This window comes from Pelodiscus sinensis, chromosome 2, assembly GCF_052426305.1.
Source record: "Pelodiscus sinensis isolate ZL-2025 chromosome 2, ASM5242630v1, whole genome shotgun sequence".
NCBI lineage: Eukaryota > Metazoa > Chordata > Testudines > Trionychidae > Pelodiscus > Pelodiscus sinensis.
The window spans coordinates 220,766,843-220,827,790 of record NC_143053.1 but is presented as its reverse complement, the minus strand read 5'-3'; the positions used below and the strand labels follow the sequence as shown (position 1 = coordinate 220,827,790).

Genomic DNA, 60,948 nt, shown 5'->3' with positions numbered 1-60,948 from the left:
TGCTAGGCAATCAGTGTGGAGAAATTATGTATGAGAACCATGTTAAAAATAGTCATGCAGTGCTTTATGAGACACTTTTCATTTATCACTGGCCATATTAAACCCATTTTGAAGATTTGTGATGAATTTCACATAAGGCCTGCATGTCCACATGCCTTTGGCATTTTACAATTATAAAGGCAGCACGAATACGTCTGTAGATTCAAAATAAAATTTCATAAGAGCAGTATTTTTGTTCACACACACAAAAAATCATCCTCTCTTAAAAGAGTCCATATCAAACTGTTATGCATGGTATTATTTTTATTTCTTTGCCTCCTGCTAAACCAGAGTTATATAGCCTTAAAATCATAAAGCTAGTTCATCCAAACCACTGTATAGTAAATAAGTCAAATAAAGTCAGTAGCCTCCACTGTCTATAGATGCAATTCTGTATTTACAATTTAATTGATATCTTTCTGTAATACTCTGTAATACTCTGTGTTCCCTTTCCCTAGTTTGACAATCAGCCTTTTAAAAATATTTGATTAGTTGCCAAATTTTATGCCACTTGAAACCAAATTGCAAAAATTCTGAAGCATCAAAAAATGAAGTATATGATACACGAACAGCCTGAGATAGCAGGCTATCTGAGTTAAAGTTATAACATGCACAAAGGGTTTTGCATTAATGCCCTGTTTAAAAAAAAGAGAGACTTTTTAAAAAAATGTTAGCATTACTTTCAGAAACTGAGCTGAAGAAAATCTGGTATCACTAACATCCTCGAAGTCCTAAATGAGGTTCCCTGCCCCATTTCATATCAATCACCTTTAAAGTCAGTGTGCATGATACAGTCCTTGCATTCAGGGCTTTATTGTACCTGATACATTATATAATAGGATGTGCAAACCAATGATAGCTGAGCGCTTGTAGGAATATTAGGACTCTTAAGATTCACCATGGTTCTACCACACATGGAGGCAGGCCAATAAAATGCAATGCACAGGAACTTCATATTTCTTGCCTACTATATAGCAGAGGGTAATAGTGTGGTGGGGTCATGGCCAGTTGGTCTATAGCTATGCAGATTTTGCACAATGGCTGTGACTGCAACTACAACACACGTAGCTATGGTAACAAGTTAAGTGCCAGTGCTCCAGGCCCTGAGAAGGAGATCCATTCTCTTGTAGCCTATATGAAGGCTTCTGTCTGCGCAATGTTCAATTATCCATCCCAGGCTATTAAAATGGGTGCAAAATTCTCCCCAGATTTTGGTTATTCCAAAAGTGATCACCAAATATAATAGCTTAAATACAATGTTTAACACCCTTTCCTTCCAAAAACTGACACTGTTTAACCTTTCCCCAAAAAACTTTACCCGACCACTTTGCATACAAATGTTGGCTGAGAGTGAAGAGGTGAAGTTTTTAAAGCCTATGTTATTGATTTAACATATTAACGTGCAGCACCATGAAGACTGATTTGGTTTCCTGGACAGCAGTGGTGTTAGCCAATAATTTACAGGATGACTAAAACCTAAAATTCACATGATTAAAGAGATTCATCTATCTAGTCTTTATATATGACCCCATTGGTTTGACAGACACTTGGTTATTGCGGACGTGAAGTCACAGTTGGGAGTTGCAGCTTTTTAAATTATTATAAAGCCAATGCTGGACAAACAGATTTTATGGCACTGAGTGCAACAGAAGTTGGGGTTGGTCCTGCTTTGGGCAGGGGGTTGGACTCAATGACCTCCTGAGGTCTCTTCCAACCCTATGATTTTATGAAAAGACGTTTTCCTGTTATCCATGGCTATCCAGGGAAGATAATGGAGCAAGTAATTAAGGAAATCATTTGTAAACACTTGGAAGGTGGCAAGGTGATAGGGAACAGCCAGCATGGATTTGTAAAGAATAAATCATGTCAAACCAATCTGATAGCTTTCTTTGATAGGATAACGAGTCTTGTGGATAAGGGAGAAGCGGTGGATGTGGTATACCTAAACTTTAGTAAGGCGTTTGATATGGTCTCGCAAGATATTCTTATCAATAAACTAGGCAAATACAATTTAGATGGGGCTACGATAAGGTGAGTGCATACTCAGAGAGTAGTTATTAATGGTTCACAATCCTGCTGGAAAGGTATAACTAGTGGGGTTCCACAGGGGTCTGTTTTGGGACCTGCTCTGTTCAATATCTTCATCAACGATTTAGATATTGGCATAGAAAGTATGCTTATTAAGTTTGCAGATGATACCAAGCTGGGAGGGGTTGCGACTGCTCTGGAGGATAGGGTCATAATTCAAAATGATCTGGACAATTGGAGAAATGGTCTGAGGTAAACAGGATGAAGTTCAATAAAGACAAATGTAAAGTGCTCCACTTAGGAAGAAACAATCAGTTTCACACATACAGAATGGGAAGCGACTGTCTAGGAAGGAGTACGGCAGAAAGGGATCTAGGGGTTATAGTGGACCACAAGATGAATATGAGTTAGCAGTGTGATGCTGTTGCAAAAAAAGCAAACATGATTCTGGGATGCATTAACAGGTGTGTTGGGAGCAAGACACGAGAAGTCATTCTTCCGCTCTACTCTGCGCTGGTTAGGCCTCAATTGGAGTATTGTGTCCAGTTCTGGGCACCGCATTTCAAGAAAGATGAGGAGAAATTGGAGAGGGTCCAGAGAAGAGCAAAAAGAATGATTAAAGGTCTAGAGAACATGACCTACGAAGGAAGGCTAAAAGAATTGGGTTTATTTAGTTTAGAAAAGAGAAGACTGAGGGAGGACATGATGGCCGTTTTCAGGTATCTAAAAGGGTGTCATAAGGAGGAGGGAGAAAACTTGTTCATCTTGGCCTCTGAGGATAGAACAAAAAGCAATGGGCTTAAACTGCAGCAAGGGAGGTTTAGGCTGGAAAAAGTTCCTAACTGTCAGGGTAGTCAAACAGTGGAATAAATTGCCCAGGGAGGTTGTGGAATCCCCATCTCTGGAGATATTTAAGAGTAGGTTTGATAAATGTCTATCAAGGATGGTCTAGACAGTATTTGGTCCTGCCATGGGGGCAGGGGACTGGACTCGATGACCTCACAAGGTCCCTTCCAGTCCTAGTATTCTATGATTCTATGATTCACTCATTTTTTACGCTGTCTTTTTGTTTTGAATGTTCTGGAATGTTTGTCTCCAGACTGGATCACCAATTTGAATGATCTTTTGCTTGGGCTTCCCACTCCCTTTCTACAGGGATTTCCACAATTTCTCTGCATCACCTTCAGCATTTTTAGGTAAGCACTAAGCGATGGATTTGTTAAACTTTGCACACAGTTTAAGATCACATTTTTTCAGAACATTTATTCAAGTACAATCTTCATTCTTAGCAACTTAAGGCGAATTTTCACTCTGCTATTAATCAGTGAGTGGTCTGTATCACCATCTGTGCTATGATATGAACGAGTATTATCAACAAGCTGAAGACTGTGTCTTTGAGTCAGCACCACATCAAGCTGGTGCTAGTGGCCAGATCTGGGATGTTGCCAGGATACTTTATGCTGAGGCTTGCCACAAAAATAGGTACTTGTACCCCAATGTTGATATATAGCACAATATTCTAGAAGCCACTGACTGTTTTCATTCCTTTTTCCTATTCCATAATGCCCTATACAAGAAGGCCAGGCTTCATTGTCTAAATATATCATCCAGTTTCAGTTACTTCAAGGAAATCAGATTTTCATATTAGGATCTCTCTGGCAGTCGGAATTAGTATACTGGCTGACGATTCAAATCTGCAACCACAAGTATTCATCACAATGGAATTATAGATCACTTGGATTTCTGCTGTTAAATTCTTGCTCTTTATCCCTAAGGTGTAGGAACAGTAATAACCAAAAGTCTTAAGTGTAATTATAAATGGTTTGTGTGCAAGAGCAACGGCACACACAAACATTTGCACACAGTTTTGAGCACTATCACCTACACAAAGCTATCCATTAACTGCACAAAAAGCACACAGCTGTTCATTAACTGCACATGTAAACAGATATCTCTGTGAAGAATGCTAAGCTACAATTTTCTGGGTGTAAAAAGCAGAACAATGTGGTCTTCATACCAAAAAATAAGTAAAGAATTACTTGAATTGATAACCTGAATAATTTGTTTATTTTTGAGGTACTGGTGCAGACACAGTAGGAGTGCGTCTATACTGCACCCGGAGCTCGAAATAAGCTATGCAAATTGAGTTATACAAATTGTGTAGCTTACTTTCAGTGTATTTCAAAATAGCTTATTTTGAAATTTGTCACCGTCTACACAGTGCCAAATATCAAAATAGAGAGCTATTCCAAAATGTCCCTTAATCTTTGTAGAACGAGGCTTACAGGTATGTCAGAATAGCAAGCCCCTTATTTCAAAAGCTATTTTGAAATAATAGGCGTGTTTAAAAGATGTGGAATAGCTAGTTTGGGATACCGATAGTATCCCGAAAAAGCGCCTCTGTCTAGACACACCCAAAATTTGGATTCTAAGAGGTCCTTTCACTTCTTAGATACTAGCAGCAAATTAACATTAGTGCAAATTCCCTTAGCAGAATTGGGAATTATTTTTTCAAGATGAGGATGTAAATCTGTCCTATCCTGGTGGCAACATGCTACCACAGACTCCCTTTTGACACTGATGAAGTTTCACCTGTGTCATATGATCTTCAGGTGAAAGTGCCTTAGCACTGCCTGTTCATAGTCCTTCTAAAATGAAGGACTGAAACAGAGGCATAAAGAACTTGAGGTAAGACTACAAGTTTTGAAAGTGGGATGACAGTTCAGCTTGTTGCATTTATAATAGGCCTTGACTACAGGACTACGGATTTCTTAAATGAGAAATTCAGTATATTTTCAGTAAATCAAGACACACTATCCTATACAAAACCAATGTATTCACTAAAACATTTATGGTTTCACTTATATTGTCTCTTACATTGTTTTATAGTACTAGGTGGAGGAATTCTGGAAAGTTAACTTTCTTGGGTTTTGTTAATTTCTCAGGCACTGGGGAAGCTTGATTCAATTCCACAAAACTAAAAGTTTATTTCTGTTAGTGACAAGAGAATACACAATGGGAGCAAATGAACAGAAGTCACTTCAGCCTGCTCTTTTGGACCTAATTCTCTAGATATACTCCAAGAACTGCACATATGAATAAATTTGTTACCGTTGTGCTTATAATTAGCAGCAAAGTTACAAGCATCTTAACAGATATTTACATGGATAAACTTAAAACAGTGAATACTCTTGCAGCCCCTTAGAGACTAACAGAAAATGTAGATGGTATCATGACCTTTTGTGGGCACAACCCACTTCTCATCTGAATAAGTGGGTGGTGCCCATGAAAGCTCATGCCATATACATTTTTGTTAGTCTCTAAGGCTACATCTACACTGCAGAGTTATTTTGGGATACCTCAAGTATCCCAAAATCGCTATTCTGCATCTTAAGAGCAAGCCTGTTATATTGAAATATAATGGATGTGCTGTTCCTATGGCCCTGTAAACCTCATTGCACGAGGGTTAAGGGAAGTTTCAGAATAGTGCTTTATTTCAAAATTTGGCACTGTGTAGACAGCACCAAATTTCTAAATAAGCTATTTCAAAATTACCTCTAAATAAGCTATGCAATTGCATAGTTTATTTCAAGGTAAGGGTGCTGTGTAGATGCACCCTAAGGTGCTGAAGAACTATTCATTGTTTTTTAAGTTTTTCAGTTAGAGTTCATCTACATAGCACCTTTACCTCGAAACAAGCTATGCAATTTGCATAGTGCAAATTTGTGTAGTTTATTTTGAAATAATTTCAAAATAAAGCACTATTCCAACAAATCCCTTAACCGTCGTGGAACAAGGGTTACAGGGATGCTGGAATAGCACACCTGTTATTTTGAAATATATTTCGAAATAACAGTTCTGTTTAAAGATGCAGAATTGCTGTTTTGGGATACTTCTGGTATCCTGAAATAGCCCCACTGTCTAGACGTAGCCTCTGAAACTTTGCATGGATGTTACAGGGAGCATCACTTGGACCATTGTGTTTAAATTAACTTTAAAAGGAAATAAATCTTTTACAGTTACTTGCCACCTTTTACACTTTGTATCTTTAATAAGAGAAACTGAGAACAAAAAAGCTCCTTAATGAGAGAAATTGAAATTGAGAAAACTGCCCCAAGAGCAGAACTAAACTATAAAGGGAAGCTAAAGAGGCATTTTGGTGACTAAATCACTGGGCCAAATCATCTCTCCTTTTAAGTCAACTGCAAATCCGCTGCTTCTGTGGAAACAAAGTATGTCCCTTATAGTCTCAAACTACAATCCTTAAAACTTTTGAAGCCCATGAAATTACATAGATTTAATAGAGGACAATATTTGGTTCAATCTATGTTTGTTTGTTTGTTTGCTTTAATTTTAAGCATGTTACATTTAATTTTTTAAAGATGGTGCTTTACTAAATCATAGCACCATGTTAGCCTCGATAAGGTGTTGTTAAGTAATGTACTTGTATATATTTAAAGCAAAAAGTTTCTCAATAACACGGGGCAAAATCTGTCATATGACCAGGAAGCAGCCTTCACTATGTTCAGGACACTGTTGTATCAAACACTATTTAGAAGAACACGCAACCTAACGGCACCTGAATACTGTAGGTATTTTAAAGACATCTTAAGTTAATATTAAACATACACTCTGTTGCCCAAAATGGAACAGATGGTTCTGAAACTGGTTAATGCTAAATCAAGTGAAGCTCAGACTTCAAACAGAAGGCATTTTTACTTACTAAGTGAAACCTAGATTGTATTTTCATTATCAGGCGCATTCATGTAGGTCTTTGCTATATTGCACTTTGTACTAAGGGCTTTCTAAATGGTGAGTTAGTACACGGCGTGACAGAGTTCAGGTTGTGCTCCCTGGTTCCTGCACTTCCTGACAGGTATTTAGTATGCCTCAGAGGCCCACAGGGACCCTACCACTGCCTCTTGTTTCTCTCAGAGGCAAGGGTTCCCTGCTTCATGAGCCATTTTCATCAGAGGCCAGTCACTAGCTTAGAGGGAAAAACCCCTCCACAGTCAAAGGTCCTTTTATCCCCTGTTGGCAGCCAACTCACTTACTCTGGGTTCCAGCCCCGGGACCTATATGGCAGCCACTAGTGGGGCTCTTGCTCTTATCCTCACTGAACAGCAGCCTCTCTGGGCTACTTCCCCAACTGCTCCCACAGTACCTCCTCCCCAATGGTGTAGCAAAGGGAGGGCAGACGTGGGCAGTTGCCCCCGGGCACCATGCTAGAGGGGCACCAATTTAGCAGCGGAGGGAAAAACAGTGCTAGGACCCTGTGGGCACCAGTTGAACAATGGAGAGAAGGATGACGCTAGGACCCCATGGACACCGGCCACTTCTGCGTCTTCTGGAAATCAAAACTGAGCGTGAAGCGCCCGGCGGGGGTGGTGCACAGGGGTTCAGGCTGAGCATGCACAGAATGCAGCTGGTGCACAGGCCACGTCTGCAATTACAACCCCCGCTATCCCCTTCACCACAGCATCTGGGTCCTCACCTGTAGCCCACCCCTCCGAGAAACTGCAGCCACTGATTGGCCAGGGGGCATGTCAGTTTGGCTGGAAACGAAATGGCCCCATGCGCCGGAGGGAGCCCCACATGGCGGCAGGACAGGCAAAGGGGAGCGGTCCGGAGGGGGGTTGAGGAGCACAGATTTTGCCTTTGCCCCCAGGCGCATAATACTCTCACTATGCCACTGTTCCTGGCATCTTGGAGGGAAAACCCCTCCTGTTTTGCAACCTGTAGTTTTTGCCTGCATTCTGCTTCCTCTTCTCCAGTCTGTCCCTCTTCTCCTTCTTCCACCTTGCCTGAGGGGAAGCCTTTTACAGTGGGCCAGCAGGCCTTAACTGGTGGCAGGTGTTCCATTAGGTTTCCATTTTTGTCACTGATGCTTTTTTTCCTCTTCAGCTTCCTGATGTCTCTTACATTCACTTGCTCACTTACCTGTCTTTAAGTAAGAATATATCTTGATCTTTCCATGCTTCAATGTCCAGCTTTTAGGGCCTGCTCCATCTTCTTGGCTGTTTCTGTGTGTCATAGCTCATGAAATACGGGGTTCAAAAACTTTCTTTTAAGGGAATTAGCTTAGGGATCTTACCTTCTCCAGTCTCTCTCCAGCTCTCCATTTAACCTTGATCCTTTTCCTTCCCCTCTCCCATTTTTCTTCTCAGTTAAGAAAACACTGTTATATATCAGGTGGCATAGCAGATAGTCTGAAGTTGTTATTGCTTCCCCTACCCAGGAACTTGTTTTCCCTTCCTCCTTTGCTGAAATAATACATTTGGGCTGCATCTAGACTGGCATGATTTTACGCAAAAGCAAAATCTTGCTGCCTGTCTACACTAGCCTTGAGTATTTGCGCAAGAACACTGACTTTGTAATGTACAAAATCAGTGGTTCTTGCGCAAATACTCTGACGCTCCCGCTCAAGGATAAGCCCTTTTGCGCAAGTATTCTTGCGCAAGAGGGCCAGTGTAGACAGGCAACGTTAATTTCTTGCGCAAGAAAGCCCAATGGCTAAAATGGCCATCGGAGCTTTCTTGCGCAAGAGAGCGTCTACACTGGCACGGATGCTTTTGCGCAAAAGCAAATCTTTTGTGCTAAGGCACATGCCAGTATAGACGCTCTCTTGCGCAAATACTTTTAACAGAAAAACTTTTCCATTAAAAGTATTTGCGCAAAATCATGCCAGTCTAGATGCAGCCTTGGATTATGCTCTTGGTAAACAGATTCTACTTTAGGTTTATGCACAGTGATAGAGTTGTGTTGCGGAAGTTGTACAACCCTTGTCTATATCTGTGAAACAAGATCTTCTCTGAACTGTAACATGTTCAACATGCACCCCCAACATTTAAAAATCTATGTTGAATAGAAAGATTTTATATTTAAAAGTCCACCACTGATTTGAGAAAGCACTGGCAGAAAGTGTAATATGGCACCTACTTTCCTTAATACCCTTCCACCCTAACTCCTGCCTTGATAGCAAAGATTATTTCCAAGGGATCTCTCATCTGACACATTCCCTTTCAGACAGTTTCATAATTCTTTTCTGGGACCTGCTTTCTCCACTCCCTCCAACCTGTCACATTTTTGGTTAGGAAAGATTGCAGGCTGCTGGCTCTATACTTGGAAAGGAATATAATATGGATCCGATTTTTAAGAAATAAGCCCTGCAAATTTGCCCGTGATGTGAGGAACCCGCCTTTATCTATAGTAATTGTTTTTGCTTAGAGATGCCTAGGAAAGAGACTCCTCTCCAAGTTTCCCATGCCTCATCTCTACTTGTGGCAGATTAGTTTTACAGCTGCCCCAACTCATTAAGGAGTCATTTTTCTTCCATCTAGGAGATATAATTCTGCTCTATTCTGCTTGCAATTGACTTTTGCTGCTTCACTTTAGGCATTGTCCATTCAGCACTGCTTAATGATCCTGGTCAACTGCTTTGGCACTGACCATAAGCTGGGTGGAGACGGTGCAGTTTGATATTGATTAATAGAAACAAAAGTGACTGCCCTTTTAAATCAGACTAGACTGAACAATTCTTGCTGGCCTACGCAATCTGGGATGCAGAAGTGTAGTGCACCCCTCTTATAAACAAATGTTTACAAATGCTTATAGGAGAGAGAACCAGTTTTCACAAGCCAAGCAATACGTCTCTTTCTGGCTATAACACATTTTTCTGGCTATTAATCAGCACACCTGCTGCTCAGCAAGGGTTGGAAAGAACTAGTGGGGAGAACAAAGTACCAGCATACATACTGTCGATGTTTATATCAATGCATAGCTGTAGTAGTCATAGGAATCTCCAAAGGGGCTGCTGCAGGAGCTGAAAATTGTGAAATGCAGTGTGCTCTGAACATGTACCTTTCCTGCCACACCAGAGCACAATCCCTAGCTGTAAAGCTTCCTAGGAGGACCAAGAATCTATCCTTGCAACAAAAGAAAAGATGTGCATTTGCTGTACTGGGCCTCTCTTAGGCTATGTCTAAACTGCAGGCTATGTCTAGACTCCAGAGATCTTCTGGAAAAACATAAGAAGATAAGAATGGCCTACTGGGTCAGACCAAAGGTCCATCTAACCCAGTAGCCTGTCTGCCGACAGTGGCCAGCACCAGGTGCCCCAGAGGGGGTGGACCGAAGACAATGATCAAGCGATTTGTCTCCTGCCATCCGAAAGAGATTGTCCATACTGCAAAACTTCTTCCGAAAGAGATTGTCCACGCTGCAAAAGCTCTTCGAAAAAATGATCTACTTTTTTGAAAGAGAGCATCCACACTGAATGGATGCTATCTCGCATTTCAGCTATGATTACTATGGATGGAATGGTCACTAGGGCACCTGTGCTTTTTCTTCTTTCCTCTTCTTTTGAAAGACTCCCTTTTCCCTGTCCACACACACCCTTTTTCTGAAAGAGCTCTTTTGGAAAAGGTTTCTTTCTCATAGAATGAGGATTACCAATGTTGGAAAAATCCCTCCGTTCTTTTGATTTTCTTTTGGAAGAACACAATTGCAGTATGGACGTAATTGAAGTTTTTTCAGAAAAACGGATGTTTTTCCAAAAAAACTCTGTAGTGTAGACATAACCTTAGCTGTGAGAAAAAAGGGCTAACACTGACAGTTCATTAAAATAACCATCTTGAGCCTATGTTAAGAAATACAAATGATTTTCTTCTATGGAAAGTTACATTTAAAAGGGCACTATAAACATAAAGTCTTACCCAAAAACATTGTACCCACTACGGTTACAGCTAACTCCTGAAATTATTATGGAGAAAAAAGTATTTTCCTCTCTTTTCAGTTGACTGTATGCAGTACACAACAGCTCTTTGCATCATTAGTTAACCCCAGATCCTGCCAATATCCCATGTGGGCAACCCCCTGTTTCTTTGCAGAATACCACTGATGCTAATGGGGCTTTGTGGAACAAAGAGGCCTCTCCATCCAGAGTCACTTGCAGTATTAGTGGTGTGAGCCCTAGTTGTGTGTGAGGATCTTTAGCAGCATGGAAATGAAGACCTAAAAATATTGTAAAAGGAGACTGCAAAACCACAGAAAAGACAGGGGTGCTTAGGTTGGAGGTGTAGTAACAAACTATCTTACTGTGCTACACAGTCCTGTTTTTTGTTTCAGCTGCACCAGACTAACCCGGCTACATTTCTACCACTCTCTTAACTATGTTTTTTTAGTTTCAGAGGGGGAGCTGTATTAGTTTAGTTAGTTCCATACCATGGTACTATCTACATTTTTTGTTGGTCTCCAAGGTGCTACAGGACCATTCCTTGTTTTTTATGTTTTTAAGTTACTACATTACAAGGTGAGAAAGACATTCGACCAATGTCCATTGGTGAGTGAGCCAAGCTTTTGAACTGCACAGAGCTCTTCTTCTGATCTGGGAAAGGTGCTTGAGTATCTACAGATAGATGTAAGGTGAAGCAGATTTAGATTGTGATTCTAAGAGTACCTTCCCTCACCCACCTCATCTTTCACAATTGCTTCTGAGTTGTGCATCCAGATGATGGAAGGCCGGGACAGCTTTCTTTTGGAAACAGTCTCTCTTTGAAGATTTGCCTGTTGTGGTATTTTGATTTATTGCCTTTGCTTACCTTGGGCATACCAACTCTGAGGCTGCAATATTCCTGTTACTAACGGGTGCTTTTATCTTATCTCTTGATAATGATAAATGAACTCAGTTGCATTTTAAGAGTTAAAACTGTAATTTGCTGGTCTACCTATTTAATAAACTACTTCAGTCATTGTTAATGGAAGATAAGTATTCAATTGCCCAGGCAATGTGAAGAAATTCTGGATCCGATTCTCCACTGCCATGTGTAGTCAATTATCTATGGGCAAATAGGTATTAAAAGTCTGTCCAATGAGAATTCTCCATTCATTCTCACCAGTAGTGATAAAAGAACTGAAGAATCCAGCCCCATATCTGTGATACTTTTCTGACCAAGGCATGCTGGGGTTTCAGATAAAATATACAGATTTGTAATGTTTGCCTTTATTTACATTAAACATAAAGCTTTATATATAGCAATATGAACATAAATATTTTTTTTAAATTGCAGCAATTTTGCAGGCAATTTTGAAAGCAGATATGTAGTAGTACTTCACTTAGGCAAGAGGACTGTATGGAGGCTGCCTTTCTGTGACCAATATTAACTTAGATGTAATAAGCATAACAAAGATAACATAACATGACACCTACAAACAGATGTGAACACTAAGGGAATATGCAAATGTTAAGGAGCAAGAAGCCAGAACAGAACTTGAGAAACCCCATAATAAACTGGATCATAATCAGAATAACATTTTAAAAAAGAAAATCTTCCAGCATATAAATAGGATGAGAATCAGGATAACAGAGTACAAGAGAGACTTACCAGATGTTCCAGGCAAGTTAAAAGCCTCTATGATCAATATTATGAAAAGCATCTGAGACATCTAACCAAATGAAGATGTGAAAATATCTGTAGTACTGTTTATACTCCTATCCATTCTCCCACATAGAAAGACCCTATTAAGTCAAGGTAAATTGTACCAAGTGCCTTAAAGTAGTGCCTGTCTGTTCTAATTTTATTGATATAACTAGCTGAGAGTTAGTATAATAGTGATTGTAACACCCTATTAGGATGAAACTGATAGGAAAATGCAATTGTCACACACAACATTATTATTTTGATGCCACAGAAATATTTTTCTTATGCTGTTGTTACTAAAAAGGGAGTCAGTGAGCTACTACCTTTGCTTTCTAAATAGACAACACTTTTGAGCCTTGGCTATAAATGTTGCAGTTTCAGTGGAGTTCCTCTTTAAAATGCATTTGTCTGTCTGCAGACACTACGAGAATAAATTAGTTATGTTTAGTGCAGTGTTCTGACAATACTTCTTCAACAGTTCTGAAAATAGAGCCACTTCCACACTTTTATTAGCGTGTTACAGTTCAGTACAACTTGTCATTTTGCTAAACAAGGTTTCGTAGATTTTTCCGTCATACAATTTTGTGGGAATTTAGTGTTCATGAAAGATGCCAGATTAACAGCCCTAGAGACTTTACTCTATTTATTCACAGAATAGCTATGCTACTAGCAGTGACAGTTCAGTCTCCTGCCCCAGCAAGGAGACATAATGCTGACCTGAAGGGACTATACCCTGGAACATGAAGGTAGTCCAGACTTACTCTCCAGAGGTCCTTTTTAAGAGAGACTGCCAAAAAGATGACAAGTCAGTGCTGGTTGTAGTGATTAGATCTGGGTAAATCTTGGACTCTCCTTCCTGTTGGTTACAGTTTCACTTCATGACCTTGGGCAAGTCACTCAGGGTATGTCTAGACTACATGCCTCTGCCAACAGAGGCATGTAAACTAGGCTACCCGGCATAGTCAAAGAAGCCGGGATTTAAATATCCCCGGCTTCATTAAAATAAACATGGCCACCAGGCTGTGCAGGCTCAGCTGATCGTCGGCACAGCGCGCGAGTCAAGACGCGGATTGGTTGACAGGGGAAAAGCCTTTGTCGACCGCTCCTGTAAACCTCATTTCACGAGGCATAAGGGAGCGGTCGACAAAGGCTTCCCCTGTCAACCAATCTGCATCTTGACTGCCGCGCTGTGCCAACGATCAGCTGAGCTGGCACAGCCTGAGGGCCATGTTTATTTTAATGAAGCCGGGGATATTTAAATCCCGGCTTCTTTTACTATGTCGGATAGTCTAGTTTACATGCCTCTGTCGACAGAGGCATGTAGTCTAGACATACCCTGAGTTTCTGTGCCTCAGTTTCTCCATCTATAAAATAGTGATTTCACCCACCATTGTAAAGTATTCTATAATGCTTGGATGAAATATAATGTTACGCATTATTTTTATATGGTGGGCATTTAGTCAACAATCCAGGAAAGCACAAACAGATGAACTGTCCCACTGAAATCAATGGGCTTCTTATATGTTTACATTTAAACACTCGCTTAAGTGCTCTGCTGAATTGGGCTCTTACCCGGAGATAATTTTTTTTTCATTATTTTACATGGATCACTGAAATCTATCAGATCATAACATCACTTGGTTATACCTGGGTTGGCTATGAATTTAGTAAAAAAAGATATAGTCAAAAAATGTAGGCCTCAGACAGAGCCTTATTTTACAACCGTTTAGGCCAAAAATTGCAAAAATGGGAGCTTACATTTAGGTTTCTGAGGTAGGATTTTCATACATTCCTTGGTGATTTAGGAGCACAAGTCTCACTAATGACAAAATAGTGATAGAAATGTAGCCGTGTTAGTCTGGTGTAGCTGAAACAAAAAACAGGACTATGTAGCACTTTAAAGACTAACAAGATGGTTTATTAGGTGATGAGCTTTCGTGGGCCAGACCCACTTCCTCAGATCAAATAGTAGAAGAAAATTGTCACAACCATATATACCAAAGAATACAATTAAAAAAATGAACACATATGAAAAGGACAAATCAAATTTCAGAACTGAAGGAGGATATAATTGTCAAGAATTGTCTCATGTTTTGAATAAGACTTAGCCCTTGTTGACACTGAAGTCTAGATTCTCTGGTCTGCTAACATGACTCTGCATTGTGTCAGTGGCCCTAAGGAGGCAGACATGGTTAGAGAATTTCCTGCTGCTGTAAGATGGGCCTGGTGGAGATGACTGGGCAGAGCTCAGCCAAGTCTGATATTCTGGTGTTGAAAGAGCGGGTTGACTCTGAATCAGGAGAGTCATCACTATCTGCTTTCAGCCAATATGTTCTGCTACATAAGAGTTGTGTTCAGATGGAGTTGAAGATCAGGGCCTGGGTGTTTAGCTATGAATGAAGTTGCACTTCTGTAAATCCTTAGTGTAGACACAACATACACCAGTGCATTGTGATTTGTCTAGTTTCTACCGGTACAAATTGTATTGCACAAGGAGTTTGCACTGGTTCAGTTCCACTGCTGACTTTCAAACTCATTATAAACCCTGCCATCCTGGTTGCCAGTAAAGATAAAGATCTCAAGAGATCGCAGGGTGTTAAACTTGTCAGCATTCTACCCAAATTATAGTTTATATAGATTCATAGATTCCAAGGCCAGAAAGGACCATTGTGACCATCTAGTCTGATCTCTTGTACAACAGATGCCATAGACCAGTGATGGGCAACCAAGAATAGTGAGTGGGCCATATGAGTGGCCCTCCTTATTCTCAGGGGGCCACATGACCAGGGTTGGGCAACCTGCAGCCCTTGGCCCACTGGGGTTCCACCTGTGGTCCCCTGAACCCTTGTCTGTCTCTTTCCCCCATGTGCCTCTCACACACTAGGGCACTGTAACCCCACACTTTCTATTTGTCACCCTCCTCACTAGTACTTTTGGAGTGCTACGAATCACCTGATTCACACTCTGTCCCCACTCCTTCCCTTCCCCACCCAGAGCATGAACAGCCGTGAACAGCTGATTTGTGGATTTCAAGCTCTGGGAACGCAGGGGAGGAGTGGGGACGGAGTGCGAGTCAGCAGATTCGTGGCATTCTGAAAGTGGTGAAAGGGAGGAGGAGGAGGAGGAGGAAGTGTGGGGCTCCAGTGAACAAGAGGCTTGTGGGGATCCCACAGGCCTCAGGTTGCCCACCACTGCCATAGAACTCCTTCAGAATAATCACTAGAGCAGATCTTTAGGAAAAACATCCCATCTTGGTTTGAAAATGGTCAGTGATGGAGAATCCACCACAATCCCTGTTAAATAGTTTCAGTGATTAATTACTTAGCTGAGAGTAGCTACCTTATGCTTACCTAAAATTCCTCCTTATTTGGATAGGTATTCTTAATTCCCTGCTTAAAAGTATTAGTTAGAACTGCTGTACACTGTTAAACAGCTGCTGGCTTCCAGTCCAGAGGTATCTATATTTCAGTAGTGGCCATATTATGTCATAGTTTTTAAATCAATTTCTGGTATCTTTCTGGATGAAAGAAGCTTCATGAAGGCAAAGCCATTTTTAATATCTTAAAATGAAAAGCTGTTGGGAAAATAAGAATGTTTTCTCTTATACGAAAGAGTGAGCAATTAGATCTTTTTTTTCATGCAGAAATTCTGATGTAATAGACTGTTAGTGTCTTTGATGCTAATTATTATATTTTTTTCTTTCAGATCCACTCTCCTCTATAGAATAAGAGGAGACATTTTTAGTGTTCTCCCTCCAGCTTATACTCACATGCTCTTTAATTTGTGTCAGAGGTTTTTGTTTTTTTCTCACAGTAATCTTTCTCTTCATTCTCTTTTTATAAAAATCTGAATTTCAAAAGTTTGAGCATTGGTAAAAGGTAACTGAGAGGATTTCTTAGCTATATTGCATACAGATCACGGGGTTAGTTTCTGGCCTCATAACAGACTGAACATGAGTAGTGTTTGCCTTTTGTAACTCCTCTGGCCCTGGTATTTTTATCACTTTTTCTTCATATAATCGCTTTCCTCACATGTTCTCAAGCAGAGGAAAAGGAAATAAAATAACTTTCATAGTCTAAGAATGCTTGATGTGGCCCACTGATGTCATCCTCTTTGGGCGTGCACTGTAAGGGTGCATCTACACAGCAAGGCTTAAGTCGAAATAAGCTACGCAAATTGAGCTATGTCTATTGCATAGCTTATTTCAAAACTGGGAGTGTCTACACAGCACTATAGTGATAGAGATGCATTAGTCTGGTCTAGCTGAAACAAAAGACAGAACTATGTAGCACTTTAAAGACTAACAAGATGGTTTATTAGGTGGGTCTGGCCCATGAAAGCTCATCACCTAATAAACCATCTTGTTAGTCTTTGAAGTGCTACATAGTTCTGCCTACACAGTACTGATTTCGAAATAGAGCATGCTTCCTCCAACTTCCCTTACTCCTCATACAATGAGGCTACGTCTAGACGGGCATGATTTTCCAGAAATGCTTTTAATGGAAAAGTTTTCCGTTAAAAGAATTTTTGGAAAAGAGCATCTAGATTGGCACGGACGCTTTTCCGCAAAAGCACTTTTTGCAGAAAAGTGTCCGTGGCCAATCTAGACGCGCTTTTGCACAAAAAAAGCCCTGATCGACATTTTCACGATCGGGGCTTTTTTGCACAAAACAAATCTCAGCTGTCTACACTGGCCCTTTTGCGCAAAAGTTTTGCGCAAAATGGACTTTTGCCTGAACGGGAGCAGCATAGTATTTCCGCAAAAAGCACTGATTTCTTACAGTAGGAAGTCAGTGCTTTTGCGGAAATTCAAGCAGCCAGTGTAGACAGCTGGCAAGTTTTTCCGGAAAAGCGGCTGATTTTCCGGAAAAACTGGCCAGTCTAGACACAGCCTGAGGGTTACAGGAGTCAGAATAAGAAGTCCTCCAGATTGACAGTATTTTGCTATTATTTCAAAATAACTGCTTGCTGTGTAGATGCGGACTAAGTTGTTTCGAAATAACTCTAGTTATTTCAAAATAATGTTGCTGTGCAGATGTACCCTTAGAGATTAATGAATTCTTGGACTTTGCCTCTTATATGGCTAGATTTCCAGCAGCAGTTTGTACTCCACTATATATTTGAGTTTGTGTGTCTGTCTGAGTGTCTATCTGTTCTCCCCCTTCCCTGGCCTGCCCCAGCCCCTTTAGGAAGGGCGGAGAGAGGGGGAGCTGAAGCATCCTTTCCCTGGTTGTGCCTACTGGAACTGCAGCGGCATGGAGAAGCACTATTCACCTGGCCCCAAACTGTTGTGAGAGAGGGCTGGAGTAGTCTTCTCTTTAGCCTGCACACTGAATCCCTCATATCTTGCCCCACCCCAGAGCAATGTTTTAAATGAAGAAAAACAAAAATTAATGGAGCTTTGAAGGATCCAAGCCACACCAGGTGAATCTAGTGAGCACATATTTTATCAATCAGTAGTAGCTGCATATTCAAAAAACATCTCCCATTAATTTATGCTCATACTTTAACATTAATCTGTTTTGACCAGGACCATGTCTTTTGCGCTCACTTTTGGAACTCATGTATATTACTGGATAGTTCTGCTATGAATGTTCCAGGAGCATGATCCTGAGTATCAATAGAAGGTGCTGAAATAAAAGACAGAACTAAGTAGCACTTTAAAGACTAACAAGATGATTTATTAGGTGATGAACTTTCGTGGGCCAGACCCACTTCCTCAGATCAATATGTGGAAGAAAATCAGCACAACCATATATACCAAAGTGATTCAATAAAAAAAAAATGAATGCATGTGAAATTGACAAATCAAATTTTAGAACAGAGTGGGAGTGAGGGGGGAAGGTTAGTGTCTGTGAGGTAATGACATAGGAGTGATAATAGGGGAAGTTTCTGTGCAGTAATGACATTAGGGGTGATAACTGGGGAAGCGTGCTGAATGCCCTCAATTTGCACTGAAAAAATGGAAACTGAAGGTTCTCCACTGGTAGAGGAAAGGATCTGGCCTATTATGTGAATTTCAAAGCTGTGAGTATAAGTGTTAAAACTTTTTCCTTTTGTACTGTACATTCAAAAACTTTTTTTTTTCCTGTGGAAATCAATCAATTTTCATAAGATACATTTGTTTTATTGAAAACCCCATTTTCTATAAACCAATTTTGGTAAAAAATTTTGACTCTCTCTTGTAATGTTTATGGAAACTACATTTAAAACTTGCATATGAAGGGTATTCACAGCAAAAATCAATGTAGCCCATATCAAATGGATTACAAACTGATTAATAGACAGATCTCAACAAATAATCATATATGGGGACTTGTCATCCCCAGCAATTGTTTCTAGTGTGGTTCCACAGTGATCTCATCTTGGCCCAGTGCTATTCAGTATGTTTCTCAATGTTCTGGAAGAAAATATAAAATCATTGCTTGTAAAATTTGAAGGGAGACAATTTGGTGGAGTGGTAAATAATTATGTGGTGGTCTCATTTGAATGTCTTGTCTTTTTAATACAGTCAAAAGGCACGATTATATATATAGAAACAAAGAATGCCAGTTACATTTATAAGATGGGGCCCTGCATCACGGAATGAAGCAGCACTGAAAAGGATATAGGATTAATAGAAAATAGCCACACACACCAAAAACAAAAACAAACAAACAAAACAAAATAAAACTCACCATGATTTCCCAGTGTGATGCTACAGCCAAGAGGACATATAATCATTGGATGCCTAAGTAGGGGAAGTAAGCTAGCGAGGTGGTTTTACCTTTTTATATAAGCTTTAATTACACTTTTAGTGGAATACTGAGTCCAGCTTCAGGGTCAACCCTTCAAAATGGAAGTTGAAATATTAGAAAGGGTTCAGAGAATTGCTACAAAAATGATGCGGGGTTTGGATCTATTTCTAGGTGACATACTGTGTGTGACACTGGGCAAGACACAGTGCTTCTGTGTGTCTGTGTTTCCCCTCCCATTCTATCTGCCTTGTCAATTAGGGTAGTTTTCAAATTAGGGGTCACGACTCAGTTCCGGGTTGCTGAATGTCAGGCATTGGGTATAGTTGCTGCAAGGTGATCAAGTGATCTTTAGGGATGTTAAGGCTGCACTCCAGAAGCAGCCAGAAGCAGGCCTGGCTCCTGGGGTGAGGGCAGAAGAGCACACAGGGCTCCACACACTGCCCCTGCCCCGAGCACTAGCTCTGCACTCCCATTGGCTGGGAACCTGCTGCTGGCTGCTTCTGTGGCACAGCATGGTCTGTGGTGCCAGGACAGGCAGGAAGCCTGCCTTAGCACTCCCACTGCACCACTGACTGGGAGTCACTTGAGGTAAGCCCCTCCTGCCCCGGCCCTGACCCCACTCCCCCACAGCCAGAGCTCCCTCCTACGGCCCAAAGCTCTCAGCCTCAGCCCCACTGCAGCGCCCACACTTTAGTCAAATTATGTTGAGTTACGGGCATCAACAATTTTCTTCAATTGGGTCAGGAGAAAAAAACGTTTGCAAACCACTGAATTAGAGGGTAAACTCCTTTAGGCAAGCACCGTCTCTTAAGGCACTGACTTTTGTTTTTGCCAATGGGTGCTTTTGAAGGGGCATGTGTGTTTGCAAGGAGGGTGCTGTCAGTTTTGGGGGAGGTTATTTTCAGCATATTTATACACTACTTTCACATTTTAGTCATTGAATTACGTGTCTACCATTGGTATCTTAATAATGTAATCAGTGCTAAAATAGTAATGCACTACATAATTACATTATCATGAATTACAGTATATTAAAATCACAAGCTGTCTTCACTAATGTCCCAGTATAAAGACATTACAACTCACTGTTGCTTTCTGGATGAAGCTAACATCAACACTGTGTCTCGTGGCGCAGAGAACTCCCTTTTTTTTCCTGTGGGTGCATGAGCCCTGGAGCACGACAGAGTTGGCACCTATATTCTCATTTGCCTTTTTTTTTTGAGAAATAGAAGGTGACTTTTAAAGAGAGTTTGTTGTAACAGTCCTAAACTTTACCAAGACTAAATCCCACAGCAAGACTCTGCCATCTCTACTATCTATAAATCTGTGGCATCATTTTTCAGTGTCAAGCCATCCTGTGTTTAAAAAACTTCCACAGCTTTGTAAGGTGACCAATACTCTTTTATAATTTCTCCCAGTAATAGTGCTCTTGTTGACCTGGATCTGGTGCAGTCATGTGGCAATTGCATTACCCTTGTGAGATTCTGCTTTTCTAGACTGTTATATTGGAATCGCATGTCTGGCAAGTTCAAATTTTGCAAAATGGATTTCAGTCCCCGTGGTGCATTTTAGTAAATTTAATTTTAAAAACTTATAAGAAAATGAATTTAAATATTGCAGGTCTAGTGTATTAGGAACTCATACTATGTTCCTCTACCCTTAATTTATGTCTAAGGGCACTCTCTTTCACATGTGTTCTGCATTATCATAGCACAAGGTATGCAATTAAGCAAGCTGCTAACTATGAAAGCTGGGTCTATGCCATTTGCAATTTTAACAACATTTGATATAACTGAATTTGACATTTATTTAGGTACACTTCTATTAGTATCTTTAATTAGTAACATCTTTACCATGTGCCTGGACCTTTTTTTACCTAGGAAAGATATAGAGATCTCTAAAAGATATTTTTACATGGCTCCTCTCTGGGGCTTTCTGTTCAAGTATTTCAAAATGCTCTTCCAACATTAGTAATGGTAACACTTCTATGAGGTGGAGGTAGTCCTCCCACTTCACATATCAAGAAACTGAAACAGAGATTATGGCCTACATTTTCAAATGTGGCCTCTAATGTAGAGAAATTACTGCCAGACCAATTCATCTGATGAAGTGGGTTTTACCCATGGAAGCTCATGACCTAATAAATCTGTAACACTAGGTCTACACTAGGGAGTTGTTTCGAGATAACTCCCCTTATTTTGAAATAACAATCAGAAAGTCCACACTACCAAGGCCATTATTTCAAAATAAGAGGCTGCTTATTTTGAAATAATAACTCCTACTTTCCACAAGGAATAATGCTGATTTTGAAATAGTTATTTTGAAATAGCAGTAGTGTGGACGCTCCACTTTGCTATTTTGAAATAACTACTACCCAGAGTCATTCAAAGTAATTATTCCCCAGTGCTTCCTGGGGGCTCTAAGTTGAGGTAACACTCCACATTTAGACTCCGTCCACACAGCAGTGTTATTTTGGGATCCTGGAGGTATCTCGAAATAGCTATCTCACATCTTAACAGCAAGCACATTATTTCAAACTATAACAGGCTCACTACTGCGACGTCCCTAAAAATGTCATTCCATGAGGAGTAAGGGACATTTTGGAATTGTGTGTTATTTTGAATATTTGCTCTGTCTATGAAATAAGCTATTTAGAAATTGACTCAAAATAAGCTATGCAATTTGCATAGCTCAAATAGTGCAGTTTATTTCGAGTTACAGGTGCAGTGTAGACGCACTCTCAGGGACCCTGCCTCAAACTAATTTTGAGGCTTTCCTGTAGTGTAGATACACTATTTCACAATAGTTATTTTGGAAGATGTTATTTTGAAATAAGTTATTTCAAAATAATTTCCTAGTGTAGATGTGTCCTAAAGTGCCACAAGACTCCTCTCTGTTTCCCCAGATCTCTGACATTCTTGGGATATGCTTTTTCAATAGCCCCATGCTTCCTCTTAATCCAGCAACATCTTGCTTGTTCCAGGGAGGAAACTGAACTATAATTGCCAGATCCTCAGCTTGTGTGAATGGGTATAAACTCTGGAACACCCTAAACCCTCACAACAAATTCTTCTGGCTTTTTAAAAAAGAAAATAATCCATATTTTGGATTCCTAAATATTTGTGGCAGTTTTTAAATAACTCTTACATGATGGAAGGTTTTTTTAATTGTTGCAGCAAAATAAATTCTCAGCAATTCTATAAGAATCAAGAAACAAAGCATCCCAGGATCATTTCCACCTAAACTACCAAAGCTGAAAATATTGTGCTGTTTGTTGTTGAATGCACACTTTTTAATCTGACAGAGAAATGCCTTAGAACAGTTTTTCAAACTGTATGTGGAATAGGTGATTAGATGGGTAGCACAAAAGCAGAGAATTATCTGCAGGGCAGGTGTAGTATAGGCATAGACATCCCATATGTTCACTGTTACATGTCTTCAGCTTGGAAGTATATAAACTTACGTTCTGAAATGGGATCGTAAATTGACATACAAATAGCTGTATTATCTCTCAGAAACATTTATTTGTAACTTCCGATTTGTTATGGTTCATTGCTCTAGCATCATGCTACGACTGTAGTAAGGTTTGTAAAACTCATCTCTGCTCAAGAAGCACATCTTTAAAAGAAAATTAATTATCCTTCCCCACCGACAAGATGGGTTTCTTTAGTAAAACAACTATTTTATATCACTTTGCCTAGCGTCTTTTCCTCCTTCTTCTGTGGTGTCTGCTATCAGAGCATCCCACTTGGAGCCTTGAAAGCTGATGAGCAGTTGAACTCCATGGGCTGGCATAGTGTTGCTCAATCGCAGAGCCTCCTGTCTAATATGAAAAGTGAGTCTAGACTAAGGCTATAAAATCCTGGATACAAAGTTCACTGGTTAAACTGTTTATCCAGTCAAAAGTGATCCCACACTGGAGGACTGCTCTAGCGCAGCTGGGCTGGAGTGCCTCCCCCGCCCCCGACCTGTGGCAGGGTGTGCTGTGGTGGGTCCAGTTGGGTTAGCACAGCCCACCTCTGGTTAACCAGTTACCCCAGGAAGCATGACAGTAAGGGATATGTTTCCCAGGTAACCGGTTATCCGTTCAACCCTTTACATCCCTAGTCTAGGCCTCCTTGGATAGCTGTAATATGGAGTCCTATGTGCTGAGTGGATGGAGAGTTGGGGTAATGGGAGAAAAGATTATGTGTGTTGTGGGGGGGGAGCAGAGGAGGTGGGAGAACATCACCAAGGAAATGAAATGATGTGATGCTAAATGTCTCTTCTTCTGAAAACAAGGCATATTACCTGCATGGGGGTATATAAACCTGGTAATATGTTACCTAGTTTCACGCAGCACTTGCCATAGGCTGGGTGGAATTCACTGCTGTTGCAATTTGTGATTATGTCACTGGCTAGCCTGCAACAAAGTTATCGAGCCATCCTATGACTGACAGGCCTGCTAATAGATACTTTTTATTAGTTCAAATAGTAAAGCCCGGTATTCATTCATTGGCATCAAAAGTCCCGGATTCTAAAAATTCATTTAATTCAAAACATGTTTTTTTCAATTTAGCTCAAAACTTTTTATTTTGGTAGAATTTTCTGTTTTTAATTACCCTGATGTTAAACTGGAAAATCTTTAGTAAAAATGATTAGTTTTCACTAACTTTGTTTTGGTTCTTGAAAATCTTTTAAGCTGCAGGGAAAGGTTTTTTTATTTTTAATTTTCCTATAAAAATAGTTGGAATTATTAAATCAACTCTTATGTATGAAGCTAGGGACACATTATTTGTTTGTTCTGCATTTGTACAGTGCCTAGTTGAAAGGAGTCCTGGTCTGTGAGTAGAACTCCTAGATCCTATGGTAATAATAATAATTAATAAATAGTAAACACACTTACGTGTACATGTATTCTTAACTTGGAAACTTCAGTCTGCTTCTTCACCCAAGTCTGCTTATACAGCTATCTGCTGTTAAATTACACTGTACATTCAAATGAATTCATTATGATAATTACCATGAATATCAAAGCAATTAATAATGATTAACCACTTACATTAAATGTCACCCTCTATATCTGAATTACAAAAGGATTTCTGGTGATTGCTTTGCTTGAAGAGAATCACCATGACCACACAAAAATGTCATATGAGCACTCCAAAGTTTAGTAATTAATTAGCATAGGTCAGAAGGCCAGGAACTACGAAGACAGCATTAGCACTTAGACTTTTTCATTTATGGATAGTGCTGGAGGCACGTGCTTCTTCAATCTTCTTTTTTTTTAAAGTTGAGATTAGAAGCAATGTGCTAAAGATCATCCCTACCGCTCAGAATAAGAAAGTAAGGTGGAAAGACATTTTGCCACATTAGGTTGCTCAAAGCTGAAACTAAAGTGAAAATAATTTTGTTTCACTTCTTACTGCTCTTGTTGCAGCCTGGTGGTGTTAAAAGATGCTCTGCTTAGTGTTAACAAACTGGTGTCACACTCCTCCTTTAACCTACACCTATACTTTTTGCAGTTCTCTGCAATGCTGGTAGAGGCTCCAGTTTTGCTGATAGAGGGGGATGTGTGTGTGTGTGTGTGCGTGCGCATGTAACTAGTTATCTACAGACAGACACATAGCAGATACATATATACACTAACAACAGGACAGGAAAACGGAGACAATGAGAGCAGTTTCTTATATCTCCAATAATCTAAAACAGGATAAAACTTTGGTTGTAGGGTCAGAAGGGAGGTGAGTATGTAAACATTCCCCAGTGAGAGAGTGTCTTTGATTTATTGTTGTGTCTCCAAAATCAAATTGGAATGGGTCCCATTTTGCTTTTTTGCAGGCGCTGGCATCACACCAGGTCCATCACCTTTCAAAGGGTTGAAGGAAAAAGAATGGTAAGTTCATTGCTCTGCACAGCAGTTCAATACATCTAACCACAAAATCATTGATATTCTGGTCTCTTTCTCTAGCATGACTGTGGAGTGAAGGAGGGACATGCAATTGCTGAACCTGGAATAAGATTGAGTAGTTCTGATAAATGTAAATTATTTATCACTCATTGTCCGTTATATAGGCTTGATGGTATTTAGAATATTACCGAGCATCATAATGCTGCTTTCACTACACTTGCCAATATAGAATACGACTTGCTGAAGGAAAAAGGAGGGAAATGCAGTTTCTGACTGACAGGGCACTGAATAGATGGACAGATGGACTGACTGCATAATAATTTAATCTTGGTCACTTACTGCATAGTGGCCTTTAGGAAGAAAGAAACACTTTTGTTTTGTTTTTCTCAGGGATGTAAACAAAGTGACATTAATCTGCCATGATTGAGATATCAGTTTGATTAGTTAGCAAGAATGAAGCAACCCTAACCAAAAGGGCAGTTGCAGCTTGAACTCTGTTCATTGTTAGTCTTCAGTAATAACCTGATGTACAAGCCCTGAAGTGGTTGATATTAGAGACGGCCCACTGCATGGTCTTCAGGGAGGCTGATTTGATCTAATCCCACAGAGAGCAATATGCACGAATGCAGGAAGACTGGAGATCAGTATTAGGTGTATTGCTCAGAATATTAATTAACACACCACTTTTGACTTTGGCTGCATGATAACTCTGTCCCCAAATATATGCAGGCTTCTCTTGTGCCCAGTCTTGAAGATATTAAAAAAGTAGGAGAAATGATATTATTTCCTGATTGTCTCAACAACTGTGACATTTCACGTACAGTACAAATGGATGTTCATGTAAAGGTCGTTTATCTGGTTAGAGGTGATAGCCTCTGGAGTGACCTAGCCATGAGAGAGTTCACAGCCCTGCAAGTGATTCTACTATATAAGGCATTTCAAACTACTGCAGACTGTACAGCAGTATCTGGTGTGCCATTAATCACTTCCAAAAGTACTGTTCCTAAGAATCACCCTTTAGTGAAAACTCTTCGGGTATGTCTAGACTGCATCCCTCTGCCGACAGAGGGATGCAGATTAGGCAGGTCGACATTGCAAACAAGGCAGGGATTTAAATATCCCGTGCCTAATTTGCATAAAAATGGCCACCGTGTTTTGCCGACTCAGCATTTTGTCGGCATAAAGCGGCAGTCTAAGGGGGGATCTGTCGAGAAAGGAAGCCTTTTTTGACAGATCCGTTATGCCTCTTGCAAGGAGGTTTACAGGATCTGTCGAAAAAGGCTTTCTTTCTCGACAGATCCCCCTCTAGACTGCTGCTTTTTGCCAACAAAATGCTTAGTCGGCAAAATGCGGCAGCCATTTTTATGCAAATTAGACACGGGATATTTAAATCCCTGCCTCATTTGCAATGTCGACCTGCCTAATCTGCATCCCTCTGCCAACAGAGGGATGCAGTCTAGACATACCCTCAGTCTATGTGGGAATGGAGAGGAATGGCTGGTGAAGTACCCTTCCACCAAATCATTCAGTAATCAAAAAGAGATGGAGGATTTGCTCCCCATTGAAGCTAAAGAGATCTACCCACAGGCTGGGTGGATTTTCAGGGGCTTCTAGTGCAGCATCTAAGGATACATCTAAACTGCACGCTTATTTCAGAATAAGCTATTCCGGATGATATATTCCAAAATAGTTTATTTTGAAATAGTGTGTCCACACTACAGGGAATCCTCAAAATTAGTCTGAGGCAGGCTCCCCTAAAGTGGATGCACTATCTCGGTTTAGAGCACCAGGAAGCACTGGAGAGAAATTACTTACGCTGGCTTTGGTGAGGAGCTATTCAAAATAGCAGCAGCGGAGCACCCACACTGCAGCTATTCCAAAATAGCTATTTCAGAAGAGGCATTATTCCTCATGGAATGAGGTTTACAGAAGTTGAAATAAGCCACCTGTTATTTCGATATTATTTTGAAATAACAGAATTGCTGTGTAGACGCTCGCATTGTTATTTCGGAATAACTCTAGTTATTCCAAAATAACGGTGCAGCGTAGACACACCCTAAGTCTACTGCACTTCCTGGTGATATTGATCCAATAGAGCTACACTGCCAGAGCTTCTTCCTGCTCCTGTCTCTGGCGTTCTCTTCCCCTCCCCCTAAAGGGGCCACAGTGCAGGAGGGCACCACATAAAAGTTAATCCTGACTCTGGATTAACCCTGAAACATGAGAATTTTTAAAAATACATTTGGGGTTATTTTCATTTACCTGTGCATTTCTGAGCTTTCAGGTGCCTTCATATCCTGTCTTCAGGCTTTTCTCATCCATTATGAGGGCTGAAAACTGACTTTGCAGTTTGTTTGTTTATTTATTTAGTAGATGAAAGCTGACACTCTCACAGAATCACCTGACTCCAGGCGTTGAGCCTTTATGAGAAAAGATCAAATATAGCAAGACTCATGATAATTTGGTGGCAGCACTGGGAATGAGGCCTGGAGTTCTAGTTTTAGAGGCTCCTTTATCCTTACCACACACACTTCTGCACCAGCTCAGATCTGCAGGCCCATTCCCTGCAAGGGTTCCCCATACCATACCATGCCACGTCAGCAGCTGTGGTGAGGCCAATGGCACCAGATGCCTACCCTTCTTCTGCTCCCATATACACACAGTTTTTAGGTGGTGGTCTGCCCTTGAAGGGTGGCCCAACAGCAGCAATGGTTGGAAGGTGCTACACCAGTGCAGCCATGGGCTGGATTCCCCTGCCTCCAAAGAACACATACCTGAAGCAATCAAGTATGCAGAATTAATCCTGCCTGTCCATTTTCAGAGGTCCCCATTCCAATAGGGCTGTCTGCAAGGTGGGAGTCATAGTGCCACAGTGGCAGCCATCCCCTTCTTTCCTGTCAGAAAGGGTGAGAGGATGCCTATGTATAGATACAGGCACAAACACCCCTTCCCCTGCACTCCTTTATTTCATATACTTCTCTGCTAAGTGGCTATTAAATGTTCCCAAATCAGAATGTTAGTGCCTTATGCCCACTGTGCACACAGGTATCTAACTGCATAGTGCCAACCAACCTCTATTATACCCACTCCAATGTAAGTGAATTGCGCTTCTAATGGGTTACTGTGTTTGTGGTATATTTCTCCTGGCTGAGCTTGTGTGGCCCTCGCTTATATATCATGCACTTTATTTCATTGCTACTTGTGTCGCACAGCACAAAATGTCACCCGGCATGTGTCTGTCTCTTGTAATGGCCGCATATTTGAAGAACCTCGCTTGTGCTCTCATACAGCTCCTTTCAGGGCTTTGTTTGCCTAACCAAACCCTGCATTTGCACACTGTAGTTAGGTATCTGTGTTCCTGAATTGGGCAGTTAGGTACTTGATTAATGCATGCACACATCTGACATTTTACACAGCAAAAAGCATTGCCATGGAAAATCGCCATTGTGATTTTAGAGGTTGCTTCTCTTAGTATCTGAGAAGTGCTTGCATACTATGCTACAGTGGTGGGTGCTGTGACAAAACCCTAAAATAGAAATTTTAATTCTCCCAGGCTAGTGAACATTATGTGCGTTCTGCAGATGAATAGACAAATTGATCTCCCAAGATGCTTGTCATAAGCACTAAATTAACTTTATCCAAAATAGTTTTGTAAATCATTTGGGCTAATTAATGACATAGCACTACTGCATTATGCTGTAATGTGGGGACCCAAGTTAGGGGAGGCATTTTAGGAACTTCTGCTCTCGTGGCTGCTAGAACTTGGAACTAGAGCTGGCTGTGAATTCAACAAAGCATTTTTTCCATCCAAAAATGCTGATTCGTTAAAACCAAAACTTCTTGTGGAAATGTCTCTGTTTCAATGGTTTCCCACTGCCATGATGGTATTTAGAGAAAGAGACTTTGATTCAGAGCAGGCTGTTGAGTTTAGCTGCTCTCATGGGCCAAATAAGTGCTCTTGTCCCTGGGTTATTGGCAGCTGGGTTTAGCTTTTTTTCACTGACATTTTCAAAAGGCAGTTAGCCAGGGGATAAAATGGTGTTCTTGGCCTCTGTTTGTCAGAGGCTGGAGAGAGACAGCAGGAGACAAATCACTTGATCATTGTCTTTGGTCCACCCTCTCTGGGGCACCTGATGCTGGCCACTGTCGGTAGACAGGATACTGGGTTAGAAGGACCTTTGGTCTGACCCAGCACGGCCGTTCTTATGTTCTTATGTAAAAGGTCTCAGTTTTGTTCCAATGCAGCATGAAACCAAATGTCAAGTCATTAAACTGGTTTCATAACAGATTTCTTGTTTTCTGGACAGGCTTATTGGGACCACATTTCTAAGATAAACTGAGGCTAAGGGAAGGAAGTGCAGTATTCCTGTTCTGTTGTCTTCTGATGGGCCTGGTCTATACTAGGAGATAAGTTCAAATTAAAATACGCAATTTCAGCTAGGTTAATTGTGTAGCTTAAGTCGAAGTATCTTAACTTGAATTTTGGTGCCATCCACACTGAGGGAAGTCCAAGGGGGCACATTCTCCTATCAACCTCCCTTATGCCTCTTAGCATCAGGACTACTGGCATCGACGGGAGCGCCCCACTCCTTTCAAATTAGCATGTCTTCACTAGACCCGCTAATTCAAAACATGGAAGATAGACTGCAGCTGCTTCAAACTTATCTGCAGTGTAGACATGGCCACTGACTGCTTGTAGAATGATTCTCTGGTACTGCTTTTGCAGTCAAAGGTATGCTGATTGTGGTAGGGTAGGATAGAAGTAAATGTAGTTTCATATAATGCCTTCCAGAATAAAGTGATGCAAAATGAAAGCCGTTAATCTGATTTGGGCTTTATTTGGCAGTCAGGCTGATCTCAAAAGTGTCCCTGGTTAGAAATTGGGATTTTATCTACTGTTCTAATAAACAAACACACATTTGTATGTTTGTAGTGTTGTGAAGGACTTGTGGTTGAGTGATAATCTGTTTAAGAGGCTATTTACCAAGACAACTTTGGTAAAACATAACCCAGAAAGCTCTGATTTATCCTATTGATGATAAATCTTGGGGTCATGTCCTTTGAATAGTGAGTGAACAAAAAGTTTTGCATAACTCTTACCTGATCGGATTAGGAAACTGATGGGAATCTAGTTCTCCTCTCTTCAAAGTCAATAGCAAAACTTCCATTGCTTTTTGTGAGAATACAAGTGGACCTTTAAGTTTGCTGAAACTGAAAAAGTATAATATTTTCAGCTTGAGATCTTTTCTTTCTGTTTGGTTTGAGTGGGATTTTTCTGTGGATTTGAATGGAAAGTTTCACCCTAGCTCTTTATTTTGAAAGAAATGCTGTACAGTAAATACAGCAAGAACACTAATTAATGCCAAGATATAGCAGATGGTTGTGGAATTACCAATTAGTTCCATAATTACAGTAAATTAATGTATTATGATTTTATAAGAAATTATGAAATGACAGTATTGCCTGCCAACGAATTATTCCACCTGCTCTGAAATTACTGCAAATACTCTAAAGCAAAACTATTTAAGGAGGATTAGAAGGACCTATTAGAATTCAAAGTAAAAGATGACAAAATATAAGGGAACTGACATTTCCAGCGTCTAATTGTGAAATCGCTCTGTGTTTAGGTTCAGTGAGATTCTTGTTAAGCTCATTAAAGTCCTGTAAGGGACCATCTTTCCATGCACAGCTGATTGCATGAAGTCCCCATGAGATGCAATCTGACTGCTAGCCCACATCTTTACTGTCATGCAGGTCTATCAGTCATCCTCTGGATTTAGAGAGGGGTAGACTTTCAATGAGAATGAAGGAATGATTTCTTTCTCTTGATTGTCTTTAGGGATTTTTGCTAGGCTATCTTTTGTGCTAAAAGAAAGTAATCTCTGTGGATCTTTGGATACTCTGAGGGAATGCCAAGTGAGCAACATGATATGCACCAGGTGCCTACTTTGGAGTGTGTAGCAGTGAAAATAGAATCAGTAAGCCTTTTTGAAGTAGAACATGGCTTCTTCATTAGGAATGCAAAATGCCAAAGATCAGTGCTTTAAGTTATACTCTGTCCACACTGATACATGAAGTACAGAAATAAGGATTTGAATATAGACTTCTACATTTGGATGGGTTTGGCTCTAGGATTCTGTTTCAATCTTCACAGAAGTAGGAGCTAGCCATGAAGTTCAGATGTGGATTTGAACTTCCCCAAATTCTAGTGGGATTCAGATTCAGGATGCAGGCAGCATGTAAATTAGAGCAAAGGTCTTTTCCATGCCTTAATCATCTCTAGCCTTGTCTACTGGATCTCTTCTTCCTGTCCTTTGTAGTGAAATAATTTTCTTTGATCACCAGCTAATGGTTTTGATCTATTACTAGATGGAAATGGTAGAATTGTCAATAATAATGCAGAAAAAGCAGAAATATTCAATTAATATTTTGGTTCTGCTCCTGGGGAAAAAAACAGATGATAAATTTAGTACAGAAACTAAGAACAGTGGATGGGTTTGGGTTGGGTAGTTAGGTAAATCACTGAGGCAACATCTACACTGGTAGCTTCTTATGCAAGGACTCTTTTGTGGAAGATTTCTTGTGCAAAAAATCTTCCGCAAGAGAGTGTCCACACTGCCATATGCTTTTGTGCAAGAGCATCCATGGCAGTGTGGACGCTCTCTTGTGTAAGAAAGCTCTAATAGCCATTTTAACCATAGAGGCTTCTTGCGCAAGAAATTCATGTTGCCTGTCTACACTGCCCTTTTGTGGAAGAGCTCCTTATTCCTCGTGGGGAAAGGAATAACTCTTCTGGAAGAAGTCCTGTTTTACAATTCTATACTGTAAATTTACTTGAGCAAGAACGCTCGTGCAGTGTAGACAGCAGGCAAGTTTTTGCGCAAGAATGACTGTTCTTGCGCAAGAAGCTACCAGTGTAGACATAGCCTGAGGTTGTAACACCTGCAGAGAGCTACCACTACTTGTTTGCATATATTGGTTCAAACTGGATTCTCCAAGGACTAACTAATGAAGGAAGGGTTTATAAATAATTGAGTTAACTGATACTGAGCCTTCTTTCTGAGCCACCAGATGGACAGGATGTTTAGTCCACGGGGGGCTCAATCTTTAGGGAAAGCTTGGAAAGACTGTGACCCAATAAGGTATCATCAGGCCTGAGTTCTGACTCTGGGTGGAAGCTGAAGATACATCAGGCTACGTATTTCCAATACAGATGTACTCACTGACCCCAGCAATTGGCTGCTTTGACCGACATGTGGGACCACAGTGGGCAAGGATCCTGCCCGAGGGTCTCATTGGGCTACAAGACATTGGCAGCCCAGAGGATTGTGGCAAGCTGGATGTGGATGTATCATGAGCTGAATCCAGCCTGTGGGCTGTATTTTGCCTTCCTCTGCTTTAATCTATGATTTGAAGACATCAGTGACAGCCAAAAATTAAAGGCCTATTACAGTAGGTGAGGTTTCGTGGCCTGTAATGTGCAGGAGATCAGACTAGATGATCATGATGATCCTTTCTGACCTTAAAGTCTGCGTTGAACTTGTGATCACAGGAATAAACTCTGTGTGGGGTTTGAAAGGCTGATCCCCAGGCAGAGCCCTTATTGAAATTAGAGGTGATTTCTGGTAATCTGGTAATTTTATGAGCATGCATGTAGGGTCTTTTGTGTAATTTTAAACAGGTTTTCTCTGTAATGTTTTTATCTTAAGAATAAATGTGCTCACTTAGGAAGAGCTGTGCGATAACTTAACTGAGGACTGTTAAGACAGACTGTCTTTACTGTGGATATTGCAGCCTGGAAATACCATGGTCAGGGGAGAAAGACATGTCTAACTTCATTCCAGACAGGTGGTGGCTGAGGAGCTTGGAGCCGAGAATGAGAGTCCTTGCTGGAACTCCGAAGGCCAGTATAGGTGGAGTTGCCCTGAACTGTGACAGGGCTGACCGGGATAGGGGTATCAGCCTGACATTGATCCTGAGCAATGGCTAATATAGAACTTGATTACTAAAGAAATAAAGGAGGATAACAAATAAATGCCAGTCAGCATGGGCTTATGGAAGACAGAGCTTGTCAAACTAACTTGATAGCTTTTTAAAAAAGAGGTAAGTTTGGCTGATGGAGCTGATAACATTTCCTTAGACTTCTAGAAAGTGTTTGACTTTGTACCACATGACATTTTGATTAAGAAACTACAACAATACAAAATCAACATGGCACCGATTAAATGGATTAAAAACCAGCCAAAAGGACTCAAAACATACTTTTAAAATGGGAATCATATTGGTTGGTGTATTTGTAGCAGGGACCTGCAGAGATAGATTCTTGTTCTTAAACCATTTAATGTTTTTATTAGTGATCTGGAAGAAAACATAAATTCATCACTAATAAAGTTTACAGATGACGCACAAACTGGAAGAGTGGTAAATAATGAAACAGGCAAGTCCCTGATTCAGAGTTGTGTGGATCACTTGGTAAGTTGAGGGTAAGCAAACAATATGTGTTTTAATACAGCCACATGTACAGATGTACATCTAGGAACAAAAAATGTAATAGAGAATGCTCTTCATCTTTTTTCAGAGTCATTGATTCCCAGGATAATGAGCTGAACATGAATGCCTAGTATGACACTATTGCCAAAAGAGCAAATGTGATCCTTGGATTTATAAACAGGGGACTGTCAAGTAGCTGTAACTGGTGATAATTCTAGTAGAATATTATGTACAGTTCTGGTATCAACATTTCAAGAAGGATGTGGGTAAATTGCAGAAAGTTCAGAGAAAATATGCGAATGAACGCAGGGTTGGAAAACATGCCTTTAGTGATACACTCCAGGAGCAGATCTGATTAGCTGGCCCAACTACAGAATACAACAGTTTCACTTGAAAAGTGTAGACCTGATTGCAAGTTAAGTTGAATAAGTGGATTTTTATTAAACCCTGTGTGCTGTTCTGACCACGTGATTGAGTATCTTGCAGCTTAATTTCATTCCCCATGCTCCCTATTCTGCAGGTGTCCCCTTCATAGCAATCCTTCCGGGAAATATGAGCATTTTTACTCCACTTCCATTGGTGTTGATAGAGGAATGAAAGTGACCGGGACCTGGAAGCAAGCAGTTTTCTTCTCTGTTTATTAAAAAAAGAATGGTGGGGTAAGTTCTGTTCTTCTCCAACCACACTGTGAGTTGACACTGTTGCTTTGTTTTGGCTATTTGCCACATGCCCGTAAAAAAGGTTTTATATACAATTGGCAGCCTTAGATGCAATGTATTCTGAAATCTCTGAACCAGATTCTCAGTTGATGTTAAGTCAGGTGAACTATGATGATTTATTCCTCTGAGGAGCTATCCTAAATAGAATATTTTGAAACTATGTTACCCAAAGATAGTTACACAGCTTTTCTTATATTAAGTGTCCAAGAATATTTTCAGATATTTCCGTTTTTGGGTTCAAGTATTTTTTTCATGCCATCTTCCCCTTCTTTGTTTCCCCCCTTCTTTTCTAACATCAATGTTTTTCTCCTTTGCTTGTATGTGAGCTGTTTTCTTATGCTTTCTCTTAATTCCATTTTTGACTAATTTCTCTGTACTTCTTGCAAAAAGCTTTTTAAAAAATTATTAGACAACATCTGACCATCTTTTTACACTCCTGGTTACCACAGCATTCCCTGCCAGAGTAGGCACAATAAGCTGCAGAAGAAAAAAAACCCAAATGTCTATCTTGCCAATAAGTCCTCTGAATCTATTCCAACTACACAGACTGCAGGAGTTCATTTTCTTTCTGTTTTCTTTCAGGCAGGTGGCAGGAAATTTCAGATGGGGATTTTCACACCTCACAGGGCCATGTTCCTCTTTAAAAACTCTGAAGCCAAAAGAATATGGAGTGAAGGCCTGATCCTGGTAACTCTTGGCTAAACTAGTAGCCTCACGAACAGATTTATAGGGTCTTGCCACAACTTTCCTTTATCCTGCAAGCATCCTTCTTAATATAGTGGACCAATTTCCTGCTAACCTTGAACAGAGCTAGAACCAATCACAGAAAACAATTAGCTGGTAAGAAGATTGATATTCTGTGGCCTGGCTGCCATTTGACTGCAGGGTGTCTTTGGCGTTTAGCTTCTCTTACATACTTCTCAGGCAAAGCTTCTCATAGTAATTGCCTCATCTATCAATTACAATGGCTGCTGTTTTGTCTCAGGGTGCAATCCTGCAGATACTGTGGTGAGTAGTTGTGCTGATTTCCAGGGCTTGGATTTCTGTTCCAGTCTTTGAAAGGAACAAGGGTGGAATTCTGGTTTCAAATATCTGTACTTAAGGGACCACAGAGTGAAATAATGGGTCCAGGGCGCTTGATAGTCTGGCTCAATTGGTCCAATAAGCAGCAGATGAGAGGTTTTGTTTTCCTGGATGCCTTCTGAGGTTGAATCCAGCAACTCTCCAAACGCTCAGGATCCTTTCAAAGGGAGAGCTATTATCTTACTTTTGAGGGTAAGTGATCCACCTGACAGTGTAAGATGGAAGCTAGATGGGTCTGGTTGAAGCACTTGTGATGTTAACAGATAATTTAAGTAAAACAATCTTTACTTAGGGGGAGGGCTAGCTCAGTAGTTTGGGCATTGGCCTGCTACACCCAGGATTTGTGAGTTCAATCCCTAAGGGGGCCCTTTAGGGATCTGAGGCAAATCTGTCAGGGATGATACTTGGTCCTGCTGCAAAGGCAGGGGACTGGACCCAAGGTCCCTTCCAGTTTTATGAGATGGGTATATCGCTACTTAAAAATGTATAGCAAAGAAGCATTTACTCTTCTTGTGTTTTTATGGAATATGACACATGTGCTACTTCAGTGTCTGTAAACCACTGCTTAGCTGTTCTGGACATGCATGTAGAATAAACACATTACTTGTCAGACCGGCCAGTGAGCTTCACATTGATAAACACCACCTCAGTTTTCCTGGCCTTAGGCGAAATGACAGAATCTAGGGGAAGAGCCAAACTTTCAGCAGATGCAGCCACTGACTAATACTTATTCTGGATTCTGTCATGCACGATTCTTGGCTTTCTGCTAGAAGTAAGTAGTTTGTTTATATGTATATACAGTACATTTCTCACTGAATCTTTGGCATTCAATGACTGACTGTCATGCTCTGAAGGTCTGGCAGGAAAAGGAAGATTTAGCAGGCTTTTTCCTCTCATTTAACAAACGATTCCTGTATCAGTTTATTGTTTTTTTCCCCTCTTGTGAGAGTTTGTGACTTAAGGGCTTTTTAAAATGCAGGAAGCATCAGTCTTCCTGAGAAATCTAGTGGAGAAGAATTCCTAGCTCTTTGGCTCACACACATACTTCTCAGGATTCCATTAGAAGAGCAAGGAGACAAAGGATTTCCTTTTGCAGGGAGGAAGGGGGAACCTTTGCAAATACATCCTTTAAAACTGGGCAAAAGAAGGGTGCTGAGTCAGTGGATGAGAGAGACTCCTTGGCAGGAACACAGTTGCTTTGTGGGTGGGGAACAGACTGAATGAAGGCCTGGTTGAATGTGGGCTCCGTCAGCAGCCCCACTAGGCAAACAGGTGATCAAAAGCCATCTGACAAGGAGCCAGATTCACCTCTATGGATGCTTAGATCCACTTTGATCTCTGTATTTGGCTGTTTGTTGGGAATATCCAGCTCACACAGCAAACCCTCTTCTCTACTAGAGAGAGGGCAACATACACATGAGAACAGAGCAACTCTATTGTGCCAGTGCTTGTGGAACTCTTTGTCCCTCTTTGACTTCAGTGTCTGGTGCCATCGGATCTTCTTACCCCCCGGGGAAAGTTCTGGTTGGTTTGTGTCCTGAGACCAGGCAGAAGGAACAGCCAGAAAGCCTGCAGAAAAATGTAAATGAGAGGGAAGGGTTATGAAGGCCATGAAAAAGCTGTTCTATGAGGAGTATCACCCATCAACAAGAATTGGGCAAAAGGTTTCATCCTTACAGTTGGCACTGGTGGCAACAGTCCCAGAAGAATAGTAGGCCTGGAAGTGGGATGGTCTGAACAAACCTAATATTCCTTTGTTTCAAACTGAGCACCTCTCCTTTGATATGAGATACTTCTACATCTCCATGACAACTTTGGTGAATTAATTTTAAACCATGTTAGAAACTGGAGAGACAACTCACCATGTGGCAACTAAAGCTCCCCAAAGCTACAGCATTTCAATCCCTTTATGCAGAGTGGGTGTTTTTCTCAAAGGCAAAGCAGCACAACACAGTCAAACAGATAAATTGGGTTCCATGGCCTGGGCCCTTCCCAGGTCCTTTCCTTAGTCCAGGGTCTCCTACAGTTCTCTCTCCAAACTGAGCTGCTTGTGTTAATCTTTGGTCTAAGGTTCAGCTGACCTGAAGGCTATTGCCTGATCCCTGTACTTAGAGCCTTCACCCTGAAGAAATCAATCACAAGATTCAACTAAGTCTGCATCTGTTGGAATGCTACTTTATCCTGGGGCCTGGATATAGTGGGGACCTATTCAACAAATCAAAATCAGTGAACTGATGGGTAAAGGCAGAGTCAAAACTTCTTCTCAAAGAGATACAAATATACAGGCATTTGGAGCCACCGAGCATTGCACTCCAGGGGCAACTGGAATTTTGCAACTGACTCTAAAGGGAACAAGTTCATAACTTAGATTTGAATCTTGATGGGAGGAAGAAAAGGGAAAATATTTGTAAAGGAATGTGTTGGTTTACTTTAGCATTGAGAGAAAACAGAAGATACATTATCACTTGTCTCATTAGACAGTGCTCAGGGAAATAACAATTCATTACTTCTTTCTTATACACATTAATTGCACATTTTTTACATTAATTTATTATTAGGATGTGTAATCCCTTTATTCAGTTTAATCTAAGATTTTGCCCAAATAAAAAAGGAAAGCTTGTAACTAAGGGAAGGGTGAAATTTACTATGTGTGATGACTCCAGTATGTCAGCTTTGGCAGTTTTTTCTTCTGAGCCTGATGTGCCAACACCTGCAACCGTATTTAAATAATTAAATGCTGGCATCTGAGATACAGTAGCAGGAAATGGCATTACTGCTCACTGCCCATCTATGAATGCGGAGGGGACAACACATGCAAAAATATGATCTCCAAAATTGTGTGTGCACCAATTTGCCCTGTAAATCAAGTAATTGTACACTTCACTATCTCTTATGCGTGCAGTTACCCAATTTCTGAGGCCAAGTCTACACAAAAAGGGAACACTGAATCAAGATATGCAATTCCAGCTCTTAATTTCGTAGCTGGAGTCCATGTACCTTGTTTCGAGTTTCCACACCATCTCCACAGCAGGAGGCCGAGAGGAGCAAATGCTCCCATCAGCTTCCCTTACTCCTCACAGAAGCAGGAGTACCAGTTGCCAACAGGGGTACCCTCTGAGTTTGATTTAGCGAGTTTTAACTAGACTCACTAAATCAAACTCCGGAAGATTGAATTCGGCAGTCTAATTGTGACATGGCCTGTGTGTGAAAATTCTCAGGAGAGATTCAAATGCCACCCAGATGTGTAGCAGATTGCCCACCTCTAGGTTTTTTGTATCTATTGGTGGTGCACTTGCCTCGGTGCACATAAAAATGTATTCCACATATAGATGGACAAGATTAGAAGAAATATTGGAGGCCACCTCTGAAAAACTGGCCCTTACTAATACACATTCAGATTTAAAATACAGCATAGCCGATGTGTAATCTCAGAATTTGGCAAAGAAGCGAGGAGGCTTTACTCCTGTTGAGCTCCTGACTCATTGTGTGATCCAAGACTAGTCATTTGAAGGTGTTTTGCTCCTCAGCTAATGCAGCAAAAAGCAAGATGTAATGGAAACGCAGATGCTGCACAGAGATAAGACTTGCTGAGTAAATATAGTTCTTTCAAGTGGACAACAGTTTCCTTGTTGAACATATGCACAGACACCATCATTTTAGTATGGAAGTGTCAAATCAGTTAAGAATCTTTGAGGGACAGGATTCAATTCATGACCAGGGTTTTAAACAAGTTCCTGAAAAATGGGAGGAAAATATCCGCTATAAGACTTTGTCAAGCTATAAAGTTTCATTTTCCAGGACTTGTAACTCTGATTGGGTATGTCTACACTACCCCGCTAGTTCGAACTAGCGGGGTAATGTATGCATACCGCACTTGCTAATGAAGCCCGGGATTTGAATTTCCCGGGCTTCATTAGCATAAGCGCGGAGCCGCCATTTTTAAATCCCCGCTGCTTCGAACCCTGTGCAGCGCGGCTACACGGGGCTCGAACTAGGTAGTTCGGACTAGGGTGCCTATTCCGAACTACCGGTACACCTCATTTCACGAGGAGTAACGGTAGTTCGGAATAGGAACCTAGTCCGAACTACCTAGTTCGAGCCCCGTGTAGCCGCGCTGCACGGGGTTCGAAGCAGCGGGGATTTAAAAATGGCGGCTCCCCGCTTATGCTAATGAAGCCCGGGAAATTCAAATCCCGGGCTTCATTAGCAAGTGCGGTATGCATACATTACCCCGCTAGTTCGAACTAGCGGGGTAGTGTAGACATACCCATTCAGAGCAAAACTGAGCTATTTTTGTAAACAAGCACAACTTGTAATAAAACAGCAAATTCCCTATAAACCTGGGTCAAATAGTGAAATGTCATGATACTTCTGCAGACAAATATTTAACCTTCTTTATAAAAATAAACTGTAATAGCAAAATTACTGCTGTCTGTGTGTGGAAACTATTAGTTGACATGAAAATAATAAGGTGCTGAAAAGATGGGTTTACTAGTGGGCTATGTCTAGACTGGCCAGTTTTTCTGGAAAATCAGCTGTTTTTCCGGAAAAACTTGCCAGCTGTCTACACTGGCCACTTGAATTTCCGCAAAAGCACTGACTTCCTACTGTAAGAAATCAGTGCTTCTTGCGGAAATACTATTCTGCTCCCGTTCAGGCAAAAGTCCCTTTTGTGCAAAGCTTTTGCACAAAAGGGCCAGTGTAGACAGCTTAGATTTGTTTTCCGCAAAAAAGCCCTGATTGCGAAAATGGCGATCAGGGCTTTTTTGCGGAAAAGCGCGTCTAGATTGGCACGGACGCTTTTCCGCAAAAAGTGCTTTTGCAGAAAAGCGTCCATGCCAATCTAGATGCTCTGTTCCGAAAATGCTTTTAACGGAAAACTTTTCTGTTAAAAGCATTTCCGGAAAAACATGCCAATCTAGATGCAACCTAAGGGTACATCTGCACAGCAACATTATTTTGAAATAACTAGAGTTATTTCGAAACAACTTAGTCCGCATCTACACAGCAGGCAGTTATTTTGAAATAATGGCGAAATACTGTCAGTCTGGAGGACTTCTTATTCTGACTCCTGTAACCCTCGTTGTACGAGGAGTAAGTTTGGAGGAAGAGTGCTCTATTTCAAAATCAGTGCTGTGTAGACAGGACTATGTAGCACTTCAAAGACTAAAAGATGGTTTATTAGGTGATGAGCTTTCATAGGTGTCTAATGCTTTTGCGGAAAAGCGTCCATGCCAATCTAGATGCTCTGTTCCGAAAATGCTTTTAACTTTTCCATTAAAAGCATTTCCGGAAAATCATGCCAGTCTAGATGCAGCCATGGTGTATTTTACCCTACTTTCCCTGGTTTGATACATTAATTTATTTTATATTATGGATAGCATTGCCATGAGAACATTATAAGTTAGTGGCTGCTTTCTCTGCCAACAGACAGACATTAACCAATGGGAAGAGACCTCCAGTTTATATCTTGACTGGTTGTATGTCTCATCCCCATTAAAAGTGTAAAAGTGAGATCTTTGCTTCACTGGAGAATAATGCCTGACTCACAGACGGTTTTGTTATGTGAATGATAGGAAACCATGACAATGTAATCTGTGATCAGCCATAGACAATGACCATAGTTTGGTCATCACATCCCACTCAACATTTGTCCATGTTGTGACAAATCTCTCCTTGGGAGACTCCTGGGACTGGAATGAGAGAGATGATATAGCCAAAGGACAAAGTGCATTGGCAGAAGCTTGCATAGTAAAGACACAGGCTCCTGCCCCTGGGACCAAGCCCCTTTTGTGCACACTCATTACATGTTCATGTGCACAAAATTCACTTGCTGATGTGACAAAAAGGAAAACTGATGTTTGTCCTTAGCTGAGTTCCACATATTCTGAAGCATTTCTTTGTTCCCTTACACAATACAATCCACCTTAGAAAAAGTGCCACTGCAGGATGGTTAAATCGTGAGGGATCCAATATGCAATCAATATTCATAGAAAATTACTATATTCTAGTAAAATATTCTTCTTAAAATGTTCACACTGTCTCCCCTCCTCCCACTTCTTTGAGTGATATGCACCAGCCTCACAGTCAATAATGGTTCTCTTCCTGTGTCCCACGCGAGGTAATTTTTCATCTCCTGCGTCACAGATTTTCAATTCAGATTATGCACTGATGGCTATTTTGTGTCAGGAATTTTATTTTCTCAGAACTAAGCAATTTTTTTGCCACACATTATAACTGTAACTAACTATTTTTTTCCATGATTGACTAGTAATGCTGAAATTCTCAGTCTCAGCATCCATCTGTACATGAAAAACAGGGGGAGAGTGACTCAGAATTAAAATGACAGAATATCACTCAGTCTGTGACCTCCTGTCATTACACACTGGGTAGAAATACTAAGCATGTTCTGGCATCTTATGTTTAGTTTGAGTTATTTCACTCTTATTTCCTCTTACTACAATTTTGTTAATAGCTGGATTTAGCCACAAGCCCACTAGTAAATAAACAAACACCTTGTAACACATTACAACATTCTCTGTCTACAAGTTTTTTGACTCAGTCCATCAACCAATAAAATCAGACTGTAGTGCATATTAACTTATGTTATGGTAAAATATTTGTATTGGTTAATAGAGCTGATTGTAATTTCACCATATTCTCTTCTTTTTCCTGGATATACAACATATCACAAATAAATAAACTGTCCACAAAAAGACATTTGTATTGCATGGTCATTCTTGGTTTCTTCTCATACTGCCCTCAGATACAGAACCTGCTCTGGGAGATGAATGTGCCAGGATAAGTTATCTGAGGCTCATAAAATCTTTTTTAGAAGATTGAAATAAAGTCAGTGCTTGCAGAAGACAAATCAATTGTGACATTTCTGAATAGAGTGCGATGCATTTAATTAGCACAAGACATACTGGCAAATGCTGAATTACCCAATAAATCACTGAATGCTGGAACCCATACAGAGCTGGGAATCGGCTGTCTTGTGAGATGTGCAGCAAGAGATAATAGGGAGATCTGGCCATTTCGCCCCACTTTCTGCTAAATTTCTTCCATTTTGACATTTGCACATTAGGCCCCTTTTAATTAGTTCAAAGCATCAAAATAACTTATCCCACCTAATCAAAGAAAGCTGCTCAAAAAATTGAATTTGCAAAATACTTTAGCTTTTATTGTTTGATACGCTCCAGTTTTGTTTGATGTCCTAAAAAGATGATGGAAGTTTAGGCTTGGGGTGGGTGGAGGAAATCACATGAAAAATATATAAGGCGCAGTTGGGCAGTTGGGCTATGTCTATACTACCCGATTATTTTGAAATACAGGCAGTCCCCGGGTTACATGGATCCGACTTACATCGGATCCCTACTTACAAACGGGGTGAGGCAACCCCACACTAGCTGCTTCCCCGCAGCAGACCAGAGAGACGCGAAGCTAGCGCCTCCCCCCCCCCCCCAGCAGACCAGGGAGACACGGAGCAGCTTTTCTCAGCAGACACCTCAGCTTGAGAATAAAGGACTGAGGGAAGTGAGATGTGGGAGAATAAAACTGAGCTCTGGAGAAATGTTTGACTAGAGTTTCCCCTACAATATGTACCAGTTCCGACTTACATACAAATTCAACTTAAGAACAAACCTACAGTCCCTATCTTGTACGTAACCTGGGGACTGCCTGTAATAACTCCCAAAATAACTTGCAAAATAAGCTCATTCCTCTTCACAAGCAGGAGTTGTTATTTTGAAAGAACAAACCTATTATTTTTTAATAACAGGTTTGCTAGTGTGAATGCTCACCGTTTTATTTCAAAATAAGGGGAATTATTTCAAAATAACTCCCCCGTGTAGACATGCCTTTACAGAATCAGGCTCTGTGAGGTTGTATCTACACTGTACACAGAGCTTAAAATAAGCTATGTAGTTTGAGCTACACAAATTGTGTAGCTTATTTTGAAATTTGGCATTGTCTACATGGCACTTATTTCGAAATAATTGCTATTCCAAAACATCCCTTACTCCTCATAGAATGAGATTTACAGGGATGTCGGAATAATGAGCGTGCTCAAAAGACACCAAATAGTTAATTCAGGATACCAGAGGTATCCCGAAATAGCTCTGCAGTATAGACATAGCCTTACCAAAATTGACATTGGCCTTCCTCCTTCAGGGCCATTTCTTGTGATATGCAGCAATGAGTTCAAGTTCATTGCACTCAGGTGGCAGCATGAGCAGAGGCTACATGTGAGAACAAATTTGAGCTCGAGGCATATAAACGTGGAAATAAATCTCAAGCCTTTTGCTATCTGCTCTCTTTGGAAAGAGTTCAGGACTGAAAACAGCAGTCATGTCTGAGGCTGTGTCTAGACTACAAAGTTCTATCAAAAAATTGCAATTTGCGTATCTTTTTCTGCTTTTCTTCCAAAAGAGGCTTTTCTGACTTTTTTATACTGGGCCAAATGTCAGAAAAAAAGCCTCTTTCAGAACATTCCTTCTTTCTTGTAGAATGAGATTTACAGGGATGCCAAAAACCTGCGTCTGTTTTACCGAATTTTTTTTGGAAAAGCAGACGCATTCCTTGGACACAGCAGAGCTTTTCCAGGATACCTCCAGTATCCAGGAAAAACTCTGCAGTCCAGATGTACCCTGAGTCTACATGGACTTATGCAATCAAGATGCATGAGCTATGTACTGTCAGCACTGCTAGTACTCCTGCTGTGTGGCAGGAGTAATTTGGTAGCTGTTCAGCAGCATGTTCATTAATGTAGGATCACACTGTCTAAGTGTTTACATGGGCCCCATCAATTGAATATCTAAACACCTCCCTTTCATCACACTTTGCTGTGCATCACTCCATGAACCTTCTGTGCAGGGTCAAGCCTATTTTCATCAAAATACAGTGTACCTGGCAATACAGATATTGTTGCTTCAGACATTTTCTAGATTTACAGGAACAGAGATAATTGGAAGGGAAGGTCCCATTACCTTTCAGTAACACTTAAGGTACATTATTCCAAAATGCCTAAATGGGTTTGAAGCCTAAATGCTATTTTTCAAATGTGATTTATATACTTGTCACTTTTGAAAATAGTACTTAGTCTCCTAAGTGACTTAAGTGCTTTTCAAAATGTTTATCCTCAATTTTTATATTTCCAAATGTCTTTTTACTACAAAATCAGCTTTTTAACTGAGACAGCTTCAAAATGTATTTGTTTAAATAATGCAACTTTTCTGTTGCAGAAAATCTAATCTTAAACAATTTGTGGCTGTCTCTTTAGGAGGCCTGGGAATAAAGTGAATCCCTCCCCAACTGTAGATAGTTGTACACCCATATTAATTTGTCGGAGCATCTGCAGTTGGCGTCAGTGGCAGAAACTTGCATGTGTAACTTTACTTGTGTATTTGTATGGATCAGGGATGGGCAATAATTTTTAAAAGGGGCCAGAAGGAAGGGGCAGGGCCAGGAGATTTGTTGTGCTCCCTCCCATGGGCCTGAGGTGGAGGGGGAATGTGAGAAGTATCCCCCCCCAGAGAGAAACTCCAGATGTTTTAAAAAACCTGGTAGTTCCCTCAAGGCACCTAGAGGAAGGAGACCTTGCGCGCTCTCCCTGCCTCCAGGCCAATTGGGGCCTGGGGGTGGAGGAGGGCCCAAAATCTCTTCGCCCCCACAAGAGTGTGCAGCTAGCCACTGCGTGCCCCTGGCAGGGCGGGGACAGCACGTAAGAGACTTTGTGCAATCCCCACCCTGATTAGCTTGGAGGTGGGGAACGCACAAAGCTCCCCCCCCCCAAAGGCACAGGGCAGATAGAGATAAACGTTGGCTGTTTTAAAACAGCTAGCGTGTCTCTCTAGCTGCAGTGCACTCTTGCGGGGGTGAGGAGACTTTGTGCGCCCCTTTGCCCCCAGGCCCTTATTGGTCTGGGGGTAGGTCAGTGACAGGGTAGCTGTGGGTCGCATCCAGCCCACAGAGGGCCATTTGCCCACCCCTGGTGCGGATACTTATGCACCCACAAATGTAACTTTGGTGTTTTTTTGTTTTTTGAATTTGTCATTTAAGTGCAGTCAATGCGCTATCCTATTATCCGCAGCCAACACAGAGGCTTTGTTTACACTGCAGGGTTTTGCACAAGAAGCTTTTTGCAGAAGAGATCTTCAGCAAAAACTTATTGCGCAAAAGTACGTCCACACCTCAAAAGCGCATCGCAAAAGCTACATGGACCCTCTTATGCAAGAAATCTCTGATTGCCATTAACAGAATGACCATCAGAACATCTGTGTTTTTTCTGATAGGCTCTTTTTGTGCAAGAAACCCCTGTGGAGCATCCACACCTGCCTTTTTGTGCAAGAGCTGTAGAGCAAAAAGGAGTTATTCCTCGTGGGGAGAGGAATAACTCTACCAGCAAAAGCCCTCTGTCCCGTCGATTTACTGTATTTTTTTGGTGCAAAAGCACACTTGAGGTATGGATGCTCGATCGGTTTTTGCGCAAATACCTTGTAGTGTAGACATAGCCAGACAGAATAAGCAGAATAATTTATATATATATATATATATATATATATATAATTGTATGATATAATAAACAGAATGTGGCCCTTTCTCAGGAAAAAATCCAATATTTTTGTATGGGACTAATATTTTACGTTAATTTGAATTGCTAATTTTCACCAGTATATAAAATGAATGTTATTACTAGTTTCAGTGATTAGGTCTAACCTCCCATTCCTTTTGGGTAAGCAGAAATATACATTGCAAAATAGATAAGAATAAAACCTATTTTATTTCTATATGTGGTTTATTATCTTTTCAGTTTTGCACTGTGACATGTATGTATTTTAAAATAGTAGTTGATACATCCTGAATTCAGGGATATTATGTGATCCTCTTTACCTCAGAAAATAGGGGAGCAGTGGGTTCTTCTAGTCTGATCTTTGATCCTTTCCTCTTGCTATAATCCCCTTCCATCAAAGGATGTACAGATCTGTTTCTGATTGTTATGCAGCTTCTAAGTTGGTGTTCAGTTTTGGGAGACAGCTTACTTGTCTGAAATGGAAAGATAATAAAACTGGTAAAATGGATGAAAAGGGAGCATGCATTTCTATTTTATTTTTTTAACATTGCCAAGCTTCAGTTTTGCAGGTAGAATTTAATTATAGATGAGTAATTAAACACCTAAGTGTATGAAATATGGACACTGTTTGATACTTAGACAAACTCCAGCATTTGTATTTTCAGTAAATTGTAGCAGAAGAATTAGAAGCCATTTCTTAACATGAAATCCCAATTTTTTTTTTAAACAAACATGTTGTTATCCTGGTGAGGCTTATAACCATGAGGTTTAACTGGTAATTCGAAGTAAGGGGTTTATTTCGGAATCACCCTTCTCTGCTGCGTGTAGACGAGGGCAGTTTTCCGGGCTAGTCAATTTCCAGAATGGCGACCGCCCGGGAACATGCTAATGAAGCGCCGGATATTTAAATCCCATGCTTCATTTGCAATTTTGGTCGCCCTCATTAGTCTCCCTAGTTCGAACTAGGGGGCTAGTATAGACATACCCAGAGAGAGAGAGACAGACAATGACCTCCAACTCACCTCTCATCTCACTGCTCATGACACCAACAAACACCTGAAGGACTCTGAACTGGTTGAAAAAAATCCAGCCTGTGAACAATTACATCTTGTGGTATGAGAAAGATACTTGCTTTAAATTCTATTAGCTGGTTAAAATTTAGGAATTAGCTTGCAACATTTTTATCTTTTTATTTTCTTTTATAACCAGTCATTACTTTTATGCATTATCATTTGTAATCACTTCAGATTTATCTTTCTTATTGTTTTATCTGAACCTGCATGTGTTTGGATTGAGTATGTGGGAAACTCCATTGGGGATAACAAGACTGGTGCACTATAATTTTCCTTTGATGAAAACGCAAACTTTCTGTGAACTTGCATTGATCAGAGGTGTGCTAGGCAGTACACAATGCACATTTCTAGAGAGTGATCGTTCCCTAGATTAAGAATTTGAGGAGGTCGCTCTATATGTGATTCATGAATGACTGGACAGAGTCCTCATGCGTTTCACAGGGAATACATTTACATGCTGAAGACTGAGTGTGAGCAAAACTTGGAGAGGTGGTTGTTCACCAGCAAAGCAGTGTAAGAGGAATCCTAGGCTTAATTCCTAAGAGGACATCGATGTTCAATAGCCCAGAGTGTATCCTGGGGAGTGTCACAACCACAGCTTACCAAAATAAGACACTCCACTACACATACACCACCTTCTGCAGAAAGAATATGAGAAAAATCCACATGTGACAGACATATAGCCACATGGCTTGGTGCACTAGTGGAAGGTGCTCAGGTACCACAGCAATGAAAGAATGGAAAATATTGGGGATAACTTCCTGGTACAAGTGCTGAGGGAACCAACCAGGGGCCAAGCGCAGCTTGACCTGCTGCTCACTAACAGGAAGGAACTAATAGGGAAAGTAGAGATGGGTGGCAACCTGGGAAGCAGTGATAATGAAATGGTCTATTTCAGGATCCTGATGAAAGGAAGAAAGAAGAGAAGCAAAAACTCACCCTGGATTTCAGACAAGCAGACTTTGACTCCCCCAGAGAACTGATCCTCTGGGATGGTAACATGAAGGGGAAAGGTGTCCAGGAGAGCTGGCAGCATTTTAAAGAAGCCTTATTGAAGGCACAGAAACAAACCATCCCAATGCGCAGTAAGAAAAGCAAATGTGGTAGGCGACCAGCTTGACTTAGCAGTGGCCTTGGTGAGCTTAAACACAAAAGGGAAGCTTACAAGAAGTGGAAACTTGGACAGATGTCCAGGGAGGAGTATAAATATATTGCTTGAGATTGCAGGGGTGAAATCAGGAAGGCAAAAGTGCAATTGGAATTGCAGCTAGCAAGGGATGTGAAGGGTAACAAGAAAGGTTTCTACAGGCATATTAGCAATAAGAAGATGACCGGGGAGGGTGTAGGGCCCTTACTGGATGAGAGAGGTAACCTACTGATAGATGATACGGGAAAAGCTGAAGTACTCAATGCTTTTTTTGCATATGTCTTTACAGACAAGGTCAGCTCCCAGACTACTGAATTAGGCAACACATTGGAAAGGAGATGGGTGGCCATCGGTGGAGTAAGAACAGGTTAAGAACTATTTAGAAAAGTTGGACATGCATTAAATCTGGACCTGTGGATTTGTGTATCTGAGGGTACTGAGAGAATTGGCAGATGTTATTGCAGAGCCTGGAGAGGTCCCAGATGATTGAAAAAGGGCAAATGAAGCACCCAACTTTAAAAAAGTGAAGAAGGACAATCCACGATACTATAGACCGGGCAGCCTCACCTTAGTCTCCGGAAAAATCATGGAGAGGATCCTCAAATAATCCATTTTGAAGCACTTGGAGGAGGAGAAAGTGATCAGGAATAGTCAACCGGGATTCACCAAGGGCAAGTCATGCCTGACCAATCTGATTAGCTTCTAGGATGAGGTAACTGGTTCTGTGGACATGGGGAAGTCGATGGATGTAATATACCTTGACTTTAGCAAAGCTTTTAATATGATCTCCCACAATATTCTTGCCAGCAAGTTAAGTAAGCATAGATTGGATAAATGGACTGTAAGGTGGATAGAAAGCTGGCTAGATTGTTGGCCTCAATGGGTAGTGATCAACAGCTCGTAATTTGATCTATGCTATCAAATGCCAGCAATGCCCCACTGCTATATATATTGGACAAACTGGACAGTCCCTACGGGAAAGAATCAGTGGATACAAATCAGATATACGTAAAGGGAACATACAGAAACCTGTTGGAGAACACTTCAATCTTCCTCATCACTCTTTAAAAGATCTCTAGGTGGCTATCTTGTTACAAACCAATTCTACAAGCCAAATACACAGAGAGGCGTTGTAATTACAATTCATCCACAAATTCAATTCTCACCTCCTCAATTGAGATAACAGATGGCTGGGACATTATCAACCTAACATTGAATGGAGGTGCCAACAGCTCTTTGTCTGTGTAGATTCTTGCATTAGTACTCTTCTTGTTTAATTTCTATCTTATGATCCTTATCTGCTTCCTTTAACTATCTAATCTTTAGGTGCTTATAGGTTACCAGTGCTGCCTACTTGTTTTTCCCTTTGATATTTTCATACCCTCTGCTCCTTGTTTCCTGCCCCTTCCTTTTTTTTCCTTCCCCCTTCTCCCCTATTTATTTTAGGTCTGCACATCCTAAACTCAAAACTCCGGCCATCTGAAGTAGTGAGTTGTGCCCATGAAAGCTCATAATACCATCTACATGTTTTGTTAGTCTATAGAGTGCTACCAGAGCATTTGTTGTTTTTTAAGTTTATCTCTATTAACGATCTGGATGAGGGTATGGATTGCACCCTCAGCAAGTCTGCAGATGACACTAAGCTAGGGGGAGAAGTAGACACACTGGAGGGTAGGTATAGGGTCCAGAGTGACCTAGACAAATTGGGGAATTGGGCCAAAAGAAATCTGATGAGGTTCAACAAGGACAAGTGCAGAGTCCTGCATTTAGGATGGAAGAATCCCAAGCACTATTACTGCTGAACTAAGTAGCAGTTCAGCAGAAAAGGACCCGGAGATTAAAGTGGATAAGAAGCTGGATATGAGTCAACAGTGTGCCCTTGTAGCCAAGAAGGCTAATGGCATATTAGGGTGCATTAGGAGGAACATTGCCAGCAGATCTAGAGAAGTTATTATTCCCCTTCCACATCTGGGAGTATTGTGTCCAGCTCTGGACCCCCCTCCCATAGAAAAGATGTGGACGCATTGGAGAGGATCCAGCAGAGGGCAACCAAAATGATTGGAGCACATGACCTATGAGAAGAGGCTGTGAGATTTGGTATTATTTAGTCTGCAGAAAAGAAGAGTGTGGGGGGATTTGATAGCAGCCTTCAACTTCCTGAAGGGAGGCTCCAAAGGAGATGGAGAAAGGCTGTTCTCAGTAGTGATGGATGGTAGAACAAGGAGCAATGGTCTTAAGTTACAGTGAGGGAGAGAGGTCTCGGTTGGGTATTAGGTAAAACTATTTCACTAGGATTAGTGGTGAGGTACTAGAATGGGTTACCTAGGGAGGTGGTGGAATCTCCATCCCTAGAGGTTTTTAAATCCTGACTTAACAAAGCCCTGGCTGGGTCCTGCTTTGGGCAGGAAGTTGGACTTGATGGGGGCTGTGCCACACAAGGCACTGATAGCAGTCCCCTTCCTACTATACAGTAGGTGACTTCAGGTTAAGCACAACTACTGGCCCCAGCTGTGGTGATATCACATGAGGAGAGAGGCAGCCTGAGAAGCAGGAAGGTCACAGCCACTTACGGCTTTAAAGATTAGAACTGACACAGTCAATTCTATGCAGACACCAGCAAGCAAGCAATGCAGATTATGGAGTACTGATGTCATGTGCTATTCACCAGGTGGGCAGCTATCCTCTGTACCAGTTCCAGATTTTAAATGGATTTAAGATGGCACCATGTAGAATGCATTGCAGCAGTTTAATCTTGAAACCTTCCTGATTACAGCTGCTACTTTCTCACGTACCATTAGCTCTTGTAAACAGCTATTTAATTATTTAACCCAAGTGAGGTCAAAGCATCTGCACCAAACCAAATGTAAATATTTAACCTGCTGATTTGAAGGCTCAGTGTTGGATAGTTTAGATTTCTAAGGCTATGTCTAGACTTCAGGCTTCTTCGGAAGAAGCCTTTCCAGAAGAGATCTTCCGAAAAAATTTCTTCCAAAAGAGACCATCCACACTGCCAGAGTGCATCAAAAAAGCAATCCGCTTTTTTGAAAGATAGCGTCCACACTGAATGGATGCTATCTTGCATTTCAGCTGTGATTACTACGGGACGGCGTGGCCACCAGGGCACCTGTGCTTTTTCCTCTTTCCTCTTCTTTCGAAAGAACTCCCTCTTCCCCATCCACACAAGCCTTTTTCTGAAAGAGCTCTTTTGGAAAAAGACTTCTTCCTCATAGAAAGAAGTTTACTAATGTCAGAAAAACCCCTCTGTTCTTTCAATTTTTTATTTTGAAAGAACGTGATTGCAGTGTGAATGTAAATGAAGTTTTTTTTTTGGAAAAGTGTCTGTTTTTCCAAAAAAACCTCTGTAGTATAGACATACCCTAAGTCTGAGGCCAAGCCCTGATCATCTTTATAGCAGTATAAATCAAGAGTAACTTCCACTCACATCAATGGAGTTACTTGGCTTTAGACCAGAGTAAATGAGAACAGAATCTGTACTTCTGTTTATAGCAGTGAAGGATTGTATATATAGATAGCTGGGGGTGCAGATAATTGCAAGTGGAATTTTAGAGGCTGTTTTTGATGGTTTACAGAATAAGTAAGGGAGGAGATATTTGCACCACATTGATTTTAGGCCACTCTCTCTGGTAAGGTCCTGATCCTACAAGGAATTCCACAAGGAGCAGGAGTATCACCTAGGTTTCATTCTTGGAAAATTCAGGCCCATACATGAATGCTGTATAATCCTTGTCTTATTTTCCATTCAGTAGACTACAGTTTGCTTGCTGTGTTTTGATTTTTACCTCCTTGTGTCAGTATTTATGAATTTCAATGAACATTTTCTGGATTATACGCATATTTCCATAATTATCAGAATCCCTAATTAGTTTTCATATCTGCAGTACTTTTATATTAATAAACATAAGTGGGGCTTTAACTGATTCTATAAAGGCATATTTATTTTATATCCACTATTTATTGCAGCTATAACATACTCAGCACCTTTTTTCCTTTCCATTTCCATTTTTGGTTGGCATTTGATAATATATATATATTTGGGCTGAGAGGAGAGCAAGTTAACATGCTGGTGGCATTTTAATTATTTTATTGAAATAGCTTTGGCCCAGAATGCTTGTTGGAATTTACAAATATGCATTGATTTATATTTTTCTTTGTAAACCAGGCCCAAGAGGCTGACTAATTAGAATCATGACTCAAAGCTACAAGGGGTACTTATTGATTCAGAGCATGAAAAGACTAGAAAGATCAAAAGCAAACATCCATCTCCCTCTTCATCTAAGGTTCAGGAGGTTAAGTGCTATTTGTCTGAAATCCCTGGCATTAGCTCCATCTTTGTAATGGAGAAGACAATTAACATCTATATCCATTCAGTTTTAGCATGTACTACATTATTTAGAAAAATGTGCTTTTCATAACTTAATTAAGCCACACATAGTACAGTATTGCCGCATCCTTCTTCATTGGGTAATATTTTGCTATTTACTCCCATCTAGTTATTTAAAATAAAATTTTGCATCATATTAGCTGAAGAAAGCTTGTAGATTAAATACACAGATTATGTGCTACAAGGCTAATTTACAGTGCAACACAGCAAAGTGCAAGTAAACAGTACAACACAAGTCATGATTCACTTGGGACCAAATCCTGAAATAGCATTCACATCCTAGTGAAGCAGAATTGGTTCTAGAGCCGGTTTTGTTCAACATCTTTATTAATGACCTGGATGAGGGGATGGATTGCACCCTCAGCAAGTTTGCAGATGACAGTAAGCTAGTGGGAGAGGTAGATATGTTGGAGGGCAGAAATAGGGTCCAAAGCGGCCTAGACAAATTGGAGGATTGGGCCAAAAGAAATCTGATGAGATTCAACAAGGACAAGTGCAGAGTCCTGCACTTGAGATAAAAGAATCCCAAGCATTGTTACAAGCTGGGGACAGAGTGGCTAAGCAGCAGTTCAGCAGAAAAGGACCTGGGGATTACAGTGGATGAGAAGCTGGATATAAGTCAACAGTGTGCCCTTGTAGCCAAGAAGGCTAACAGCATATTAGGGTGCATTAGAAGGAGCATTGCCAGCAGATCTAGAGAAGTTATTCTTCCCCTTTATTTGGCACTGCTGAGGCCACATCTGGAGTATTGTGTCCAGTTCTGTACCCTCCACTATAGAAAGGATATGGATGGATTGGAGAGGGTCCACCAGAGGGCAACCAAAATGATGAGGAGGCTGGAGCACATGATCTATGAGGAGAGGCTGAGGGATTTGGTATTATTTAGTCTGCAGAAGAGAAGAGTGAGGGGTGATTTGATAGGAGCCTTCAACTCTCTGAAGGGATGATCTGGAGAGGATGGAGAGAGGCTGTTCCCAGTAGTGATGGATGGCAGAACAAGGAACAATGGTCTTAAGTTATAATGGGGGAGGTAGGTCTAGGTTTGATATTAGGAAAAATTATTTCACAGGGACAGGGGTGAAGTACTGGAATGAGTTCCCTAGGGAGGTGGCAGAATCTCCATCCCTAGAGGTTTTTAAGTCCTGGCTTGACAAAGCCCTGGCTGGGATGACTTAGTTGGGGTTGGGGTTGGTCCTGCTTTGGGCAGGGGGCTGAACTTGATGACCTCCTGAGGTCTCTTCCAGCCCTAGGATTCTAGGAAATGCTGATATGTTGATGCACCAATGCATCTGGCAGAGGACAATCCAGGCAGGGATATTTTATGCCTGTTCTGGGCTTCCAGGAAGGTCTCTACTTTGGGTTAGTTTTCCAAGTGTGAAAAGGAAGGACATGAGTGTGTTGGATCACAGCTACTGAGTTCATGCATACAATGAATCCAGAAAAACCAAATTTCATTCTTGGAAAAGAGCTGCAGGTCACATCCACACTGCCCTCCATGCCCACAGGGGCCAGCCACAGCCAACCAGTTTTAAAGTAATCCTTTTCTGGTGTTAGGCAATACAGCATGTGATGCAGTGGGGGCGCTGTCTACTTTGTAACATTGTGTTTCTGCCTGTCTGAATTGTGTGATTCCCAAATGACTCACTCCAAGTGTGTATTGGCAGTAGACCCCCCCAAAGGCCAGCCTGAGAAGATAACTACTCTGTTCCCAGAGAAAGGCCGTGTCCAGACTCAGGGGTTTTTTCGGGAAAAGTAGCCTTTTCCCGAAAAAACTTCCCCTGCGTCCAGACTCAAGCCGCGTTCTTTCGAAATTATTTCGAAAGAACGCGGCTTTTCTTTCGATGGCGGTAAACCTCGTTTCACAAGGAAGAACGCCTTCTTTCGAAAGTTCCTCTTTCGAAAGAAGGCGTTCTTCAATGTAAAGAGGCCGTCTTTGAAAGAGAGCATCCAGACTCGCTGGGTGCTCTCTTTCGAAAAAGCGGATTTCTCTTTCGAAAGATCCGCCTGCAGTCTAGATGCGATCTTTTGAAAGAGGCTCTTTCGAAAGATGCTTTCGAAAGAGCCTCTTTCGAAAGAAGCCTGCAGTCTAGACATAGCCAAAGAGACAAAGGGATATAGTCGGGGCTGCCTGGGGGCCGAGCGACTAGTTGCTGGGAGTGTGGGTTAGTTTCAGCTGGGTGGGATAAGGAGAGAAGACTTGAGAGCAGGAAAGGGGGGTTCAGGGCCCGTGAGCCCTTCCCCCCGAGAGGAATAAGTCTGTCTGCTCTCGGTGTCTGTGCTAACACCAATCCTATGCTACTCTGTGTCTCTGAAAACCAATAAAAACTACTCTACTGGCTGGATGAGAGTCACATCTGACTGCATATGGGGGTGCAGTGTTGGGGGCTCCCCAACATGCCATCACACTGCATAATAAAACAAAGCCTTTAAAGCCATGACAACCGTGCTATTCTTGTCCTGACATTGAGAGATACCCAGGGTTACCAGCAGTGTATCTATGACACTCACCTGTATGAAACAAAGGGAAACCATAATATTGCTTTGAGGTCCAGATATAAACCATTTGTAGTCAGTTTTTTCAGAGTCCTGCCAACAACCCTGTGCCTGCTGTGTCAGGCTTCACCAAGATATTCATTACCAAGAGCTGGAAACATTCACACCCTCCCACACTTAGAGACTGAACTGAAGAAGTCTGATGTTGCAGAGCTACTGAAAGTACTGACTAAAAACACAGGAGACTGGCTGATTCAGGGTTGGTTGTTTCCCACCTCTACATCAAGGCTTCAAATGGGGCTCAAGTAAGCAATGATTTCAAGCCATAACTATCCAATGACTGGGAGAAGAGGCTTGGTGATTTCACTCCGGTTCCTTCTGGCATCTCAGCTGTTGCTCTGATTGGCAGTCTTAGCAAAGAGACCAAGGATTAAGGACTTGAATCTGCAAGGTACTGAGCACCTTCAACATCTGTTGACTTCATTGGGAGTTGAAGGCACTCAGCACTTTGTAGGATCAAGCCCTACATGGTCATGAACACTGAATTGCTCTCTCATCATTATAGATTACTCTTCCAGTTCAGGACCAAGGCTAAGCAGTGCAGCAGTAGACACGATCCTGTGCTGTCGCTGCCCATGTCATACCTACACTATGGATCAGCCGGACAAGCACAGTGGAAGCCAAGGACCATAGGCACCAAATTGATTTTAAAATGTGGAAAGGAAGTGTTGTCATGTGCTTAGTATCTTGATGTGGTCAATATTCTATCCATTTCCAAAACTCCTGCAATCCCACTTAGCTCATTGAGGATTTGAACAACAGTGACCACAACCCCTCGGTTTGCCTCTGTCCATATTGTATTGTCCTGTATCCCTGTGTGCCGTTAGACAGTAAACACCCTGCACAAGGTCTCTACTGATGTTTGACCATTCCTATTGTAAAGTACTGCTTACAATTACATTGCTACATAAAGAACTTCTCAAAAGAATGAATAATTGAAAAGACACCAAATTTTTTTCAGCCAGCTGACTGAAATAATTTATTAGAAACTATATGAGAACAGAGTATTTCTTGTCTAGTGGGACGCAATTGCTGAAATGTATCTGTTAAAAATTCATTTGTACTCTCGTAGTCTTGTAAAGAGAGAGAACCTATTAATAAGAACATATATTTTAAAAACGCAGCTGTGATGCTACAGAAGCAAACCAGTGTGCCTGGATACTAGACAGAATCAGATCTAATTGTTTTGGATCTCGAGAGTTGTATATGTCCACAGCTCCCTTCTTTACTAGTGGAACTGCTTCTTTAGTGCAGTATGTAGAAGAAACTCTTGCTTTTGAACAATACGAGTTTTGGAATGCACTGTTTATTTTCTCTCTAGTTTCTGTGCTGCAGAAAGTGCTTGGCAGTAATTCTTCCACAATTGGGTTATTTTGTCATTTTCAGGTGCTGTTATGCTATCTGGTGGGTGACATGTGTAGGCACATTATCTACTTTGACAGGGACACTGAGCCACAAGGGTTTCCCAAGGAGATAATGCCAGGCAGTGTGAAGGATTTGTCATTCCCTAATTACACTGGCTCAGATGAAGAGCAACGGTATTGTGGCTAAGACAATGAACTGGGAATCGGGATAGCTGATTGTGTCCCCAACTCTATCACAGATTTCCTATGTGATCATGGGCAAGTCATTTAATTTCTTGGCACCTCTGTCTTTGGCTAATCTGGGGTAATAATAGCACATTCTTTCTCTTACCTTTTGTCTGTCTAGTCTGTTTGGATTGTAAGATCTTTGAGATACTGTCAATGGGGCACTAATCTCCACTGGGGCCTCCGAGTATCATTGTAATACAAGAAAATAAGTTAGTACTAAAAGGAAATCAAACTTTCCCTATTGCAGCCTCTTTTTTCATGACTTGGATATTCATTCCCCTTTACATTTATTAGAGGAAATAATTTTAAAAACATTAACAAAATAATGTTATAGATTCAGTTAAACTTTCTTTGATAGGATAAGAAGTCTTGTGGATAAGGCAGAAGCGGTGGATGTGGTATACCTAGACTTTAGTAAGGCATTTGATATGGTCTCACATGACCTTCTTATCAATAAACTAGGCAAATACAACCTAGATGGGACTACTATAAGGGGGGGTGCATAACTAGCAGGATAACCGTACTCACAGAGTAGTTATTATTGGTTCACAGTCATGCTGGAAGGGCATAACAAGTGGGGTTCTGCAGGGGTCTGTTTTGGGACCAGTTCTGTTCAATATCTTCATCAACAATTTAGATATTGGCATAAAGAGTATCATTATTAAGTCTGCAGATGATAGCAAGCTGGGAGGGGTTGCAACTGCTTTGGAGGATGAGGTCACAATTCAAAATGATCTGGACAAACTAGAGAAATGGTCTGAGGTAAATAGGATGAAGTTTAATAAGGACAAATGCAAACTACTCCACTAAGGAAGGAACAGTATGTTTTACACATACAGAATGGGAAGTGACTGTGCAGGAAGGAGTACTGCAGAAAGGGATTAGGGGTCATAATGAACCACAAGGTAAATGAGTCAACAGTGCGACACTGCTTGAAAAAAAGCAAACATGATTCTGGGATGCATTAACAGGAGTATTGAGAGCAAGGCATGAGAAGTCATTCTTCCGCTCTACTCTGCACTGGTTAGGCCTCAGTTGGAGTATTGTGTCCAGTTTTGAGTACCACATTTTAAGAAAGATGCGGAGAAATTAGAGAAGGTCCAGAGAAGAGCAACAAAAATGATTAAAAGTCTAGAAAACATGATCTATGAGGGAAGACTGAAAGAATTGGGCTTGATTAGTTTTGAAAAGAGAAGACTGAGAGGGGACATTATAGCAATTTTCACGCATCTAAAAAGGCATTATAAGGAGGAGGGAGAAAAATTGTTCTCCTTGGCCTCTGATGATAGGACAAGAAGCAATGGGCTTAAACTGAAGCAAAGGAGGTTTAGGTTGGACATTAGGGAAAACTTCCTAACTGTCAAGTTGGTTAAACATTGGAATAAATTGCCTAGGGATGTTGTAGAATTTCCATCACTGGAGATATTTAAGAGCATGTTGGATAGACATCTCTCAGGGATGAACTAGACTGTGCTTGGCCCTGCCGTGTGGGCCAGGCTGCCACTTCCCACTGCTCCCCTTGGCTGGAAATGATGAACTTCAGCAGATGGGAGCTGCAAGGCTCTGTGCCTATGGTTGCTTAGCTAAACAAAGAGTTTTGTGGTCAGTGGCTTACCCAGGCAGGCCCGCGACCCAGCTTTTAAAATCCCTGTCCTAATACACACATCCTGCATCCTCTGTCCCCCTTTTGCTGAGGTATGTTTTCCTCTCCTTACATTAGTCTAATGAAGTGGGGGATATTTAAATCCCCACTTCATTGACTATGTTGGGTAGTCTAATTTACATGCCTCTGTCAGCAGAGGCATGTAGTCTAGACATACCTTTATAGTCTAACTTTCTGGAGTTAATACATCTGTGTTATATTTTACTTAGAACAGCATGTTTTGATTGAAGTGCTTGGGAAATCTCAGCTTGACTAATGGGTGCCTTCTACACATTGAAAGAGGTCTGAAATAGTTAATGAACTTGCACTAGTTAGGCTTCTGACCTGTGCAATAAGGCACAGTTCTTGGGTGCAAGGCTGAGGAGCTGGGGGAAATTGGCTGGAGCCTCTCTATTGTTGGTTCATGAGTGGCTGGGAGAAGCGTTCATGTAACTTAGTTGGGTGTGTCCCTGCCTCTGGATATCAGTGCAGTGCCTACCAGAGATTTGTAAGTTGTCAGCAGCATCACAAGAGGAGCGAGATACACTCCTGGTGGTGGGACAGAGCTCAGTGAACCCAAAGTCCAGGTTTCACCACAGGAACTTGGTCACAGTAATGGAAAAAAGATCTAATATAGACCGAATAAAAAGTCACTTTGTAATAAGTGATGTTCACGCCAAACACTGCAGAGTGCAATTGGCATGGCTCCAGATGCCTCACAGGGCCAATGAAAGTGTGACGAGGAGCTCTGGGACTTTGGTCTGCTGAGTCTGTGTCTACGTGAACATTTTTTTCTTCTATAATTCCCCATCCTTTGTAACACAAGGTGCACTGGGGGTCACAACGGTGTGAGTTCTACTGTAAACAGCTTCCATGGCCATCAGTGTTTTAATCTCCTTGTTATCTACCACTGCTAAGAGCAGGCCTGTATGGCAGGACCCTTGACACAAAGTGGCCACATTGTGCATGTGCTAGTGGATCCCCCTGCTAGAGCTCCCCCTGCTAGTGGATCTGAACCAGTGGCAGCAGTGGTGGGACATTTTAACAAATCTTCCTAATGCAAACTCAGAAAAAGAGATTGAGTGAGAATCTGAAAGTGAAGACAGGATGTCTAAGGGGGTCCCATTTTCAGTTACTTAGGGTATGTCTACACTACAGCACTAATTCGAACTAATTTAATTCGAATTAGTTAATTCGAACTAGTTCATCTAGATCTAAAAACTAGTTCAAATTAGCATTTTGCTAATTCGAACTAGCATGTCCACATTGAGTGGACCCTGAACCGAGGTTAAGGCTGGCCAGAAGCAGTGCCGGCAGGACATCAGATTAGGAGTTAAGAGCGTGGAGCTGCTGTCTCAGGCTAGCCGAGGGCTTAAAGGGACCCAACCCCCATCCTGGACAGACAGTTCTCAGGGGTTCCCTGCTCGCTTGTCTAACTCGATGAGGGACAGCAAAGCAGTCCTGGCTTGCAGTGCCCTGAGTGCCCACACTCAGCACATCACAGCACTCGGCCATCAGCCCGGCTGCACTTGCCGCAGGCTGCCATCTGGGAGGTGGGGGTCAATCGGGGGGCTGCAGGAGAGTTTCCACCCCGAGGAGCCCGCAGAGCCACCCCAGTCTTCCCTATGAGGGGCTCATACTCCATTCCTCCCTCAACACCTTCCACTTACCCCTCCCTAGCCCCCCTTCCTGATGTACAAATTAAAGGACACGTGTTCAAAAATGGAAACTCTTTGTTGAACAAAACTCGGGGTGGGGGGGATTAACCTCTGGAGAGACTGGGAAAAGGAGGTGGGAGAGGGAAGAGAGAGGGTGGGAGAGGGGAGGGCAACTAAAATGATGAGGGGTTTGGAACAGGTCCCATATGAAGAGAGGCTAAAGAGACTGGGACTTTTCAGCTTAGAAAAGAGGAGACGGAGGGGGGATATGATAGAGGTCTATAAAAGCATGAGTGGTGTGGAGAGGGTGCATAAAGAAAAGTTCTTCATTAGTTCCCATAATAGAAGGACTAGAGGACACCAAATGAAATGAATGGGTAGCAGGCTTCAAACTAATAACAGAAAGTTGTTCTTCACAAAGCAAATAGTCAACCTGTGGAACTTCTTGCTGCAGGAGGCTGTGAAGGCTAGAACTAGAACAGAGTTTAAAGAGAAGTTAGATAAATTCATGGAGGTTGGGTCCATGGGGAGGTATTAGCCAGGGGATAGAAATGGTGTCCCTGGCCTCTGTTTGTGGAAGGCTGGAGATGGATGGCACGAGACAAATGGCTTGGTCATTGTCTTTGGTCCATCCTCTCCGGGGTAGCTGGCATTGGCCGCTGTCGGCAGACAGACTACTGGGCTAGATGGACCTTTGGTCTGACCCAGTACGGCCATTCTAAGCTCAGGGCTCAGGGTCGGGGGTCTCACTGGACCACCCTGATTTTCATGCAAACCTGCTCCTGGGTGACCAGGCTGGCAGTTCTCCTGCCCTAGACAGCCACTTTCCTGTGCCTAGTGCGGAGGTCGTGGATGAGGTCCACGATCTCCACACTAGACCAGGTGGGCGCCCTCCTCTTGCGGACCC

General features: G+C 41.4%; 1 long non-coding RNA gene across 1 annotated transcript; it reads left to right on the top strand.

The window, feature by feature from the left end:
- The first annotated feature begins 3,144 nt into the window (after positions 1-3,144).
- On the top strand, positions 3,145-35,040 carry LOC112545193 (uncharacterized). The gene is made up of 5 exons (XR_012901109.2): positions 3,145-3,263; positions 25,043-25,097; positions 33,691-33,807; positions 34,123-34,261; positions 34,904-35,040. It is a non-coding gene; the product is annotated as an uncharacterized LOC112545193 (long non-coding RNA).
- Positions 35,041-60,948: the final 25,908 nt, after the last annotated feature.